The 60,948-nt window shown below is 37.8% G+C and overlaps 3 protein-coding genes across 3 annotated transcripts; 1 reads left to right on the top strand and 2 right to left on the bottom strand.

Moving 5' to 3' along the window:
* Positions 1-2,761: 2,761 nt before the first annotated feature.
* Positions 2,762-16,921, bottom strand: LOC148820866 (uncharacterized). Its single transcript, XM_088931548.1, has 8 exons — positions 16,828-16,921; positions 15,345-15,479; positions 12,034-12,129; positions 6,856-6,918; positions 6,590-6,631; positions 4,694-4,845; positions 3,894-3,988; positions 2,762-2,816 (listed from the first exon to the last, which is right to left on the bottom strand). Exons 1-8 carry the CDS (start codon positions 16,919-16,921, stop codon positions 2,771-2,773), a joined length of 723 nt encoding a protein of 240 aa, XP_088787674.1. The 3' UTR covers positions 2,762-2,770.
* An 8,959-nt stretch (positions 16,922-25,880) lies between these two features.
* On the bottom strand, positions 25,881-41,002 carry LOC148820865 (uncharacterized). Its single transcript, XM_088932449.1, has 14 exons — positions 40,870-41,002; positions 39,784-39,915; positions 39,144-39,242; positions 38,933-38,995; positions 37,423-37,476; positions 36,770-36,811; positions 36,514-36,555; positions 35,918-36,069; positions 35,175-35,272; positions 33,699-33,872; positions 28,882-29,143; positions 27,195-27,293; positions 26,451-26,513; positions 25,881-25,939 (listed from the first exon to the last, which is right to left on the bottom strand). The coding sequence occupies exons 1-10, from the start codon at positions 40,970-40,972 to the stop codon at positions 33,737-33,739; spliced, it is 921 nt and encodes a 306-aa protein (XP_088788575.1). The 5' UTR covers positions 40,973-41,002; the 3' UTR covers positions 25,881-25,939; positions 26,451-26,513; positions 27,195-27,293; positions 28,882-29,143; positions 33,699-33,736.
* An 11,926-nt stretch (positions 41,003-52,928) lies between these two features.
* Positions 52,929-55,138, top strand: LOC148820864 (E3 ubiquitin-protein ligase TRIM7-like). Its single transcript, XM_088933307.1, has one exon. It carries the CDS (start codon positions 52,929-52,931, stop codon positions 54,561-54,563), a length of 1,635 nt encoding a protein of 544 aa, XP_088789433.1. The 3' UTR covers positions 54,564-55,138.
* The last annotated feature ends 5,810 nt before the right edge of the window (positions 55,139-60,948 follow it).

Here is a 60,948-nt window from a genome sequence, read left to right as displayed (position 1 = left end):
CTGTTCCAGAAAATTGTATGGAACACAACAGAACAAATTCCGATTCCGATACTAACATAACCTGCATTTCTTAAGCAAAGTATGAGATGTACCATAAGAAGAAGGATTTGCTAAACTTTTTACAGCAAGTTGTACTTTAATACAGAAACACGGGTAGCTGTTGCATTCAGAATGACACGCAGGCCTGTGGGGTGAGTTTTATGTATGGAGAAGCTGGCAATTTCTCGTGATCTTGCATATCTAGCATTTAATATCAATACGAGGTGAGTTACAGTATTCAATACAGCACTGTTTACCTCCCCATAATCTTCATTGCCTGCACTTTTTGACTCTCCTGCAGTAGATAAGCAATACGTTTTTTCCTCTCTGCACATAATATATATTTTTTTACCCCAAAGGCACCCTTAGTATGGTAGTACACATAGGTATTAGGAAGTAATCATATGTGTACAGTAATGAGCAGTGTTATGGGCTTTCACATCACCCATGGGGCACTGCTACTCATCATCCCTTTAACTATGGAACATTAATCAACTCATCCAGTAAAAGCCCTGATATGTCAGGTGAAATACAACAATGGGTGCCCAAGGTTAGAATGGGCTCATTTTTAAAACTCATTCAGAGTTGCAGTTAATATTCCCACAAATATTGCACCTATCTGTAATTGTGTGGCAGCAATAGACTTTCATAAAATGCTTTTGTAAAGCAGACATCCAGTTAGGTATCCAGCTGTACTCAGGTACAGTAAATCATTTTTACTTTTACACGCCATTCGTTAGCATGTCTTATTCTAGACCCCACTGTATTTGCTGACATCAGGAAAACGTGATGCAAAATGTGTGATGTAACACAAGTATGTGGTATAACGAAATGCCATTTAGCTAGCTCTTAGACGGTAAGTAGTACCAAAAAAACAACAATACAATTGTATAAGAAAAGAAAGACAGAGACAACAGGCAATGTGCAAAACAACAGCAGGAAACAGGTAATGTGCAAAACAACATCAGTTGTGCAAACTCATACAACAACAAAATGAAATAAAGGATAGAAAATTATGGGAAGTGAAGTTCTTGACATGTGAGGCAGGGGTAGATTTCAATGTGTGTTTGAGTTGTGATAAAGAGAGAAGGCACTGTAAGGGTTCAGATCGTGGGTGAGAGAGGCTGGGAGTTTAATAGTTTGATAGTGTGGGGGTAAAAACCCGGAGTCTGGTTGTCCGGGCCCAGATGCTCCGGTACCGTTTACCAGATGGTACTTTTTGGGGGGTGAAGTGGCTACATTGAAAGACATCCATACATTTTATAACCCGCTTATCCAGTACTGGGTCACAGAGGAGCCAGAGCCCATCTCAACAGACACAAGCTTAGATACACTGTAGAAGAGACACCAGTCCATTGCATACACTCACACCAAAGTAATTTCTCCCAGAAGCCAATTAACCTACCAGTACGTCTCTGGACTGTGAGATGAAACTAAAGCACCTGGAGGAAACTGACACATACACAGGGAGAACATACAAACTCCATGCAGATAGCACCCCAGCTCCAGAATTAATCCCAGGACCTCAGCTCTGCAAGGCAACAATGCTAACCACTGCACTAACTGTAACTGTAACTAAAATGCGTAACAAGTAACCAACCCTTCCCTGGTGATCTAGAAATAAATGGTAGCAAATCTACTGTTTTTACTATTTTTATGAGCAATACAAATGGTACAACAAGCAAACATCAGCAATCCACGTGAAATAATACAATTTTAACGATTAGAACACTTAAAAATTAGATTTATTACTTCCAGTAGAAATGAATACATTTCCTAAAAAAACAGAAAAAATACATAGGACAGACAAATGCAAACTATTTTTTCTTTGCTTTATTATGAAGCTGAGCTTTTCTGTAAACATGGGAAGCAAGCGTATTTCAAACAGTGGCTATTTTTCTTGTTCAAAAATTATCAAATTGGTTATTTTTACGGTATTTTGTGGTGCTTGGGTAACAAGAACCTCCTCCTAAATAGACCTCAACTGTAACGTTTGTGCCATTTGACAAAGATAGACATCTTTACAGGGCTGTGAACATACTCTGTACTTAGACATGTTTATTACAAATAGTTGGTGGGAAAACAGGAGGGTTGGAGGCAAGTACTGTAAGTCTCGCTGTCATGAACAGCTGCACAGGGAGACCGTGATCTGCCATTTCTTTTTCCTGACTGCTGTTACAGAATGTTGGGAAAAGGTTAAATGCAGGCCCATTATATCTTCCTCTATTTCTAACACATTAAAAAGACTGAAGACCATAATGTAGACATATAGTTCAACAAACATTCGTTATACGCTTTTACTGGTAGGAAATAACAAGAATGTGATTAAGGCGAAGGCACTTTAAAAAAGGTGGAACAAGAAACAGTTCTGTGATCATAACACACACTTGAGCAGTGGTATCAAGATTCCATTTAATTCATAAATGTTTTTTCAAAACACTCAAGGTGCTACACACCCCCTCAAATGTAATAAATTTAACATAAGAGAAAAAAATAACAGTAAAATTAAAGGTATTAAAACTGTAATGAGAATGCAGATCAACTGTAATGATAAGTGTTAAACTGTTGGCAGATGCTGAGTCTCTGATGGGTTAGGCCAGCAAGTTCCACAGATATGTTGCTGGACACAAGAAGGCAGTATTGTGTATTGTATGGAGCCTGGTGTTTGGCAGAGTGAGAAGGCTCCATTAGCCATAAAGTGGAGAGTGGTCTTGGGAAGAGTGAGAAGTTCCTATGGCCCATTGTGTGGACCCTGCTCTTCGGCAGAGTCAGAAGACCTGAATGAGAAAATCAGATTGTACTTCAGCAATAATTCCTTAAGATAATATGATGGTTGACCTTCCAGTGTCTTTTGGGAGCAGTTGTAGTACAGCAAAATTTTAATGGGAGCCAGTTCGATTTAGAAATGAGTAGGAGTTACAGTATATGCTAATGCAATAGTTATAGCTTTATATTATTGTTAAAGTTTTACTGTTATTGTTGCAAATATCTAGATCTGTATTGAAAATCAAAGGCTTTCTATTATATAAAACTTTTTTTTGTCCCAGAAAATAGTTTAGATCCCAGCAGAACGAATTCTGGCTTAAATGTTTAATACTGTACATCCTGCTTTTCTAAAGCAAACTATAAAATGCACTACTGTATATGAAGAAGGACTTGCTAAGCTATTTACAGCAAGTTGTACTTTGATATGGAGCTGTTGAGAATGACTCGCAGGCTTTGGGCTTGGATTCAGGTGAGGGGAAATTGGGAGCATCTCTTGATCTCATAGTTGCAGTGTTTAATATCAATACAAGGTATACACTACAAGATACAGAAAATCTAGTCCAGCAAATCCAATCCAGTCATGTTCATCTCTGCAAAATGTCCTGCACTGTTGAGCTCTATTGCAATCATATAGCTGAGCAGTAAAAAGTTTTTCCTCTCTGCACGTAGGAGCATGAAACCAGTAGGTCTTAGAACATAAGCATATACAGTACAGTATATGCTTACAGTACAGTATGTATCATAATGATCAGTGTCATGTGCTTACATGTCATCATAGGGCACTACTACTCATCATCCTTTTACATCATTGATTAACTTATCCAGTAAAAGCTCCAATACTGTATGCCAGATGATCTACAGCAATGGGTGTTCCAAGTTAGTTAGTTAGTTTCTAAAGTGCAATGAGGTATCCAGCTGTACTCAGACAAACAATTTTGGCCTGTAAATGCCATTTGTTAGCCTGTCTGATATACAGACCCACTGTATATTTTGAAATTGGAGAAATGTGATGCAAGCTTCCAGAATTCAGTCTGCAATATATGTGTCCCCCCGATAAAAAAAATGCAGCAAATGCTGTCAGTGCTTACGTCTGATTCCTTTCAACAGGGGTCCCATTCAGCCAACTCTTGTTTCCTTTAAGATCGATGTCTGTCAGCCAACAAATTATGTCACTTAAGTGTGCCTGATAATAAAAAACACATAATTTAAGACTTAGAGCACTGTGGGCTTAAAAAAAAAAAGATCCTGTCCACTTTAAGAATAGACATTTTCAGAAATATTGGTATTTTTGTAATTAGAGGATTTTTTAAAACAACTTTGATTTAAGCTACCATAAAGGTACACATTTCATTTGATGGTTGGAAGGCAAGTGTGAAGCCTCTCCTATGACTAAAGTAGCTCTGGTATCTGAACACACCTCACCCATTTTCCACTGAAAGCCAACCAATCCCATGAAAACCCTTTATGCAACCAAACCTTACTAATTGTGCTTATGTGAGAAGGTGCCTTTTTATCCCACCACCAATAATTAAATTAAATAACTAAATACTGTCCAGTGCAATTAAGTACAGGCTGTGTGTTCAAATCCCAGGTGAAACATGCTTCTCCTGAATTGCTCCAGTAATGTACATTGGTTTGGGAAAAAAAATATTTATTAATTAAAATAAATTAGCAACAATTAAATTTAGGTCAGTATCTCTGGGCCTCTACATGCGTGTTCACATTACAGTAAGTTATAAATTGTTTTTATCCACCTCTATGAGACAAAGAAGTTTGAATAGGTACAGCAGTTGTACACGAACAACAGATGGGTGAAATGACAAACCAAAAGCTTTTCTGTTAATAGTTCAGCTCAATCCCAGGTCAATAAATGGCAACAAAATCTCACCAGTTCTTCTGTTCTGTAGACAATAGTGAGGGTAGAGCCCAGAGCCTTGCAGTTCTGTTTAGCTCCACTCCAGGCTGTTGAATTTTTTGAAAGGTAATAGCATGTCCCATTGATCTGGGCCCAGTCACAGGGACAGAGGTTCACAGCACAAGCTAGAGCTAAAAAAAAAGAAGAGAAAGAGAATCTTTTTCAAATGCTCATTTACGTACCCCTTTCCTTCCTCTCAAGGAGATACTGAAAGTAACAGGGTTTACTCTGCTTTGTGAGAATACAACAATCACCAGGCTGAAAACATTCGAAAGATTTCCAGTAGAGAAGGTTCATTTTCATGTTCATGTCTCTTTCCTGTCAAGGAGTTACTGAAAGTAACTGGGTTTACTCCTCTTCATGAGAATACAACAGACTGAAAACATTCAAAAGGTAGGTCCTATCAGCGGATTAAATGCTCAGACTCTTTTACTAGAGAGGAATTCAGCAAACAACTCACATTCGATGGGGATCTATGCTATTGAACAATGAAGGCCAATAAATCCATCCCTCCATCCATTTTCTGACCACTTTATCCAATACAGGCTTATGGAGTAGCTGTGGCCATTCCCAGCAAATAAAGGCACAAGGAAGGGTATACCCTGGACAGTCTATCAGAGGGCACACATAGACAGACACAGATATGCACACACTCACATCAGGGACAGTTTTCTCAGAAGCCAATAAGTCTACCAGCACAGTCTGAACTGTGGAAGGAAACCTGAACACCAGGCGGAAACCCATGTGAACGCTAGAAGAACAAACAAACCCCATGAAGACAGTAGCCTAGGAACTGAACACAGGGCCACAACACTGCTGCGTCTGCACTCAGAAAATTCTGAAATGGCTTTGTACAGTTTGAATATAAACGCTAAGGCATACACTTCATAATACTGTACATCATACTGATAATGAAGTAATAATAATTTGTTGTATTGTTAAAACCGTGGCAGAATTGCATTTGGAGAACATGTTCCTCATTACTGATCAACTGTACTGTTAAACACATCAGTTCTTTGTACTGCCTGTACAATGCTATCAATAGTTTACTTGTGCTTTGAGCTGCACTAAAACCAACACTAACAAACACACAAATACCAACACACACATGCACACTAACAAACACAAATATATCAAAACACTAACAGTCAGTAATACACACACATACTGTAAATACACATTCAGTAACATACACAAATACACACACATTGATATTTTAGAGACACCAATCAATCTCTCCAGCAGGTTGAGTATAATGGTTTATAATGGTGACATACTTTAGAGTTTCATTGATTCTATTCTACAATCCCATTGTTTTCTGTATTTCCTGTATTTCCATGTTTTATCATACATTTACCTACAATAATGTCTTTTCTAGATTACTTGCCCCTACAGTAAATTTCCACAGTTTCAGTGTTCTAATACATACAGTATGTATCACTGCCAATTGCCATTCAAATTTTCATATTCAAATTAAAATCAGCTTATATTTAAGGGGGGTTAATTAGCATGACTGGATGGCATGTTGGTGCTATTGTTTGCATTGCTGCCTTGCAGCGCTGGGGCCTGGGTTTAATTCCAAATGTGGGCTGCTACTGTATCTGCTTGGAGCTTGTACTGCATGTTCTCCCTGTGGTTTCTTCTCACAGTCTAAAAACAGACTGATGGGTTAATTGGATTCTAGGAAAACTGGCCCTGGTGTGAGACAGTGTCTGTGTGTTTTTCATGCAATGGATTGGTGTACCATCCAGGATGAGTCCTGTTTTGTTCCAATTGCTTTCCCAACTAGGCTCCTGCTGTCCTGTAACTCTGCGCTGGACGGAGCAGTTAGTAAATGGATAGATTAATTAGCATGACAGCATACTGTACCATTCTCTTTCAGCCACTGAATCTCCTTGGTCAGTGCAGAGTCTGAAACATGGCAGATGAAATCAGATCAGGGTTAGAGTATAATGGTTTAGACTCCACCCAGTCAGTGTAGTCTAGAATCAAACCCTAAACCTCTATGGCAGCAATACGGACCTCATGCTCTGTGTACACTTACTGGTAAGCTATTATTGTAATGATGAATTTAAGCTGATGTAATAGACGTACTATTATAAGTATTATATATTGTATTAAAAGCATTAACTTACTTTTGTTGTTGAACAGGGAGATTTCAGACTCTACTTTATTCACTGCTGAAGAGACGTGAGAGACTAAAAACAGAAAAACAAACAGTGAGTATAGAAGTACAGAAGACTTAAAGAAAATAGGGGCAGATGACCCAATAAGAATACAAGCTGTACTGTACAGTATGTCAGTCCTTATTAACATGCAGGAAATGTACCCAACTACTAAAAATAGGTATTCTCCAGCCTTCAGGTCTGTGCTCATTTTTGTAGAAATGACCTTTTCCCCAGTGCTGTTAACAAGGTGGGCAGAGCTCAGAATGCATAGGCAGGATTTGAACAACAGAAATAAAATGGTGGGGGCTTAGATTTCTTTTTATTGCTGATTTCCATTTGCAGTGACAACTGAGAGTATAACCAAATCAGTCTCATTGGCAATATATAATTTTGGAAGCACCAAAAAATCACATCATTGTGGTCTATTTGGAAAGATACTGTATAACATGCATGAGCCAGAGAAATTTAGATTATTTAAACTCACCATGGAAAGTAATTGACCCCACAGTTGTGCAGAATGTAGACTGTATTAAACTCATTACCTTTTCAGTCAATTTATGGAAGCTAATTAGCACCTCATAGAAAAAAAAAATATTTTTATACAAGATAGAATTGAGTTTATATGAGAAAATTATTGCGTTTAAATGCAATCGTTAATTTCTGAAAAAAAATTGCCTACTATATTAATATAGGATATTATATGTGTAATTATATATATATATTATATTGCCCCACACAAAGCAGCATTGACTTTCGTCTAACTCCTCTTTTTGGAAAAAAAAATAATCTAAAGAGCATGTGTTCTGTCTTTGGTATACATGAAGTACAGTTAGTAAGTAAGCATTCCCAGATTAAATGCATATTGTATTCGCCTTTTCTGTGACAAGTAAAAGTGACAGCTTTCTAAAGCTTTCTGTTAGTCTTGATGCGAAACTTCAGAAACACATACTGTACAAAGCTTTTAACTACTCTTTAAACATTAAAGAGAATGGATTTAGTGTCCTGCAGCTCTGAATTGGAAAGAGCGGTTAGAAAATGGATGGATTAATAAACATGACAGCGTACCATTCTCTTTCAGGAGTTGAATGTTGTTGGTCAGTGCAGAGTCTGAAACATGGCAGATAAAAACAGATCAGGGTTTGGGCATAATGGTTCATAATGGAGACACACTTTAGAGTTTTATTGATTCTATTCTACCATCACATTGTTTCCTGTATTGTTACACATTTACCTATAATTTCCCTTTTCTTGATGAGACGTTAAGCCTCTATAATACATTTCCACAATCTCAATGCATTAATATATAAACTGTAGTATGTACAGTACCAATGGCTATTTATATTCAGAATTTCAAGTGAAAACAGACTTATTTTTAAATGGGATTAATTATCATGGCAGCATACCATTCACTTTCAGGTGATTAATCTTCTCCATCAGTGCTGAGTCTAAACATGGCAGATAAAAACAGACCAGGGTTTGAGTATGATAGTTTATAATGGAGACACACTTTAGAGTTTCACTGATTCTATTCTACCATCCCATTGTTTTCTGTATTACCTGTATTTCCATGTTTTATCATACATTTACCTACAATAATGTATTTTCTAGATTACTTGCCCCTACAGTAAATTTCCACAGTTTCAGTGTCCTAATACAAACAGTATGTATCAAGGCCAATTGCCATTCAAATTTTCATATTCCAATTAAAATCAGCTTATATTTAAAGGGGGTTAATTAGCATGACTGGGTGGCATGTTGGTGCTATTGTTTGCATTGCTGCCTTGCAGCGTTGGGGTCCTAGGTTTAATTCCAAACACGGGCTGCTACTGTATCTGCTTGGAACTTGTACTGCATGTTCTCCCTGTGGTTTCTTCTCACAGTCTAAAAACAGACTGATGAGTTAATTGAATTCTAGGAAAACTGGCCCTGGTGTGAGTGTGTGTGAGACAGTGTATGTGTGTTTGTCCTGCAATGAATTGGTGTACCACCCAGGATGAGTCCTGTTTTGTTCCAATTGCTTTCCCAACTAGGCTCCTGCTGTCCTGTAACTCTGCACTGGACGGAGCAGTTAGTAAATGGATAGATTAATTAACATGACAGCATACTGTACCATTCTCTTTCAGCCACTGAATCTCCTTGGTCAGTGCAGAGTCTGAAGCATGGCAGATGAAAACAGATCAGGGATTGAGTATAATGGTTTATAATGGTGACAAACTTAAGAGTTTCATTGATACTAGTCTACCACCCCATTGTTTCCTGTATTATTAAACATGTACCTTTAATTTCCCTTTTCTTGATAAAACATTAAGCCTCTTTAGTAAATTGACACAATCTCCATGCATTAATACATAGTGTAACGCATACGGCCTCCATTGCTTGCGAGAGCTGGCTTACCAGAGCGGTGACGTCTCCGCCCTTCCCTGTGAATAGCAGGGACCGCAGCCGCTGGGCTGATGGGAGATTTGCCTTAGGCTCAAGAGGCCGACCTGATGTGGCAGCGGCGAGGGCGCCCACGTGAACCCCGTAGCGTTACAATATAGTAGGTCACAATGGCAATTTATATTCAAATTTTCAAGTGAAAACAGGCTATTTTTTTAAGTGGGAATTATCACGGCAGCATACCATTCACTTTCAGGAGATGAATCTCCTCCGCCAGTGCTGAGTCTGAAACATGGCAGATAAAAACAGACCAGGGTTTGAGTATGATGGTTTATAATGGAGACACACTTTAGAGTTTCACTGATTCTATTCTACCATCCCATTGTTTTCTGTATTACCTGTATTTCCATGTTTTATCATACATTTACCTACAATAATGTCTTTTCTAGATTACTTGCCCCTACAGTAAATTTCCACAGTTTCAGTGTCCTAATACATACAGTATGTGTCATATTCAAATTAAAATCAGCTTATATTTAAGTGGGGGTTGATTAGCATGACTGGGTGGCATGTTGGTGCTATTGTTTGCATTGCTGCCTTCCATCCAGGATGAGTCCTGTTTTGCTCCAGTTGCTTTCCCAACTAGACTTCGGCTGTCCCATAACTCAGCATTGGACAGAGCAGTTAGAAAATGGATAGATTAATCAGCATGACAGCATACTGTACCATTCTCTTTCAGCCATTGAATCTCCTTGGTCAGTGCAGAGTCTGAAACATGGCAGATGAAAACAGATCAGGGTTTGAGTATAATGATTTATAATGCATTTCATTGATACTTTACTCATCTACTATGCCATAGTTTCCTATAATTTCCCTTTTCCTGATGAAACATTAAGCCTCTATAGTATACAGTATTTCCAAAATCTCAATGAATAAATACATATAGTACAGAATGTACGAATGACAATTTCTATTCAGATTTTCAAGTGAAAACAGGCTTATTTTTAAGTGGAATATATTAGATCGACAGCATACAGTACCATTCTCTTTCAGGACTTGAACCTCCGCCGTCAGTGCAGAGTCTGAAGCATGGCAGATAAAAACAGATCAGGGTTTGAGTATAATGGTTTATAATGGTGACAAACATAGGAGTTTCATTGATACTAGTCTACCACCCCATTGTTTCCTGTATTGTTACACATTTACTTTTAATTTCCCTTTTCTTGATGAAATGTTAAGCCTCTACAGTAAATGTCCACAATCTCAATGCATTAATATATACAGGTATACAATAGTATGTACAAATGGCAATTTCTATTCAAATTTTCAAGTGAAAACAGACTTATTTTTAAATGGGATTAATTAGCTCGACAGCATACCATTCTCTTTCAGGAACTGCATCTCCACCATCAGTGCAGAGTCTGACATGGCAAAAAAAAACAGATCCGTGTTTGGGCATAATGGTTAATAATGTTGACACACTTTTGAGTTTCATTGATTTCATTTCACCATCCCACCCTTTCCTATATTGTTACACATTAACCTACAAAAATGTGCTTTTTCTTGATTCCTTGCCTCTAAAGTAAATGTCCACAATTTCAATGTTTTAATACAGTATGAAGCAATGCAAAATCTGATATGCAAATTAAAACATGCTTATTTTTTAAGAGCGATTAGTAAGCATGACAGCGTACCACTCTCTTTCAGGCGCTGAATCTCCTCTGTCAGTGCTGAGTCTGAAAATGAAAACAGAGTTTGGGTAAAATTGTTTATAATGGTGACACACTTAAGAGTATTTATATTTTTAATTGCAATTGTGTTATGGCTCTTTACAGGATAGAAATCCATGCCATTTATTCACACAGTGTATTCTGTGTACCAAGATGTTTAAAAGTGTAGCTAAGAAAACCATATCGTACATATATTCCCAGGCAGTAAAAAACAAATGCATACTGTACATTCAAAGGTCCACAGTTAAAATTAAGTGTCAACTACTCTGTGCTGTGTGTGTGGTATGTAAAGGTAAAAATATTGGTGTCTAAAAGTGTTAGCCAAACACTTAATGAAAACCCAGAAAGCAAGTTGAAATATTTTCACTGTGCTGTATATCCCGTGCTGTACATGTACAATTCAACACAATACACAGTATCTCATCTCATTTTCATACCTCTTACTCCTAGTGAGAGTCATGGTGGAGACCCTCTGGGCAGAACAGAACAGATTTTCCTTTACCCAGCAACAATCTTCAGGTCCTCCTGGGGAACTCACCAGCACTCCCAGGCCAGCAGAGAGACAGAATCCCTCCAGTGTGTCCTGGTTGTGCCCCCAGGTCTTTTACCAGTGTGCTGTGCCTGGAATACCTCCCACAGGAGGCGCCGGGGGGCTTATCCTCACCTGATACCCAAACTACCTCAACTGGCTCCTCTCGATCCAGAGGAGCAGTGACTCTACGCCAGGGTCTTCCTGGACTGCTGAGCTCCTCACCCTGTCAGGGAGAGTAAACCCAGCAGCCCTATGGAGAAACCTCAAATCACCACTTGTACCGGAGATCTCATTCTTTTAGACACTATTCAAAGCTCATTACCATAAGTAAGGAAAAATGAGGATAGGGACTTAGATTGACCAGAAAACTTTGATCATTGTTCAAAAAAGCAGCTTCAGTTTCACAACCACAGTATATGAATATATAACATATGAATAATATTAATTTGTTGCCTTAACTGACTCATATTGGTACTTTATTGATAAGTTCTTTCTAATACTCACATTTTGTAAAGACCACTATGATGAGGACTGTCCAGATGAAGATGACTATCAACAAGAGAATGTGAAGAAAAATGGGGTTCATCCACACAGCAGAGCCTGGAAACCAACAATGTTTTACAACAGGTACAGGTGGTTAATCTTTTCTTCCGCACTCAGTGTACACACTTAGTTTATTTCAGGGAATGTTAGTTAGGTCACTTGTTCTAATCCCATGTGGGGATACTACTATTGTGCGGCTAAAGAGAGGTATTTCACCCGAGGCGTATGATCCATTCATCTATTTTCTAACTGGTGTAGCCAGTCTTGGGTCACTGGGGAGCCAGAGCCTATCCTGGCAAGCAATGGGCACAAGGTAGGATATATCTTGAATGAGATGCCAATCCATTGCAGAGCAGACACAGAGATACAAACATGTGCACACTCACACCAGGACCTCTTTTTCCAGAAGCCAATTAACCTACTAGCATGTCTTTGGACCAGCATGTCTTTGAGAGAGAAGTCCAGACCACCTGGAGAAAACCCATACGAACAAGGGGAGAACATAAACACTCCACACTCCAGGAATTGCACCCAGGGCCCCAGGAAGCAAAGCTAACCATTGCACCACCATGTAGCCCCTCAAAAAGTATAAATGTAAGTTAAACGTTTTATGTAAATAAAGGTTGGGAGTTTTCATCTCTTGTGTAGCTTTGGATAAAACTGTGAGCCAAGACAATTAATTCATTCCAAATTTCCTCATGCAACTGTTTACTGCTCTGGATGTTCTCCTGTTCAAGAAAGCCTATTAATGTGGCAGCTTTCAGAGGAGGTGTCTCATGATAGATAATGTCAGGCTCTAGAATACAAGTTATGAATCCTCACAAAAACAACTGAAAGCTTTCCTGATTTAAACATGTGCTAAAAATGCATTTTCATACATAGCAGTGAAGAAACAAAATGCTGAACACAATAATTTATTGTTTTGAAAATATTTTTAGATATAATGATAAAAAAGGGTGTTTGATAACGGGATATATTTATCAGAAGCATTAACATATCAGTTATTATTATTTCTAAGTATCATAGTTTATCCATGTTCTATAGCATACAGTACTGTAATGTATCAATTAACTACTAGCACTGTAAAAGCTGTTTTTGAAATGGTATGGATGTGTTATTCAATTCTGCCTTATCTGTCATCGGATATGCACCTTGCATTTTGTTTTGCAATTATTGTGTAAATTTTAAATAGGGTGCATATACAGTATGAGTTTAAATGTGTTTTTCCACTGGAAATGTGCTCACTTCCTCTGATGTGTCTATTTTAAGAATCATTAGAGGGTGAAATAGATCTCATTCTGAGATAAACTGAAGATTACCTACAGTAGATGATTAATTGAGTTGTTAAAGACTAGCCCTATTATGAAAGTATGAAGTATTTTTTATTACAGTATGTTTTATGGGGCAGCATGGTGGTCCAGTGGTTAAGCATGGCTTTCTCACAGCATTAGGCTCAATTCCTGGAGTGCTGTCTGCATGCAGATTGTATGTGCTCCCCGTGTTTGTGCTCTGATTTCCTCCCACAGTCTTAATACATACAGTTAGGTTAATTTGCTTCTGGAAAAAATGGTCCAGGTGTCAGTGTGTGTTCGTGTCTGTGTCTGCCCTCTCCACGGTGTACCCTACTGTACCTCCCCCCTGATGCTTGCCAAGAGGCTCTGACTTCCCTGTGACTGAAGCACTTAGAAAATGGGTGGATGGATTTGACCAAGGAGCTGTGGAAGGGTTGCTGAGCAGTCACCTCAGGGGAGAAAAGTTCCTCCTGAACATTAGTTATGAACTCCAATATACTGTAACTGACACTGACTTTAGACTAGGATCAGTGCCAAATGGACTGCTGGATATTTGGGGATTTTATTCCAATTCCAGCCATCACATCGCTTTCTTGTCTACTTATTTTATTACTTCTATCCTGGTCTAAAAACTTTACTTTGAATCACGTCTTTCAAATGACCTTGAAAAAATATTCCACGTGACTTGGTGGAGATGAGTTGATTGAAAGCTTGACTTCAAAGCAGGCCTCAAGATTTTGGACACATAATCAGAAACTTGTGAAATGTAAAATAAACTGTCAGTCCCTTTTCTATTATTTTGAGCAAATTGCACAACTACTATCAGTATTTGAACACAGATCTACAACACAGTGCTTAATAAAACCACAGTCGTGGTTAAGTTGCTTGTATCTAGGAAATGTCTCACAAGAACTGAAAGTGCAATTCATCAAAAAAGATGAATTTTTCCCCACTAATTGCTTCTGTTATGGAAAGCACAGATGCAGTAAGAATTTACAAATGTGTATGCAGTAGTTTTATATTATTTCTCTGTTCACTGTTCTACTACAGTATATAATATAGTAATAATACCATAATTTACCTTAATATAAGTTGATAAAGGCAGTATTGCACAGTCATTATAACAATTTTCCATAGGCAGGACTATTAATGGAATCGTATAAAACCTTAAATCTACCATATCAGCTGTACTGACAGCAAAAAACAATTTAATTGTAATTGTTTAAAAACTATAAACTACTTTATCTTTGGGACGATCAACATGTTAATAGAAGAAATGGAAGAGTTTCTCCTGTATTGTAACATGAATAGAAGTGAGGAGATCTGATTGTCTTCAACTCAACGTGATATTACTCTGATACCATAATCCTGTGTCCACTAAGAAAATACAGCAAATGATGGTTCAAAACCTTTCTAACTTTGTAACTGACACCCCGTATACTGTATCTACATTCATAGTATATGAATAAAGCATGCTGAACAGAACTGATATTTTCCATAAATGTAATGTTGTACACCAACAGTGTGGACAAAACTGATAAATTCTATATTTAGACAGAAAAGATGACTGGTAGCGAATTCTTCAACCTTTCTGTTTTTTACTTTACTCATTGTCTAATGAACCTCCTCTACATTGCTGCTGGACTTCCAATTCTTTTAGGGAGTATTAAGGGATGCTTTTCCTAAAATGATTTTTGAAATCTGATAGTTCCATCTGTTATATATTAGTACCTTAGAGGTGTGTTTTGCATTTGTACACTATACTGTATGTGTAACATAAGTGTGAATTCTTATTACCCTGTGCATAAAAATTGAGATGTACTTTCATGTGGAGTCTCATTAACCGTGAAGAGGAGCTGAAACTCCATTTTCACTATGAATTGGTGAGCAATTACCAGAAATCTTATGTGAGACCTTCCAGTCCAGCTGTTTGAATGAATCGGTTTGTTTAATTTTATTTTTTTAAGGGCAAACACATACACTCTGCTTCCTCGGGAGTCAGGCCATGTCTTTGCCCTGGCAGGTCTCGCCTGTTTCCCTGCACAGCTTGTCTCCTCTCTGTCATCTCCAGATACGTCTCGACATTTTCGTAATCGCTGTTATCTGTACTTTCATCTGCAGGAACAAACTGATGCTGTGAAATATGAAGAGTGACTGCAGAGATCACCACACCCTCCAAAAGATTGTTCACACAGCCAAAGAGAAATGGCAGAGAAATGGTGGCCTCATCAAGGCTGGGCCTGTTTGGTATTGGGGCAGGACACCCCAGATAAAACCAGGCTGCTGCTGTACTGTAAGTGGTTTTGGAGGACCAGTGGGTTGTCTTCTCCCCCTCTCAACCAACATTTCTAAATGTAAGCCCCAGTTATTAAAAGGCAACTGGGGACAGTGTACTGTTGGAGGTGCCACATGAAACCTTAAGCCAAGATTCTGACTACTTGATCATTACAGATCCCATGACACTTTTCAAAAGGATTGATTACCCCTGTGTCCAGGATGAATTCCACTCGGGGCTTGTACTTTATAATCTGCTCTTCTTAAAGTTCTCTCTTAATTCAATTGGTCAAAATTCTTACTCCTCCATCTCAGCTGCTGTGTAGTGGGTCAGATGGCTCAAAATGTCTACCACACTTCACCTGGTTATTGTATTATAATATGATAACCATCATTCAAAATCTATGATTACTATTGGATTCATTCACTACTGGATTCCAGCACAAGTGGTGGAGCCAAAGAAGGCGATACATGTTCTCATCAGGATAGAGAGGAAAGAGATTTGTTGCTTAACCCTGGAATCTGTTTACAACATACTGTAGTAATAGAACTTAAACTCTTTTCTGTTTTATTGGACCAAGAACTGGATTTACATAGTGTACTCTTTAAAAAAAAATCTACAACAATTGCATATTGGCTTGCCAGAGTACAGCATGATTAAATATCTTGTTCCATTTGTCTGAGATGTCCCATTATCTACAAGAAATATCTGCACAAGAATTAAGAATGAAGGCCTGTTAGGAACCTCTAGATTTAAAGTGTTATAATGTTTCACTGCAATTATACTTTTGAACTGAGACTCCAACATGTCTTTATATATCAAGTTAAATAGATTTATTAAATCCATTGAATATTGCTGATTACACACTTTATATATAGTATGAGTACACTTTGTGCAACTATCTTTCTTATGAACTACATTCTTATGAACTAAGAACATCTCCATAGAGTACCTCCATGGCATTTTTGTTTAGGGCATATTTATATAAACATATTTAACAATCCAACTTTACAAATAAAAATGTACTGTACATGGTTAATTAATATCAGCATTTTTTTTACCTACAACATTAAACTCTGTTGATGAATAAATAACAATAATTATCTGAAGTATTATTGAAAAAGCTCATTTCATAAGGATACAGTTTTCAGAAGGTAGGCAGGCCTGCTGTTTGAGTAAGAGGTTTACCTGGCTGAACATTTCTTCCCCGAGCTCGACCCTGCTGTTCCAGGGTTGTTCTCTGGTAGAAATCATAGTTTTCATAATCGTCTGAATCTGACATCCTGTGAGAGATGAGAAGACACCCAAACCTAAAACTGTAAACAGCCACATGGACCGTTTTAAGAGTAGCAAATCTCTTCACATCCGTTAGTGCTTTACAGTATATTTCTAAAGGCCAAATGTATGGAAAACTCTCCCCTGAATTGTTAAAGAAACAGCATACAGTATAAACACCACATACAAATGTATAAACAGGCTTCAGACCCCAAGTCTTAGTTCCCAAGAAGAGGACATGCAGCCACAGTAGCTGTGCTGACAGGAGACATTGTGGACATTGTCTAGAAGCAGTGTCATTGCTACCTTTAGACTCAAAGAGTAAAGAAGAAAAGCACACTGTGGGCACTGCAGGATAAAGAATCCCAACAGCTCTTGTGTGATACTCTGTTAGGCGATCTGGGACACGCTATTGATTTGTAAGAAGGTTTCCTTTTGCTTTAGAAAGAAATAGTGAAAAGCTTTTTCTTTCCATAATGAGACATTGAAATACCATCCAATAATTCTATGAAACACATTTTGCAATGCTACAAAGTCTGGTGTGGTTATTACCTAGAGTTAACTACAGTAAGATGTTGATTAAAAACCTATGCCTTTATACTTTATACCTTTAAGCTGGAGGTACTGTAGGCATGTGAGATCTTCTGTAGTATCTTCTTGAGTGTTGTAAATTAATTTTTAATGATAAAATAGAGAAGAAAATACTGTAAACAAGCCATCAATTTAACACTGTCAATCACATACACACAAGAGCAGTTACAATAGGTCATTCAGCCCATCCAGAAATCTTGGTAAGTAGTAGATTATTGAGTATTTATTGAGAGAGGTCAGGTTATTGGATTCAACAACTTGGCTGAGCAGCTTACACCCTACTCCCCAACCTTTTGTGTAAATGATTGCTTCTTGTTCTCTGTTTTAATGTTCTCCATTTGTGTCACTGTTAATTCTGAAGACATCCGCTGGGTTGATGTGGTCAGTGCTTCTAAGGGTTTTCAATATTTGTAAGGCAATCACATAGTTTTGTGAGATGGACTGCCCTGAAAACTTTTCGTCAGTTTCAAATTATTATTCAGTTCAAAGGAGCAAGTTTTTTCTTTGCGCGGTGTTAAGAACCTTGCTATAATGAGACTTCCTTCGGTAACCACATACAGTAAATTAATTAAAGAAAGTTGTGTTGAGATGTTTACAGCAATTTAAATGCAAAAATCAATAATTTTCTTTAAACATCAATTTATTAGAAATTATAATGTTTAATGATTATAAATATAATGATGCTTTTTAATTATTATTATTAAAGAATATCTATACCAAGCTAAAGTTCGTGTAAACACAGACACACTGACAAATTCAAATTATTCCATAAAAATAGATGGGCTTTTATTATAATAAAACTTCTGTTCTACAGTATATCCAACCTTAGGGAGACCAAAACCGTGACCTGCTGTACTAATGCGGTCTGGCATGAGACTGTAGTTATAGCCTTAATTTTAAAACAGCAAAAAGCAGTAATTTAATTTTATCCGGAAAAAAGTACTTTTTCAGATTTTTCGTGAACCTTTCTTCAGACTCTTTAATCAAATAAAATTGGTGTGCTGTTCCAACAATGCCAAATGAATGTAAGCCGCATTTATAAAGAAAGCGCTGCATCTGGGCGTCGAAAGATGGAAAACCAAGGCCAGTAAGAAGAGTCAATTTAATAAAAGCAAATTAGCACCGAAAGGCTATTAAATAGAAGCATCGCAAAGCTCAAATTAGATGCACCGTACCTTAATAAACGTATAAGATAAAAATGTGAGTCGTTCCGCTGTTTTCTTAGAACTCTTTACAGGGGTCGTGTCAAGACCGAATGCTGAAACTTCAGAGAGACACGCATAATATGATGGCGTCGTTTTCGAAACCTGTAGATTTCGTTTAATACTGATGTACTGCTTAGAGTTACCTAAGTAAGCGTGTGTACTGTAACTTCAGGGAGGAAGAAAGCGAAGCAGTCGCCTAGCCAATAGGCGGAAAGTGCTCACAGCGGCTGCCTAGCGCATCTGCTGAGAGTTACAGTACAATGTCACATTTAATGTCAGAAGTTGTAACTCGAATTTATTCCATAGTGGTGAGCTTTTTTCACTCTTACTGTTAAGTTACTTTTTATTGAAATATGTGTTTAGAAGCAGTCATTATCATCAGGGCTTTTTGTGTTAACTACAATAGTAAATTAATACTGATTTCGCACTTGAAACTCAAAATAAAATGGCTCTTCCACAGAAAACACTTCAGTAGACAAAACACATGCGGTTAGCATCGATGGATATTTATTTCAACTGTAAAGCACTCCAGCAAAAAAAAAATAACTGTCAATTAAAACTATATCTGTGCTTCAACTACAGGATTAGGCTCAATACACCTATAAGATCATCATGAAGTTTAGACCTTTCACAGTTAGACTCAATCATGAATGAAGATTTAAGCCCAAGCTGAGGGCCAGATAGTCAGATATACAGTTAGGTCACCATTTTTGATCCCTGGTTTATAATTGAACGTCCCCCACTGTCTTGAAAATATTTCTGGTAAGATAAGAATTGTTACAAACTAGAGGAGGGCATATGGCACATTTAGCATGTTTCATCTTTACATGGATCAACTATACAAGGAAAATTGATCTAAGGATCTCATTCTCCCATTTCTTAAAAAAGAAGTATCACTTTCAAGGCTGAGTAGTTTAAGCAAAGGAGGAGAATAAGCATAGAATTCACAGAATTACTGTACAAACCTAAACTGGGGGTGTCCCTGTTGTTGATTCATCAGTAATTGTATTGCTGAGTTCATACAGTACATTGATGTGGTGCCTATTTAGTAAAAAACCAAAGTGAGGATTTTTAAGCAGACTTCTCACAGATCCAGCGCTGCCTTGTGCTACAGCTGTCAGCATACAGATTATAGGATGTGATATCCCCACAATATTGACTGCTACCAGTGTTATATAGTTGTCCATTTTGCCACAAGCTTCTGTAAAAAGAGAAATATTTGAGTTATTGCTTGATGGTTCATGTTATCTGTAAATTTGAAGGCATTTTGTCTTCTTTCCTCAAGTAACTTCATGGTGTTTATTTAACAGATGTTTAAAATCAATAATAAGAATTATGTTAGTAGTGAGGACCCTATGCAGAAAACCAGGGCAAACTCCAAAAGGCGTAGTCGAAAGAACAATCCGAGGTCCGAAAGCTGTAGGTAAACTAGCTGGTGCAAAAGTACAAATAACCAGAGGCGGAGATGTCATCCGTGAGGAAGCCGAGAGTCAAAATCAGAACGAGAGCAAAAGTATCAAAGCCAAAACCAGGAGATGTAGAACAAATCAGGGTCAGGAAGCCAAAAACCAAGTAGAAAATATCAATGAGACTGGGAATAGCTCTAGCCAGGAAAACCCTAATACTGAACACCGGGAAGTGTGTGAGGCAGCATTAAATAGGCTGGGGAAAGGGGCTAATTGGGAACTGTGCTGGAATGTGAGGTGGAATGCCGATTCCTCCAGGGGTGTGGCGTAACAATAAATGGTCATCCTTACACTTATATACCACTTTTGAATGGGGATTCCCCTCTAACACCAGCAATGTGTAGTCCGCACCTGGATGATGCGATGGCACCCAAAGTGCGCTAATACTCTCACCAGACATCAGATATCAGTGGGGAGGGGCTAAGTGATGAAACCAGTTCATAGATGGGGATTATTAGGAAGTCAATATCGGTAAAGGCTAAGGGGAAATTTGACCAGGACGCTGGTGTAACACCCCTACTCTTTTTGAGAAATGCCTTGGGATTTTTAATAACCATGGAGAGTCAGTTTTAAATCTCACCCGAAGGACAGCGCCTTTTTACAGTATAGTGTCTCCATCACTATATTGGAGCATTAGAACCCACAAGGACTGCAGGTCCTACATACTGTACTAGTCCTGCTAACACCTCTTCCAGCAGCAAGCTTAGCTTTTCCTGGAGGTTTCCCATCCAGGAACTGGCCAGACTCACACATGCTTAAGGGGTTTCCAGTGGTGAGTTTCAGGTGGTGATCAAGTTCTCCTTCACACATTTGCTCCCCTACTGTACTGTATGTGTAAATACTTCCTGGCTGCACACAGCTCTGTGGATCTTTTCTGTAACCCCTCCCTCCACCCCAACTGCATCTGTACATCTGCCTCCCTGGTGCATTCCTTGAGAGGGGTTGTACAGTACTCATCTTCGGCCAGCACTGTCAATACCTCAGCCAGATGAGTTAATGCCAAAGCATTAAGTATGGTCTCCCTTTAAATTCATCTGCTCATTTAATCTTTATTAGAAGTTTTCTACTGAACTGAAAATTGTTACCATGTAATTGCAGTTACCTGTCCTCTACTAAATTCACATCAATCCACTTCCACTGCCCTCCATGCTCCATTGTACTTAGTCCAATCCATGTGTCTCCAGAGATATAATTTTTCAAGAACGTCTGGAAAAACAAAATACAAACATGCACCAAATAATAATGGCATAGTTCTTAGGCAGGGAAGGATGGTGAAAACTAAAATGCATAAACTGAAAAATGCAGTTTCATTTATTTTCTCTAACGAAGACAGGGCCTTATCTGATGGCTGATAGATAATGTGTAGTATTTCTGATTTTTTTAGAACGTTTAGAAAACCTGTGAATTCAAAATAAATTACACAGACTAAGTATCTGTGTTGGTTTGAATTTGGTCAAACGTAGACATTAACATAGGGCTAAAATTTCATGGAAAACATATTGTAGTACTACTAGTTTTACAAAGGTAGAATGAGACCTCAAAATGTTTTTTTTAATGCAGTTCAGGACATTCTAGTACAATTTTGCATGTCAGCCTTTTCTTTCTCTAGTCATCTTAAAGTGAAGACTGATTAATAAGATGAACTCTACCTCTTTACAAATCCCCTCCACAGTTCATTCCCCTCATTAGGGGGAGACACAGCACTAAGCCTGGGTTGCTTCAAACACAGCACAGTAATTGAGGTTGGACATCTTGCTCTTGGCATTTGCAGGTGGAAAGCACATTCCGTAGCTGAACATTTATTGTATACTGTTAATATCTCTGAAAAAAATATGAAAACTTATGTTTGCCCACATGCTACATACGGCTCATGCTCACAGGTGTTCTGCAAATTGTATTTTACAGAAGGGCTCAGGGGTCATAAAGGTGAACAAATCCATCACAATTCATATCTCGATTACATTTAGTCTAAATACTATACAGTATGTGTTATGTCCAGCTTGTAAGCTTCCAGGAACGTTTGTCTGATCTGACTGCACAAATCTAATGAAATACAGTTCATGCAGTATGTCCATTCCTGGCATAATCATAGTTAGAAATCAACTATACAGGCATCTCTGAATTTGCAAAAAAACTGAATTACGAAGCATGCCCATTTCTCAGTACATTTTCACAGTAATGAACACTTATAATGCACTTTAGTGTACTCTACAGTATGTCCAAGTACTGTATGATATTGTCACCTACTGTTTTTGAATTTGCCAGTTTTAATTTATATAATTTACTTAATCTGGTTGAAATTATTCTTTATTTTTACATAAATTATTAAAAATTTATTAAAGAAAATGTCTGTTAAGTAAGTGTTGTTTAGTACTTTAAATATCCTAAATACTGTATAATGTAAACATCATTTAACATATGGAAAAAGGTCTGTTAAGCTGGGCTTTAAATGTCAGTAATTACCATAAAAATGAATACTGTTGTCATTGTAATGCTTCTGTACAGCACAAAAGTAATTCTAAAAATTATTGTGTGATTTTACTGGGCTTCATTAAACCAATCAAAGGAATTTACATATAATCTTACTGGAATTAATTTTTGATATAGGGATTTTCACTTGACATTTTTATGGAACAAATTATGTTCTTAAATAAGGAGATGCCAGTATTAAACATTTAAGTGAACATTTTAAGAGAACAATAGTCTTGTGTCAGAGAATGAGAAACACACTGAACTGGAAGGCTGATTATGAAAAACCACATTAGATAAATTACTGTTTTTTACTAAAAAATAGGGAGAGATTAAGAGTTTTTGGTGCTTGAAAGAGAGCATATCCATTTTTTCATCAAAGATGAAAGTTTCAGTTATGATGACAGTTGATGAAATGGTAATGCCTTTTCAGAACAATTCTAACTTACATCTGAGATTTCTGAAACTGGTACAGTAAGTTGAAAATCTGATTTTTTTATCACTTTGCTTACTGTGGGATCTGACCACACCTGGCTTCTGAGTTACTGTAGTTTAAAATACTTATACACCTCTTGATATTTTGGAAATACATAAAAAGCGATGAACACATTGTCAGAAATAGGCACTGTGCTGTGTGTGAAAATATTTTGTAATGTTCTAATGCATATGCAAATGCATAATGGCCACTAATCATGGTAATAACAGAGTGTGCCAGGAGCTGTCCCCTCATTCTAAAACATCCAGAAAAATGAAAGAGATACACTTTGTGTGTTTTCCTGAATGATCTTCAGGAAATGGCTTTTTCGTATCAAATTAAAATTAATTTTGAACTTTTGCTGAACTGCACTGTGATTTCTTGCATTATGGAACTGCCTAGGGACCCTCTACCACATCTTTCCCTACACATAGCATAACACATAGCTCTTACCAGTTCTTCTGAAGTCTTGACAACAGCCAGATTAGAGCCCTGCTGACTGCAGTGAGATTTAGCTCCATTCCAGTCTCTTATGTCTTGGGAAAAGTAGTAACATTTCCTGTTGAACATCTTCCAGTCACATGGACAGAACCTCACAACACATGCTATAAGGAATAATAAGAGGCATCAATCACATTTCCGGTTTATGATTAAAGATCTATATTTGGCAAAAGCTGCCATCAGGTGTATCATCTCTGTTTTACTTGAAATGAACTGAATTGCTTCATGTAATTAATGCATTACTACAGTACATGTGTCAATCAAGCACCAAACTGAATTCAAGCAATTCAGGGTGCTCAGATTTTAGTCCCAGAAGATCTCAATATTACGTTTAGCAAGTCACCTGCTTAATTGATCAAATTTAAATTGTGGAGTTGAACATCCCTGTTTCCTGACAACGCTCTAGGAATGTGCTGCTCGGTTTGTTAGCTCTGCACTGCGGCTGGCTATTCACCTGCCGTTGGGTCCGTCTTCAGCTCCAGAGTACTGCACTAACTGTACTGTAAGTGCAGCACATTACAATAACACAATACAATATGATACAAGATTGGACTTTGTATAGTCAACATGATAGTAAATGACTAACCTCCTGTTTGAAGCTTTGACTCTATGTTGTTCAGCCTGGGCAAAATCTGAGAATCTGTGAAAAAGACACATTGCACTGAAACTAAAGTCTGCAATTGGAAGAATTTTCCACAACAGTGGAAAATTCTTAGGCGGATTAATAATCATTTATTACTTACCCATTTTACCCAGCAAAACAAAGCGGAAGAAAATAATGATACCAATTAAAAATCAGATATGCAGATATGCAGTAATAATCAACCAGTTCTGGAGCAGTGCTATGCTGTGTATCTTACAATCTTATATTGTGTGGTTGTGTGGGTTTCCTCCAGGTGTTTTAGTTTCCTCCCACAGTCCAAAAACATATTGGCACTGTAGGTTATTGAATTGTCATCTATACAAGCTCTAAGTGCTACAAGCCAGAGATGCTAACCACTGCACACCAGATTGAATGTTACTAAATTCTGAAGACATCTCAAAGTCTAAAAACAAACAAAAACTGTAAAGGTAAGAAGACCAGAAAATGACATGTGTGTAATAATGACACAACAATAACTGATGAGGGTCATAACAAAACATGTAATAATTCTGTTAATAACTTGTGATTCCAGAAGGATTGTGGCCGCCACTGTGGACCTGAACAGGCATTTTCACTTCAGTCACTCCAGCCCCTTTCACAGCAAGAGTCTCTAGAGTTGCAAAGGAACAAGTAATAGGTTTATTCCATGCTGAAAAAAAGAAGAAAGAAAACGAAACATTGTGTTTTCTTTCTTCTTTTTTTCCAGCACAGAATAAACCTATTACTTGTTCCTTTGCAGCCTACAGTACGCATGCTGACGCAGCTACCCACCTGAACTACTACAGTCTCTAGAGTTGCCTGTTGTATTGAACTAAGAACTGCAAAAGTATTTTTACAAACATGATAAATTGTGACTTGAAAGCCCTAATATGGTACTGTCCCATAATCAGAGATAAGGAGATGCTTTTCCACAGCTTGCACTAAACTACAGCTTTTAATTCTGACATGTTGTGAAACAGTAGGATTCCTAAGGAGAAATAGAAAAATATACCATGAATAAAACAGGTGAAGACAATGAGGACCAAAAAGCTGAATAAGGTGGAATTCAAATTCCAGAATCATTAATTGGAGAAGGACATTTTTAAAAATTAAAAGGATCATGATGCTGATGTACTGTATGTATGGAAATATATGTATTATTATCATTATTTTGGTGATGATCAATCACATCATTATTATGTATGAAGACTATCTGAGATCAGAAGCACAGACATTACAGCAGTTGAGTTTTAAATGCACAGCAGTAACCAGAAACAGACAATACAGAAGCATTCAAATATCCCAATCAGTCAAACAGATGGAAATATGAAGGACTATTATTATTTTTGCATCTGAGCACACAAGCTCAATGAAGCTATGGTTGACCTTTTTACTTAAATTTTGTGATAATTGTTAGTCTCCCTAGGTAATGGCATATGCCAGGGAGAGATCAACAATACTAAAAAATAGTACAGCATGTCCAGGGCTCTCTTCTAATCTACCATGTAAATTCCACAATCAGGGCCACCCTCACAAAACACTGCCCAAGAATACTCTTAATTAAAACAGGGTCCTAAACTATGCACACACAGGAGTCAGGCCTGGCTCCCGTTACACACATAGTTGCAAACCTGGGGTTTACCTTGGCTCCTCAAACCATCCTGTTCCTCTGTGAGCTCTTTGATAACTTGAGAAACTAGAAATGCACAAACACTCTAATTAATTCAGTTCTGGAAAGATTTGATATACAGTACAGTACAAAGTATAAAAATATTTTAACAGTAAACAGAAATTTACTAAGATTTACTAAAACAGAGTCCTCATGATTTCTGTAATTGCCTGTCTTCCTTGGGATGTACTACTCATCCTTTCACTATAGTTAACAATTTCTACAGCTATGGTTGCATATGAAAAAATACAGAGAGTAAATCAACATAGAATGAATGTATGATCAGACTGTACAAGTACAAGTATTTTAATATATAAAGCCTGTGAGGATAAAAGTAGTATGGCATTGTATTCTTCTTTAAGGAAAAGCATTCTTTAACACCCTTGTTAATGGTTGCATGCATTTCTTTAACCTTTCTGTAATTCAGTAAACAATGTGAAATACCCAGACTCAGATAAAGGAAGATAGGAGATTTCTGATTATCTGATTCCCTGTGAAAAGCAAAAGCAGATTTTAGTGGAATAATCCAACTGTGTACCGTTCATCTCCCATGAGGAATGTATCGTTTTCAAGTGCTGAATCTCTGCATTCAGGGCTGAGTCTGAAAATGAAATGAAAGAGACCACAGTTTGGTTTATAATGACACTGTAGGTGATGATTACCTATGTCTACCTCTTCATTCATGGTATTTAAATAAAGGTTATTTTTTTACCAACAGTACAGTACAGCCAATTCTCATATAAGCATGATTGCAATTGAAAGTACCAAACTAAACTTACTGAACAATTTTCAATAATAATAATAATAATAATAATAATAATAATAATAATAATAATGTATCCAAACATGAAACTAGATTTCATGTCAGCTATTTGAGGGCCTATATGAATATTGATAACTGGAGCTGTTTATTTTAAGCTCACGCATTCTGATGATTGTGTCTTTAGTTTGTGGCTCACTACTGTGACTTGTGTGCTGCACAGATAGAATGAAGACAAAACATACGTGCTCCTCTGATCTTCCCACTCACTGAACCTTTCAACTTTTGATTGGCTACAAGGACGACAGTGCCTTATAGGAGCATTAACACTAATTGGAGATATGACAAGTCCTTCGCTGATGTAACTACAAGCCTGCAGTTGCCTGGGAAGTTGTTGTTTAGACAAAAGATGAAAGCCCTCTGGACATCTTATCGCAGCACTGACCCCAGGAGTGCTTGGCCAATTGTATGCCACCAACTGGGGTAGACAATGTTTCTGGTTTACTTGTTTCAGATACTTACTTTGCATGAAGACTACTGTGATGAGCACAGTGTAGATGATAGAGGCAGTCACCAATAGAATGTTAAGAACAATGGCTTTGGTCCCGCAAACAACTGAATCTGGAAACCAGAGAACACAGAGATAACTGTGGATCCTAGTGGCCAAGCATTGGGATTAGATGTATAATTTCACCCATGTGTGAATGCACTACGTAAGAACAGATTTAGGATCTCAATGTGGGTTTAACCATTTATTTATATAATGGATATAACTGTCTTCTTTGAATCATAATACTGTATGATCGCAATGCATTCTATTCCTGAGCAAATCCCATTGCTACAGCGATTTAAGTTTACTTCTTTTGCATAATTTGTCTGGTTATTATGGCTGTAATTTGATAATATTTCATTGGTGTGTTATTCATTGTATATTTTTACCAGATAATGAGTTTATCAGGATATATACTGTACAATTTAAAAATGAAAAGCATTAGTCAGCAAGTACAACAGTTGTGCCTAGTTCATACACATTTTTCAAACAAAATAGCACATTTAGTTGCAGTTCAACAACAGTAATTATTTCAGTTACATCGCATAGAGAATGTGAAAGATCATTCTGCTGATTGGGAATCACAAACCAATGTGGTCACTGCTGTCTCTAGTCTTCACTTGCTTTCTCACTTTCCTCCATACTCTATGACTTAGAGTAGAGTATTTACTGTAGCACTGTAGCTGTCGATATATTTTATTGTAAAACCTCTGCAGATTTTTACAGATTTATGACAAATTATGTACAGTAATTTTAGTTTATAAAATTACATTAATTATTGTTCATTTTAGAACAGTTTTATCAAGACTGTTACTTACTACTGTATATTTGCTGAAATTGTAGTAGGAAGGAATAGAACATTTTACAACATCTAAAATCAGCAGACTCAAACTGTCAGTTCATTGCTCCTTTTAATGAGCTGCACTGGTGACTTTTTCAGCACAGTGCTCCATGACTGCAGTAAAGAGAAATAAAACAGAAAACTGTTTCTGGTAACTGAACTGGGGAACCAGTGAGAACAGGCAATACAAGTTACAGTACTGACAGTGCTGAGAAACAAAAAGGGGGACTATTGTTTAATCCACACTTTAGCTTATACTCAATTATTAAGTAATTTTCTTAATTTCTTCTGACCTTCTAAAAGTAAAATCAAGACATAAATGATTTTTTTCCTGTTAGGGTTTGAGGCTGATTTTGAAAGTTGTTTTAAGCAATGCTTTTAGAATGATTAAGAGGCACTGAGTGAATGTGATCTTGAACAATTCAGTGTGTTAGCAATTTGATGTACAGGTTCGGTTTTAGAGAGCAACAGCCTGGCCATAAGGATGAGGCTGTGAACCTTTCTCCCTCTCTTACTAGGTCATGATCATAGAGCACTGCTTTGTGAAATGAAAAAATAATTTATTCATTTCTTACTGACTTTTCAATTAACTTGCAAGGCATTGAGTACGCCTGGTATTATTTGAACTTTAGAACAGTACTGCATTGCTTCCTCTATAGATATTTCTGATCATTTTCACCTTTGCCTCTTTTAGTTTTGAAATACTTCACCACACTGTTTTTATTACACTTTTCTAAGAATCTGCAATATGAAATCAAATGTGGAAACATATTATAACCTTTTAAAAAGGACATGAAAGTGTAAGAATGGTTACATACGAGAGGAGATCATTCAGCCCATCTATTCCATTTGGTACAGTAGTTAGTAGCTAATTGATCCAAACCACCACCTGATGGATGGAGAGTGTGGTGCCTTTCCAGCACAGAAAAGTTGACTTTATGCCTTTAGATTTGGAGGGTTTTTCTTCTTCTCTTTTTTTCTGTTTGTGGTCCTGGCTCTCGTCTGCTAGATATTGATTTCTTTCTCCTAATTCTGGACATCTTTGAAGAGTTTCATATTCATTATCACAGTCCTTTGAACCTGGAGATGATTATCAAATAATTAAAATACAGCACTTTTCTGAATAGATCACACATGGCAGCTGCACTGTTATGATTCTCATTTAAACATATGGACAATAATCACTTTTCAACATGCTGTTCTTCTGGAGACAGAAATATCCACGGCAACTGTATTTATATGCATGTACAGTACATGCATTGAAAAGCAAACTTTCAACCAATGCTGGCATAAGGTTAAGCACATTAAAAATGTCTATCTAGTTTTATTGTAGCCTCATTATATTAACATATTTCTCAGTAACAATTTCTTCAAAAAACTTTGAACTAAAAATGATATTTTAGTCTGAGACACTTTCAGATTGGCAAATCGGTCAGTTCAATTCAGTCTTTTCATGAGATAAGACAATTGTTTTTTCAAAAGCAGTTTTTGTACCTGATTTTTTCCTTTCTTTCAGAGTTGCTTGGAAGATTTCAAAGTTTTTGTACTCTTCACAATCTAACATTGTGCGCAAGCTGAGCAGACTCCGACACCATGAACAAACTGTTGTCATCCACTGTCTGCACACTGTCTGCACACAGTTTTTCCCTACTGCCATCCTTGGTAATGAGGGTGAAAGTGTTGCTTTTTCTGTGATAAAGGGGAACTTGCAGTAACCTTGTGGCATATACCAGTTGAGATCTCATACAAATTAAAGAGATAATTTTACTGTTTCTCCTTTCCCATTTGTCACAAGTGTACAATATAACATTCTTTTAAAAAGCATGGAAATATGACTTATTTTCTGTTACCCAGCAGATTCAGAATGGACAATTGTTAATCTTAGTGCTACAACCCCTCTGTACTGCATGGGCTGGCATGGGGCAATGAGGCAGCCTAGGTTCAAACTTGCAATATTTAGGCAACAGGGCTCAGCCTTTGCAAATGGAACCACATAAGGAGCAATCAAATCACTTATCTTTTGAGGTTATAGTAGGTATTATTTTTGAGGTATTATTTTATTTGAGCAGATTTGAAGCCACACAAACTGTATCCATTTAAAGTGATAGAATCTCATTTTAATAATCATATACTGTACTTTTCTATATACAGTATGCTGCAGTTTTTAACAGACTAGGCTATGGAAACACTGTACTGTCAAATGACCTGCCACTAGAGGCTAGGACCTAGGACCTAGGACCTTTCAATTGGATCAGTGGGTGGTAATTAGGTAATTAATAAGGCTGGTTTGTGTACACATTCTCATGTGTTATTTTTGTCATATGTAGGGTTTCACTATGTACGCTGGTGGATAGGTTTTGGTAGCTGTCTGGTAGGCTGTTCTAGAGTCCTTTAGCTGAAAGACCTGTTGTCCTGCGTAATTCATACAGTATGATTAATCCAGTTTGTATATAAAACAAAATAGAAGGTGTGGAGACAGTGGGTTGCAAATGCTCTGGAATCTGAATCTAGAATTGTGACTCAGAGGCCCCCATGTTCCATTAGATTTGTGTTAATGGTTATATTCTTCTTGCAGGATTATCAGCACGAATCAAAGAAAGTACAGAGAAAACATGTGAGTCAGCTGCCTTGGTGGGTGCGAGGAAGCTGTGTCAGATTACAAAGATTTGTGACAGAGAAGGAAATAATTTAAGATTGATTTCTTGATTTCTTCCAATTTAATTTATTTTTACACACACATGCAAACATGTATTGATGATAAAATAAATACAATAACAAAATATTGTTCATTTGGGGGAAGTTACAAATACTTTGCACAAGAGCAAAAATTATGCAGACAGAAGTATATGAAGGAAAGTATCTGCGTAAAGATAAACAGCTGCAGAAAAAGTAACTTTCTGTTGTTAGATATTAGGAAAGCCATGATGTAATTATGGAAACTCTCATTTGTCCCTTTTATTGAATGCATATGGACTTATATTTATAGATTCATATTTTGCCAAAAGTATTTTAGCTATCTAATGGAAACACATTCCTAATTATTAATAACCCTCTTACATAACCCTTTTATCATCAATAATCAATCATACAATGATTACTGGCTAAAAAGAAATGCCTAATTAGGTTTCTGAGAAATACTGTAAATTGGAAATTGAGTTTTGAAAGTGGTTACAACAAAGTCTCAGGTTGTCAATGACACAAGTACAGTACAGTCAAAAGTATTCACCCTTCCTTGGACTTTTCACGTTTAGCTGTGGTAAAGGTACATTGTTTCTTGTATTTGGTATTTTTACAAATTGATTGTCACAATACATTTTATAATCTCAAAGTGAAAATACAATTCTGCAGATCTTCCCAAATTAAATACAAAAATAAAGCAGAAAATAAGTGATTGCATCAGTATATACCCCCTTTACTATGACACACCTACAGTAAATAGGCTCTGGTGCAATTAAATGTCTTTAGAAGTCACATAATTTGTTTGATGGAGTCCACCTGTGTGCAATTAGGATGTTTTAAATGTGTTCAGGATACATGTATCTATCTCTGGGAGGTCCCACAGTTGGTTAGTACAGCTCACAATAAAAACTACATCATGGAGACAAAGGAACTTTCAAAGAAAATGTAGGAAAGGGTTATTGAAAAGCAGCAACAAAGGGAAGGGTATGAGAAAAGATTCCCCAAAGCTCAGTTAAGTCCATTATAAAGAAATGTAGAAAATATGGCACAAGTGTGAAACTGTGAGGAGCAGAATGTCCTGAAAAACTAATATCCAGGTGAAAAGAGTACTAGTCAGGGAGTCCACCAGGAGGTCTATGGCAACTCTAAAGGAATAAAATCTTTAGCAATATTCCATGGCTGAGATGGGGGAAACTGACAATTGCCGGGCTGCTTCGCAAATCTGGGCTTAATGGGAGAGTAACAAAAAACTCACATCAAATCTCAACTACATTTTACCAGCAGGCATGTGGGAAACTCTGAAACTCTGAAGTGGAAGAAGATTCTATGGTCTCATGGCATCATAAGTGACCTTTTTGGCCTCAGTGTAAGCATTGTGTTTGGCACAAGCATAAGAATGAACATCAACCTGAGAAACATGGTGGTAATAGTATCATGTTATGAGGATGTTTTGCTGCATTAGGGCCTTGGAAGACTTGTGAAGACAGAAGGAAAAATGGAAGCAGCAAAATACAGAGAAATCCAGGTTGAAACCTGCTGCAGTCTGCAGGAGACATGGGACTTGGCAGAAGATTAATCTTCCAGTAGGAAATGACCCAAAACATATAGCCAAAGCTAGAATGAAGTGGTTTAAAAAGAAAAAAAAAAGTCAATGTTCTGCAGTGGCCCAGTCAAAGCCCGGACCTCAATGCAATTAAGAATCTGTGGCTGGCAGGAGTTGAAAATCGCTGTTCACAAACTTGAGGGAGCTTGAGCAATTTTGCAACGAAGAATGGGCAAAAATTAGAAAGTGTCAGAAAGTGCAAAGCATGGCTGTAATTACTGCCAAACACACCTCTAGCAAATATTGATTCCAAAGGAGTGAATACATATGCAATCAGTTATTTTCTGTTTTATATTTATAATTAATTTAGGAGGACATATAGAGTTTTATTTTCACTTAGACATTATAGAGTGTTTTGTGTCAATCAATGGTGAAATCTCCCTGTTTAATACAATATGATTCCATATTGTAATACATCAAAATATAGAAAGTCCAAGGGGGGTGAATACTTTTGATAGTCACTGTAAATGTAGAAGATACACATTCTAGAAAATGTATGTTGATTGGTATGTTTTAGTGAACCAAGATAGTTTCTCCATAGAGCGTCACACTAATAAAAGTAAAGTATGGGGTTCGATATCATATCAGCCAGCTTGTCCAATCAGTGAACCTCAATGCATCCCCAGCCAGTAACTGTCATCTCTTAGACCACCTTTTGAATGAGGCCAGTGTGTTGAGACACTGCTAATTAAATGACTGTAGTGAAAACAGAATGAAAGGATAAAAAATACAGCACAGGTGTCACCAATATGAAGATATGCAAAACGTGCTGAAAGTTTCTGCAAGTTCAGACAGTCTGTTGTTTTGAAACCTTTATTTTTGATCCTGCGCAAAGTATTTTACTAGTAAGTCCATACTTTGACCCGATCATATACAACCAAGTGTTTGTAAATCAGTTTCCACTTTCAGACTGTTGGTGTTAAAGCTTCATCAATTTACTGTACATATTTCATTTCAGATGTGTTATTGTACAGTTTAACTTCTCAGTTGCCAGTATATATTCCGTGATCCATCTGTAAACCATAACTGTAACTCCAGTTAATGTTTCACAGTGTGAAATACTGAAAACCACTAATGCATATCTTTGTTGTCACACTCTAGCGGTACTCTATATATGGAATGAAGTTTCTATCTGCCTTCCAGACAGGGAGACTTTTTACGTCAAGTACTAAAAACTAAAGTCACAACATACAGTGAAGCTGCAACTTTACTAATATGTTTAGCAAAGTAACATAATCATTTTTAACAAATGAGGGGTTTGCATGTTAATAGATGCGCAATCAGAGTATTCTGTAGTCAGAAGAGTTATATAATAAGACACTGTGCTTTTAATTCAAATTATTAACAAAATACCTAGTGACATTGCTGAATTTTGAGTTGGGTTCCTGAAATTAAACACAGAGCTGAGATCCCAAGGCTGCCTTCTCACAGATCCATCTGTAGGCACTTGCGCAGTTGCTTTTACTGAGTTTATTTGTCATCTTTCCACATCCAGTATTGGAAGATTGCCGTCCAGAATCCCAAAAGCTAAATGGAAAAATAGGAGTGTGTAAAACTACCCTACATACAATATAATTCATTATATGATTTTTAAAAAGCATTTTTTTCCCTTGACATATTTCAGGAGATATAGATAAGGTCCACAAATAAATCTTTGTAAGCCTTATCTATATTTACTGAAATCTGTTAATAGGGACATTCATGACTTGTGCTACTGTATGTGCTAACTTGTCTCACTTTATCTCCATATGTCTACTACAGGGGTCTCAAACTCCTTCCTGAGGGAATTATTAGACACAGAAGTTTTTTCTCAAGGTAATTTACAGTTAATTACACAAGAGTTTCACTTGTCAAGATAGAATACAATAGCTGTGGGGTGAGAATGGCCCTAGAAAAGCATTTAAACTGCAGCATCATTACTGCCTGCAATCATTAATGACTAATTAAGGACACACCTTAAAAGGGGAGATGAACGGATGTGCAACAGGCTGTTTTTTGGATTAGGTTTTATGTGTTTTGAGGTCTGGTAACTTGATTAGTGGCTGCAAAAGTGTATCCCAAGAAAGTTTTAATTTATAAAACCATCCAATTCGGGCTTCCTGCAAGGCAGCAAAACACATTCTTCTAAAATACAGATGGAATAAAAAAAAAGATTTCAAGTCCACATAAATAAAAAGCAATGTTAATATGACTGGCTGGACTAAGAACACCTCTCTTGCTCCAGTGGGTGAGGATGATGATTAAGTAAAGGGGGACAATACTTGTATTGTAACTCTCTGAATAATCCATTAAAGTTAGCATGTGCACAAGAATCAGATATGCTTTAATGACACGTTGAACCTGTCACTATTTATGGTGATGCCCCTCAGGCTCCACCTAACTAAGTTCGTTGGTACTGTATCTGTTTCCATAGCTTGGTAAGGAACTCAGTTTGCTGGATTTTGCAATATTAATTGACTGTCCCCTTGGTTGAGCTGTCCAGGCAACCCATCTTTCCTATTGCAGGCAGGGCAGCTAGACATCAGACCACTCTTTTCAGGGCCCCCAGTAAAGAGGTAATCAACTACTTTCTTCTGGAATAACTCACTGATAGTAGTCTATCAAATCTACCCTGTTTGTCTGTGGAGGAAATTTAACTACAGTACCTGAGGATTCCCTTACAAGCACAGGAGTAGAGCAAACTTGATACAGACAGGTCTGACAGGTCAGGACCTAGGATGCTACAGAGCTGGCCATCAACACCCCAGGGCTGTCCTTTTTTCAGTCTGTATTTAAAAATTGAATCTGATTTATTTTTCCTATTTGAGTGTAAACCCACTTAGTCTTTACCTCCTCTCCGCAGAGCTGCCATCCAACCATGTCCAGGTCCTTTGTTGATAGATCAGCCCCAGCCAGTGATCTGATGAGATCTGACTTCCTAAAAACTTCTGATGAGCAAAAGACATCAAAAGCATCACGATCAAGATACAGTATCGTGTGGTACCATGAAGGAGACAACCAGGAGCATCACGTCCAAAACAACATGTCCTGCAATGAATGACCTGCACAAGGCTGGAAGTGCAAACCCAGTGATAGCTAAACACAGAAAAGAGGATTTTTTTTATAAAAAAGCACTTCATAAAATACTTTTGAGGACATATACTGGAAAACATTTGCCACTCGAGAACAATAGGTACAAATGGGTTTGGGTTACAACTACTGCCTTTTAGACAAGTGGGAAACTGAGGTAAATGTTAATGTTACTTCTGAACTGTTCACAATAGTTTGGCTGGAATACTGGAATAACCAATTATTCCATTGTTTCCAATTCCTTACACCAACCCTCATAACTTCACCGATGATATGTCTCTGTGAGAAATGGTGACTGATTATTGCCAGGTCATCCAAAGTCTTGACAATGGCAGGATGAGAGCTCAGCTGCCTGCAGTTCTCTTTAGCTCCATTCCAGTCCCTTATGACTTGGGGTCATAGTAGTTGACTATGTATTAGTTCAAAGTAGTTATATTTCCTAATGGAACTATCATAAGTATCCTTCTAACTTTTTTTCTCAGTGAGGAACACATAGCTCTTACCAGTTCTTCTGAAGTCTTGACAACAGCAAGATTAGAACCCTGCTGACTGCAGTGAGATTTAGCTCCATTCCAGTCTCTTGTGTCTTGAGAAAAGTAGTAACATTTCCTGTTGAACATCTTCCAGTCACATGGACAAGACTTCACAGCATATGCTGTAAGATATAACAGGAAACATCAATCAATAACACCTTAACTTGTCTTTAGGCTGTTGATCTCAGAGGTTTGACTGAATACAGAGTGAAAACTGCCAGAATAAATCAACCCCTGTCTTTCGATCAGGTACTACTGTGTATACTGTATCAATTTTGTCACAGCAGTCTATCGAGCTGGAACCAGAGACAAGATCTTAAATTGACAATAATATCTAATGTACCAATTGGTATGATAAGTAAGTGTTTAATTATCTTATAGAAGGTGCCATTTAATGAGTAAGTATTGTTTATGACAGGGAGACAGATAACTTTTTTTTTTTGCTATGGGTTTGGATAAACACAGACAATTTCTAATTTTAGTGTGCTTTGTGCAACTCTGTACACCATAACCACTGAGTACTGGAATTGATTCCCAAGCAACAAGTATAGTAGTTAAAAACTTACCATGTGATTTAAGCTGGGTTATTTCTGCAAAGATGCTAGCATCTAAGAGAAAAATAATAATATTGTGAATACAATGTGTGAATACAGCAGGTGATTGAACAAATGTGTAGAAATGTCACACAACAGAATTGCTCTAAGACCCCAATAAATGTACATCCAGTATAATAATATACAGTATATGAACTAAGTGTTGAAAAACATACAATCATCTGGATTTGACTTGTGTACTGCATATATTTCACCTCTGTGTACTAACCTTGCTTTCTGAGCTGGGCAATTTGTGAAGAAAAGGAAAAATCTAAGGAAAAATACCAACGAGATTGTGAACAAAAATAACAAATGACTGTGCAAATGTAATTCAAATGAAAAACAAACAAACATGAAAATAATGTAATAATGTAATACAATCTGATTATTCCACTAGTCACTAGTCACTCAAAGGTTAACAGGGATATACATTTACAGTAAATATAGGTCTTGCTACATTTGTAGTACTGTATGTGTTGTATATGTAGTATAGTAATAAAACAGACAAATAAGGACTAAGATATTCTAGAACACTATGTCTTAACAGAGGAAGTACTATGAAATACAGTATACACTCCGGTAACAGTTCAAACTACCATGGTACATTGTAATAAAAATTCTGTGCCTCAATCACTCTTTTGGAAAATACCATAAAAGATTGAAAGTTTGTGTACAAATATGCAAGAAGACACATTTTCTGTGATTCTCATTTGTACAAAAAACACTGGTGTAAATACATCATGACCATTACTGTGTTTGAAATGTAAAATGTGAAAATTATTCTTGATACCCAAGACAGGCCTCTCCACAAAGATGCACCAGTATCTCCAGTACACAGAATCATGTACTGTACACAAGCAAAGAGTATGAAACAAAGTTAACCTTGGGTACTCAAACTGTCCTGTTCCTCTGTGAGCTTCCTCATGGCTTCTGTAACTTAAGTGAATAAATAAGAATTAGTGCTCACAAAACCACATGTCAACATACAGAAAAAATAACATTGAAAATGACATGGTCCTATATGTAATTTGGGTTTTTAGTTTTTGTAAGGGTATAAAGGATTTTGCAAAGCAAAGCAACTTTCTGAATGTGTCACTATAGAGTTATTATGCATTTTGCTAAAAAGGGGGAATTTTCTGCACTTTTCTGTCTGAGTAACACAATTTTGCTTTTACTGTACAGTACTTGGTGCCTGCCTAAGAATCTGTGTTGGACTGAATTGCTGCAGTGCTCTTGTTCAGAGCACATACTGTATGATGAGCATGACCTCAAATCCACTTTTTTGTGTCAGCCATTGGTTTTCTATTTTGACAAGTGTTACATGGATTGATATATCTGTGATTTAGATTATACTGTAAGAAAAGGTACTCTATGCAAATAAAAAGACAAAGTAGTCTTGCTATGCAAAGGCTGTCTGAACATGAATATTGTACACAGTTTGTAAGATCAGTGTTTTTTTATTGTTTATTGTCTTAGTTTTTTTAAACACCATCTGAAATCTTCATTATTGTTTTCCTTATTTCTGTTGCCTGACTGTCCACTTAGTGTCTGACTCAAAACCCATTTATCAAGGCTATGGTTCAGGCAGAGAGCTCGCTTTGAAAGAACAAATGCTCCTTCCCACTTCATCACTCCACACACAGGTTTGTCATACTCATTTGCTGGTATACAGCATAACCATTAACCACATCCAATCAATGGGAAGATATTTATCCGTTTTTTGTTTATTTATCCAATATTGAATGGATATTTTACGGATACGCAAATCCAGCTATTAAAATCACTTCCTTCTTACCAGGTTCCACCTGCTTTTCTAGCTCTGTCCAATTGATAGTGGCTATACGCTGTCCTCTGTCCATTGATTGTCACTGGCCAAGCACACTAGCCTAAGGGCTGCTCAGAAATAGGGGTATTTTGAAGGATGGATCCTAAAAAAGTCCTGCAATGTAACCTATTTATTTATTTCCAATGATAGGCTGTATTACAAAACCACATGTTGTCTGTATACTGTTGACTAGCATTCATCTTACTAAATATCTGAAATATAAAGAAGCACTGTGAAACCTTCTGTAGTCCATTTCTGAAAACACAATCTGTCCGTTGTGTATGAAATCCTGAGAGTATTGGAAGGGTTTAAATGGCCATAGGCCTTTTCCATGTGCACATGTAACAAATCTGCTATCTGCTATCTGATTGCTGATTTCTTTGAAATAAAAGTTCTATACATATCATCAGTGTCCAGACACCAAGAAATTAATTATTCTGTCTCACTCGGGACCTATGGGACAGAACAGAAGCTATTTTAGTTTATCTGCTGTCCTGTACAGTATATCTGACTCTCAGTGGGATGGGAAACCTGGTTTTAATGAAGTACAGTAACATTTTTTAGTACTGTTTTCTATCCACATGGAATGTGTCCTTCTCAGGTGTTCAATCTCCTCTTTCAGGGCTGCGTCTGCAATATAGACAGCAAATTGACAAAGTTTTAAAAACGCATGGCTCTCCATACCAGCGTTGTCAATGTTGTCACTTTGGTTGTTATATTTGTAATTGGAAATTAATAGCAAGTGTTAGTACAGATTTGAATGACGTGCCGTACTTACTGCTGATGAAGACTGCCATGAGGACAGACATGAAGAAGATGAAGACAGTTGCCAGCACAAGGCAAAGAACAGTGTATTTGGTCTCACAGCCAGCAGAACCTAGACCCAAACAACGCGAGAGACATGATCTTTTAATTAGTGATTCCACACAATTTGGCTTCACCTTGTGCTTGTCAACCGCAGATTTCAAATTTCATCCTTGATTGTGGTTTCCCATTGGGTAGAAGCTTATTGTTACGCCCTCTACATCTAGAGGGTGTTCCTGCTCTGTCCTGTTCCTAGTTTCCCTGTGCTTTACTTGTTCTTCCGGTGTGTCTTGTTGTCTGGGGCTATATATTTCCAGATCTCCCTATCCTCCTCGCTCGGCATTGGGATCGTTGTCAAACGTTGTCAAGAGGTTCGCTTCACCTGAGGCTACCTGAGGGCTTATGTCTCGTCCCTGACTCCGCCCGATACCTTGAGCCTGGTCTGAACCCCCGTGTTTGCTCCATTCCTACCACTACACATAGGGTCCTCCCATCTCGCCAGACTCTCTCCATGGCTAGTCCCCGGCTTCCATGACACCTTATTCCCAAAATCCCAGATGTCCATACTGAGCAATTACGAAACTACAGTGTCAGTTTATACACATCTACTGTACCTGTAGATCTGGAGGATTTCAGCTCTAGTCTACCCCTCTGTGGTTGTCTTTGGTTCTGTTGTTCTGTCTGACAGGTGTCTTCCCATTCAAAGCATTCATAATCAATATTGCTGTCAGCATCCTGACATTCACCTACAAATAATTTTAGAAATATAAGTGCTTAAGGATTATTTATGAGAAACATTTCAATTTGTCTAGCATAGATTCTATTAAATTCACACACAGTTGCAAATTAATTTCAAGTTAAATAATGCCTTATTACCTTCCATGAATGTGTAGCAGAAACTAACTTTATTTTCAATGTGAAATGGTTTCTTTGGCACATTTACTTTCACTATGCTTGTTCATATATTGGGAAGTGGACTAAGCCATGTGAATATGTTAAGACTTAAAGGGCATTTCATGTTAAATCCATATGAGATTACATTGTGCAGAGATGCAAGTACAGTTCAATGAGGGTTTGAAATGGGTTTAAAAAGGTAATTTCCGGACAACACAGAAGAAGACACACACAAGCTGCATCTCCCATTGCGCTCTGAATTCAAGCAGTTATACGGGGAGATTTATAGCCAGAATGCATTTCTGGTCACCCGCTTTTTTTCCCATGTTTACCATGTTTATGAATTTGGTAGTTAGTAGCTAATTGGTCCAAGGATCTTTGTTCAGATATCTCTTGAAAGAAGCCAAGAAATCAGTTTTAACAACTTGGCTGGATAACTTGTTTCATACGTCCCCATCCATGTGTGTGAAGAAGAGCCTCCTGCTTTCTAAGGGTTGACTTTGTCTGTGCCTTTGAGAACTTTTGAAATTTGAAATGTTGTGCTTATTTATAACCGGCGTAAGCTTCTAAGTTACCACTGTTGCTCCAGATTTACAAAATTAGTTTAAACTTTTCACACTTCTAAGTAGAAATTCCATAGAATTGAACCTTTAGAGCATTTAAACTTTTCTGTTAGAAAAACACACAACAAGCACTAGTGTTACCAAGTTGTTTAAGTCTATGAATTATGACTTTTCTTTCTGCAAAAGACGATTGCCTACAAGTAAGCACCCTACATCATCAAGAGTTCATTTAAAAAGTTTTACCTGATGGTGTTTGATCTTCTTGCTCTCCACGCTGCTTCTTTTCAGCGTCTTTTGGGAATTCAACATTCTCATAAATGTTGCAGTCTTCCATATTGCATGTCATGAACAGATTTCAGCACAGTGAGACGAACTGCTGTCATACAGCCACAGTACAGTCTCAAGTGTGACTGGCTTGCTTTACCTTGAAAGTTTGGAAGAGGAACAATCTCTTCAACTCTATGACATAATGTTGGTATTGCAGTATAATTGGTTTTATAATGCAGAACTGAAAAAGATCTTGTGACAAAAGGAGTCATTTGAAAATTTCATTTACTTATATCAAGGCTTGATTCTTTGCAATGTGTGTTTCTTTTCAATGTTTTTCATTTCACAAATTAAATTTCATGAAGTAAAAGTAACGGTTTTGTATATATGTAGATAGGAATCCAACAATTACTTTCTTCATACAAGCCATTGACAGGCAGCACGATGGTGCAGTGGACAGCATTGCTGTCTCACAGAACTGGGGTCCTGAGTTCAATTCCAGACCATGTGTTTGAATGAGTTTAGACCAGGCTATTCCAGACCTAGGTGCTGACTGTGTAGAATTTGTGGGTTTACTCTAGGTGCTCTGGTTTCTTCCCGCAGTCCAAAACATACTGGTAGGTTAATTAGTGTGTGTGTGTGTGTGTGTGTGTGCCCTGCAGTGGGCTGGTATTCCTTACAAGGTGTATTCTGCCTTGTGCCAATGAAATCTCCAACTATACTGTGACCCTGTATTGGAAGAAATTGTTAATAATGTAGAGATGGATAGAAGCCTTTGACAATGTCTGGAATAATCAGTTAGCTCAGAATCTTCATTTTTGTACCAGCTCATGGAGCATGGAGACAATACTACTTTCTTTGCCCCTACTGTATATCATTTTTCACAGTCTGAGACTGGTGTCTCCTGGTGACTACAGGAGAGTAAGAGCTAAAGGAGATATGGCTTTCTTCTTGACAATACACACTAAAAGATGAGGCCACCACTGCCTGACATTATATGACAATTCAAGGATTTCCCTAGCGCATGGATGTGGGTTCAGTAATGCTCAGTTACCTTAATTTATTAGCATTAAATATTCAAATTCTAACAACACAGCAACACAGAAATAAAAAGAATAGCTTGATTTTAGAATTTAATTTAAACTTTATTTTCCATTAGTGATTACAGTGAAAATGGTATGCAGAATCATTCGTCTAAGTGATTACATTTGTAAATGCTTCATATATTGACACTGAACTTTGATTTATCAAATACAATTTACTTGCTTGTACTGAAACTTTCAATAAAAAATCTATGAATGTCATACTGCATTTCCTTCCTTGCACATTATTTTACCTTGTACATAAGACATTTGCTTAAAGAAACCATTAATAGCAAACTGGCCTTTTCAGTCAAAATATAAAAAATAAAACAATGTGAAGGTGATTTATGCCAACAAAATAAAACATGCAAGAATATTATTCAAAGATTACGCTTTCCTAACAGACTAATGTCAAATCAAAATACTAACTCACTAACACTTGTTCTGTGATTCTCAATTTAGTATTATGATATGCCTAAATCATATTGTGTATCCATCTTGCTACTGTAGATATTTTTAGCTATAGAGAATTTCTGGCAATCTGGTGACATTTATTCACTCTTAAAGTGGGATATGGGCTCTTCAGTTGGTGGATCTGTCACTATCGTAATCCCTCCTCTTAAGGGCGCTCCAGATCCTTCACATTTTAGTTGTTTATGTGCACCTGCCCCCAGTCCTTCCCCTCCTTATTTAAGCCAGACAGTCTCACTATTCTGGGCTCAGCATTGGAAGATGGATTCCCAGAAGCCCACCTACCAGCGGGTCCAGGAGTGACCCGACGGCATAGGCTTCATCACGGTGTCCTGACCATCTGGGTCCGGGGCTCAGAGCGCCTGGTCTCGTTAACCCGTTATTATTCCCCGTCCCTGCACCGGATCCTGTTCTGGTTTTTAACCTTGCCTTGGATGGATCCCCCCCCGCGCACCAGTGCACAGTCGTCACGCCCCCCTGTTTGTCAACCTGCCCAGTTCCTCGCTGTCTCCTCCCCGTGTCCGTTTTCGGCTGTCATCAAATTTGATGTGGTGGGAGAACAATACCTTTTATTTCCCAAAACCAATCACATATTGCCAAATGGATATTCTTTCTTCGGGCTTCAGAGTGAAGGACATGGTCTCTTCTTCTGTTGTTGCTTCCTCCCAGTTTTCTTTCTCTGTATTGAGGGATGATCCTCCATATTCTGCACTGACACTCAGCTGACAACTGACAAAACATGCTTATGGCAGAGAAACTCCCACCTTCAGGTTGTTCTCTAGTTTGGACAGCATCTCTTTTACATACCCTATCTTCTTGGTAATCTTCTTGTTCCAGGATATCGGTGTGGCTGAATCATTGGATATGGTCTTAATGTTTTCCCAGCAGGAGAACGCCTCACCGTGGACAACTGCTAACCCAGCTGGCAGGAAGACTGTCACATCAGGACTGAATGAATATGTGTGTACAGTAGCACTTTCACTAAAATCACTGCATGCACAGTACTGAACTCCCCATTCATCAACTGGTTTAAGGACATTGAACTCAGTAGCTGAGCCCCAATAATAGAGGCCTTGAGGAATCTCTTAATGGAGCACATGGGTAGAAGAATAGGTATCTTCTGTTAGATTGTACGTTCTGTGATAACGTGGGAACTCTTTGTCTTTGTTTTCAAGGATGATATGGAAATACCATCGAAGAACAGGTAGTGATCTCCACCTTAACAGTTCGGATGAAGTGGGAATATGTGCGCCTTGCTATCAGTGCTCAGGTCACACACATGCCGATATGAGCTTCCCTTGATGATGTAGAAGTATTCACTTGCATCAGCCAGGTAGTGCTCACCACTCATGCACAAAAGATGTTGTTTGTGCACAGTCAGGTTGCTTCCTGTGTTAAGGTTGCTTGTCTCTCTGCAAACTCTTTGAAATACCAGATCAGAACGAATGATGTAGAGGTAAAATATCAACACCAGGAGCCTTGTTCTTAGGAGGAATTTTGACCATTGTCTTTTTTTCCCTGAAAAACATGACAGCATAAAGAGGCATATCAGTTTACTGATGCATCACTGCATCGATTAATGAATTTGATGTGTTACTCTCCTGTAATTTTAGGGAGCTCCAGACTTATGAAAAACATTAACTGTTGGGAGAATCCACTATATCCAAGATCTAAAACCCCTAATGTGAGTTAACAGACCTTTCTTGCAAAGTATTCAGGTTCATAAGGACACTTAAGCTCTCTATAACCCTTGTAATGTTTGTGAAGTAAAATGCATTGTACTCAGACATTCCAAAATATAAAATGTTAATATTTATCAGGATCAAATTTGGTTGTAGCAGTACAATAAATAATTTAATATTTTAAAACAAAATGGCTCAATGGTTTAAATTACCTATCGTATCTTACACGTCCTTTCAGTTGTGAAAATAGTTTATATATTGTGATGCCACATGGGGCAGCTAAAAACAGGGCGATGATTTAGGCAGCTCCCTGGCCAACAGACAACTAAACACAGGGGTTGGAGAGAAGGTGAGAGAAAAGTTGCACACAGCACCTAGTGCAGACAGGGAGCACTTATAAGAAGGAAAGCCAAAGTATTGGCTTTTAATTTGATTTCCTCCCACACATCTGTTAAATCACAACTTTAGTCTCTCGAAAAGATTCTTGTGAACCTTTCTATTCCTACTCCTTATTCCAATTATCTCAGACAATCACACTGTCTGCCCCACAATGACACACTACACATCAATCATTGCTGACTCACCACTGTTGTGATTCTTTCAGATTGATAGAAAAATCCTTCACTGCTCATCGAGGAATTGACACCACCATTGATCAGTTGTCCTATCATCCTTTGATCACTGGTCTTCTGGTGTGGATTGACTTTTCATCAGATCCAACTTGATCCAGTTCAGCACATTCACCATATTCTGTAATTAATAATTCTGCTTTCTTATTAATAACTATATCCTGTGTTATAATGCTCTCATTCTTTCTTTTCCCTCACCCTTGATGAAATCCTCACAGTAGCATGTCCAATATGCTTTACTGTATTACTCTTTCATTGATTGATTTGGAAACATTGGCATTATGTGGACTCTTCTGCTTCTCTTCTTGAGGTTCTGAGAGCTTCTTCCTCACAGACGGTTTAAAGCAGATGTTTGAAAACCTTTTTAAGTAGTGATCGGCTCACTTTTTTCTAACTTAGAATGTCTATCTAAAAGTACACAACTGAATATACGCATACACGTATGCAGTATGTTCATAAAAACATTCACATTTTTACAAACTAGAAGAATTCCTTGTGCCCATTGGTTGTAGTTCATTTAGTGTTTAATAACACCAATCCAAGGATGACATCCAGCTATTTAATGAAAGAAGCCAGGATATCAGCTTCAACAACATAGCTGGGTAGTTTCTTTCATCATTCCACCTGTATAAAAGAAGTGCCTTCTGTTCTCACTTTTAAGTGCACTTCCAGATACTGTAGTATCTATTTGTGTTCTCTTTCTATTTGTGCATTACAGTATGTGACTGAAGAGTTGTTCCAGCATATTCTTCAATGGCATTGATGTTATTTCAGATCTATAAAAGGTGTTTAAATGTTTTGCATTGATAACTTTTCAAGAAAACTCCCAACCAATATTGTCCTTCATATACAGGTATTAAGCTTTCTGTAGCACAATTGAGATTGTTGTCTTTGGAGTATTAACTGTAGACTGCTTGTTAGAAAAAAAACACAACAAGTTGTTCGAGTCTTTCAGTTAAGACTTTTCACCTTGCAAAGCCTACCGCTAAATCCCCTACATCATCAATGGTTTATTTAAAAGAAATGGTTTACCTGTCTTATAAATGTTGCAATTTATAATGTGATGATCAGACTCCAGCACAGTGAGATGAGTTGCCGTCATACAGCCACAGTACAGTCTCAGTTGTGGGAACTGACTGGCTTGCCCTACCTTGAAAGATTATAAGAGGAACCATCTCTTCTCCTCTATGGCATTCTTGGTACTGGAGTGCAACATTTTGCTTCCATACCAAAGCAGAACTGAAAACAGTTTTGAGGCAAAAAGATTAATATGAAAATCTCAAACAAAAATATTCATAACTTGCTTTGCAAGTTTAGGCAAATAAAATTGAGAAACAATAGATTTATTCCATGCTGAAAAGTGTGTGAGCTCACACCCGAAGAAGAATCCACAGCCGAAACATTGTGCTTGCTTTCTTCTCTTTTCAGCATGGAATAAACCTATTGCTTGTTCCTTTGCTGCCTACACATGCTGACACAGCTACCTACCTGAACTAAAATTAAGAAATGTAATATTGCTGTCAAAAACATCATAATATGACCATTTTCTCATTGTTTATTTATTTACATTGCTTTTCAGCCAACAAATTAAAATTAACCTTTATGGAATAAAAGTAACAATTTTGTATATATAGTATGTGGATTAGAAACCAGTAACTGTTTTCTTACATGAGTCTGATTGCTGATGTCTGGAATCTACTAGACTTCCTGAAACTTTATGTAGTTCGATCAGTGAGCTGCATGAGTTACTGAAGTGATGTCATCTTCACCTGAAAACATGTAGTGTACAACTCAGCCATAGCCATATGTGTTGCAGTAATTTTCTGTCGTCTCGAGAGTGATGCAGCTCTTGGCCCATTATCAACTGTGATTGAATCATGGCAGAGACCTAGCAGAAATCTACTCACCATTGAAGGCGATTGTGTTGTGACACAATTGTTGGGATATTGTCAATTGTCATCATACAACTCTAGTTAATTAGAGTGACTTTTTTAATTTTCGAATATGCATTTGTAGTTTTTTAAAAATGAGCCATCTCTCTAGAGCACTAGAAAAATGCATACATAATTTGAACAGAACCCTTCATTGGCACAACTACTGTACATCATATACAAATGAGACAAGTGGAATGAGAAAAATTAACCCAGTGGCACCTGATATACTTTAACAAAATGAAGGGGAAAACAATTCAATTCCGCTGATCAGTGTGAGACCAAGCACAAGAGCAATTATGTTCTGATTGTAGCACTTGAAAACATTCATTTTATACAGTATTTTACTTTTAAAAACAGACTTTCTCCTGGCCACGTCATTTGTACAGGATTTTAGTCATTCCATCATAAGACGTTCATTATTCAAATCTGGTTTCTGCTACATTTTTGCTGCTTCCTCAGAGCCAGTACAGATGTACAGTATTTGTGCTGCTGCCTTGACCTGGATTACGCAAGCAAAAGCACAAAACATTGTTGAAAATTTGAAAGGTGTACTGAGGAAAGGTCTCTTATGCTGATACAATTGAAGAATTTCTTTGTTTTGGGTCTCACACTCTCAATTGCCCTTATACAGTATACATTATCTTTTTGCCTTTTAAATGTCGTAAAATGTCGAGTTAAGAGAAACAACTGTGAGAGAAGACATGGGAACCAACGCACTTTTGTGCTGTTTTTTCTAAGAGTGGAAGAACTGAAACTTTGATGTTTTGGGGAAAATACAGTTTTCGAAACTCAGCTTATTGGAAATAATACTCCAAACATGCTGTATTACTCTGTGTCCTGGTGTGAGTGTGTGCGTGTTTGTGTGTACCCTGCGAAGGACTGGCATTCTGCCCAGGATGTACCATGCCTTGTGTTTGTCGCTTGCCGGGATAGGCTCTGGCTCTCCACAACCCTGAATTGGATGAAATTGTTCTAAAATGGATCGATGGTCATTATTCTGTTTTCTGTGTGTCTCTGAACAAATGTGTGCATACTGTACATTTTGGGGTCAGTAATACAGTTTCTTTTATTATGCAACCCATTAATCAACAATCAATCTATAAATTAATGTTTGGCAACCTTAAAAAAACCTTCATTTCCATGAATATAGAACATTAATATTAAACTGTTTGACTAATGTTTTCATGGAATGGCCTTCTTATTAAACTAAAATTGATAGTTTGGACTAATGTAGGTGAACCACCTTACCCATAGAAACAACAACAATCTGGAACACAGAGCAGTAGAGGTTACTTGTCCTCTGTGAAACTGTGGAGCAAAGGACGCACGACCTTGAGACATTGTACAGTAAAAGGTCACATGACCTCTGGGATACTGAGCAGTAAAGGTCACACAGCCTCTGGGACTCTGTGCCTCTGAGGTCACATGACCTCCAGGGAACTGTGCAGCTAAGGTCACACAACATCTCAGATACCAAACATCAAACATAAGGGACATGGCAGAGCAACAGTAACATTTCCTCTGGGACATTGTGTAGCAAAGCCCACACGACCTGTGCAGTCTCAGAGAACAGCAAGTTATCCTTTAACCTTCCAGTTAGGAGTCCAGAACCCCCTTACATCGAGCTGTATGGTTTCAGTTTCAGTGTTGGGTTTTTGCATAGGCGGCATCACTCATTATCAAAAAAAAGTCTTAGAGTAGCCGGTGCTTGATCCCAATAAATCCTGTTTCAAAATGGCTACCCTTGTGTTTTCAGCTGGGAAGAATAAGACGGAAGGGAACTCACTAGGCCCCTTAAAAAAGCCACAGAAACTCTTTTCACTTGCAATCCTGTTGCTTACGCTTACACTTCAGATGTCGTGCAGCACTAGCAAACATATGAGCACAAGAAAAGATAAGAGACAATATCCCTGATTCTGAATTGTCCACAGTTCAGAGAAACGAGGTAAACGAACGAGGCAAAGTAAAACTGAAATACAAAGGCTATGGTATTATGTTATTTAAATTTCCTGCTTCTTTGTTGTATTTTCATGCACAGATATCAAGAAAAAAACACATAGCAATGTACTGTATATCAGCTTTCTGGAATCTAGCCTCTCATAGATCCATAGCACTGTTCTGGAATGTCATGTCATTTACCAAACCACTTTATACCATATGGTGTCGCGGGAAGCTAGGGCCTACCCGGCAAGCAACGTGCGCAAGGCAGGGTACACCCTAGACGGGACGCCAGTCCATCATAGGGCAAGTGCAAGCCAATCATACATGGGGACGATTTGGAGGCCACAGTAAAAGCCAAGGGGGGAAATTTTGCCCAGACACAGGGATAACTCCCTACTTTTATCAAGAAATGCCCAGGGACTGTTACAAATCGCGCGTAAGCATCACCACACACCCACGCGCACTCCACACCGCACATACTCGCGCACTAATTGATACCACGCTCCTTCCTATTTAAACCCTCTCTCCTCAATCCGTCCTCACTCACCACTAAGACTTTTTCTCAGCTAGAGATACTCAACCCTTCAATCCTGATTTCTAGTTCTCTCACGACCTTTTTTGATAACGACCTTCGCTTTATGTCCAAGACTCCACTCTTGTCAAACGATTTGAATACCTTCGCTTTGTTTCGGATTTTCGTTCAACCACCTCTCCAACCACGCACAGGTTCCAGCTAATGAACCTAAGTTTGGTCATTACTGGCAGGGATCTTTAATGACCACAGAGAGTCAGGACCTCAGTTTAACGTCTCATCCGAAAGATGGCGCCCACTACAGTATAGTGTCCCCGCCACTATACCAGGGCATTAGGACCTATACAGACCTCAGAGTGGGCACCTCCCGCTGGTCCCACTAATACCACTTCCAGCAGCAACCAAAGCTTCCCAGGAGGTCTCTCATCCAGGTACTGACCAAACTCAACCCTGCTTAGCTTCAGTGGGTAGCCAGTTGACAGCTGCAGGGTGATACAGTATGGCTGCTGGCTGTTCTGGAACGTATCCCCAACAAATAAAGGGATTTGACTGTGTGACATTATGTCAATCATTTTTGAAAAATAACTGATTAAGTAATTGCAAATTACTACCATGGCTAGTTTTTGAACTAGTAGTGTAATTTTAACGCAGAGTAAAAAGCAAAAGCGTTCAGTTTAAAGGGGTAAGAAATCAAAACCACCACTAGAGGGTAGTGAAGTCTGATGTACAGTAAATATTTGCATCACAATGTTCTTTAAAGCCTTTGTTAACCCGCAAGGTAAAGCATGCTCAGCATTACTTATGTAATATTTTTCTTTTTCCACGTAAACCTCTTCACTCTTGCATGTTTCCATGTTGTAAAGGGGAAAGTGTGAATTATTTACAGATATCCAGAATGTCTTTTCAAACACCACAAAGTCTAGTTATTACACACTTGTAGTGGTGCAAGAAGTAACAGTGCAATTCAGTAAAAGCCTGAAGAACATAATTTAAATACATTTTACTGGCTTTTAACCCTGGGTATACAGAATATATATGTATTTATAACATATTAATATATATTATTTATAATTATATTATAAAATATGATTAAGAAAATCTAAAAATAGAATCAAAGATATATCCAGGTGGCACTGACCTGATAAAACAGCAAATAATAAGAGGAAGACTAAGATAAACAAATATTTATTAAAAATAACATAAATTAAACAACACACAAAGCAACATACTACATACAAAATGCTATTTACAGAACAAGGAGTCTCTGGCCTACTCAGACCTGTGGACTCTAGAGATGACAATATTTTTACATTTGATAGGTCTTTGTATCACTCTCAGTCTCAGGTTTCTATGGTTTGCTTCTTGAAATTTGTGTGATCATTAAAGACACAGTATCTTTAAACATGGCTTTGCTCTGCTTGACAATGTAAACAGAATTGACTTGCTTTTCCATTTTCTTTTCATAAAATTTTTATTCTCACATTTCAATAAATAATGGTCAAAACAATGAAAATGTGTAGGACTCCAGAATTTCAAATTCAGATCTATAATTCATGCAATAACAATTTACAGTGTTGTTTTTGTATGGATTTGTATGTATGTATTTCTATACAGTATGATGCTGAGCTAAATCTAAAAAAACATTTTTTTGGAAGGAGACATTCTTATTGCTTTTATACTGTACTGTAGGTCTGTATGGGAGAGTTGATTTACATGCCTCTGGATCCATTAAATGATCATTAAATTAATTGAGCATATTTAGTTTTAGCAGCATTATCAAAATGATTGACTCTAATCCAAACCCCAAAAGCTTATTTTTCTCTCAATCCCAATCCTTCAGAATAGTTCCCCCTATAAAAGGATTTGACTCTATTGGAGGTATAAACAAAACATGCAATACCGAAAAGAAAAGTAGTTAATTATCCCATTAAGGCAGATTTAGTGCGGTTTAGTGCTGATCAAAAATGACAAAAACCCATGCCCTGTATATTGGTAGTGTTATCCTTTGTGAGCACAGCACAGTGCAAAGGATTGGGTATTCAAAATTTCAGCATTTACTTCAAATACAGCAATTTTAGATGCAGGGAAAGCATAACACTATGTAGACTAGATATGCCAAAAGGATTTCTCTTATTTCTAACAATTTTTGCATATTTTATATACAGTATTATGAAACCAAAGGTTGGAAGGAGCTGATCTTTTTCAAGTGGCCACTACAAGGTCCTGCTAAAAAATGAAGTGAAATCTAAAAAAATAAAGTCTAGCCCTTCAGAAAGTCTTCACAGGAAATGATCCACAGTTCCTGAAAATGGTACTTGCTCTCTTCCTCTGCTACCAAGACATCATGAGTGCAGATGGGTGAACATTCTAATTGAGCAAACCCATCCTGAGCTGCTTGTTCATCAAATATACTAGCCTGTTTAGGACTGTTTCAAGTTGTGCTGAATATATTACACCACAATAACTAAGTAATTAGAAAGTCAAATAAATGTTTTTGGTAGGGGAACAACTTTTCAAGATACTGTAAGTCCACTGATGTGTATTGAGCTCAGTGGTTGTGTCCCTCTAGTTCTTTCTGTGGGTTTGTGTTGCTAAAACCCTGTTCAGTGGCAACTTCCTCTTTGCTGCCTCACATCATTACCCCACAGCCCTTTCAACAGCAGCTCTGCGTTCACAGTTTAACCACAGAGCTTTTGTAACCCCCAGAAGAGCATGCTATAGAAGTCATCAAGATCAAGCAGCTTATTGTTTTCACTACCAAATACATTTTAGTGAAATAGCCCAAACTGAATAAAAGTAACTAAGTATGTGTCAAAGTCAGCCATGCAGTACAATAGAAATATATAGAACTCACTGGCAAATAAAAATGAAGATTTCAGAGCCAGCTTCCAGTGTTTCATAAATGCTGTGGTTCTAGTAAATGTCCGAGCTCCAATCAGCTCGAGCTAATGATGCGCTTTAAACAGAGCTTGCCAGAAGATCGTATGAATTCCAGAAATCTTACAAATGAGAGGAGACCATTTGGCCCATCTTGCCTAATTACTACAAGTGAATTGATCCAAGGTTCTCATCCACTATGTCTTTAAAAATCTAATGGAATTAGCTTAGAGAAATGGGCAGCTTGTTCCAGACATCCATCACCCTTTGTGTAAAGACATAATTTGAAAGAAGGCTAGCATGGATGTGTCCTGCAACATACAAAGAATGATTTGCAACCTACAACTGCCCTGAATGATTAGAAGGAAAAGCACTAGATATTTTCAAATTAAATATTGCAAAGGGGAAATGGAAATGAATGCAGCAAGTGTTTATAGTTAAGTCTCTTGAGACTGAGATTTGAGGCTTGAGAAGTTTACCAAAGAAAACAGACTGAAATCTAACTATGATACTAAAATACTGTAGCAAAGTGCTCAGACGTTTGCCTGAGAGAAAAATGAGAAGTATCACACATATCTTCAAACTAATGCCAAATTAGGCAAAAAGATAAAACTCCACCCTTCTGGTATTGCTACACTCTTGCCTCATGTTATTTAATAAACAGTTTTGAGAATCCACTTCTGTGCTCTGAAACTCCTATGGGCACAACTCTAGAGACTGATTATCTGCTCACAGACTAAATTACAATCCTCTCTGCCAAAAAATTGAACATAGAAAGAAAGGACATCTTGTGTAGAAGTGGAGTGTTTATCTAATATTAAGATACTTTCTTGTTCAGTTCTTCTCTTGTGCTTTTATTTCCTGAGGAAACGTGGTGCAAAATTACAATGATTTCATCCTCTGTGTCTGCAGCTGCTGACCTGGAAGCTGAGCTAAATTGTTCAATCTGTTTGAGCATTTACAGAGACCCAGTGCTGCTGTGCTGTGGGCACAACTTCTGCAGGAAGTGCCTGGACAGAGCATGGGAGAGCCAAGAGCCTGGAAAAGGGTACTCCTGCCCCGAGTGCCGGGCAGTGTACAAGCAGTGCCCCATTCCACAGCGCAACATCAAACTTGCCAACATCATCGACCGCTTTCGGGCTACTCAAGACCTACCTGCTCTTTCAGAGCCTAGAGGGTCTCTACCTGACCAAGGAAGACCTGCAGATGTCAGCATTCAAGATGTACTGCGGAAGGAGCCTCCAATTGGCTGCTGCCTGGAACATGGGAAACCCTGGGAGTATTTCTGCCGCCAGCATGGAAAATGCCTGTGCAATGTATGCTGGGAAGGTCACAAGAGCCACACCCTGCAAACTCTGGATAAGGCAGTAGCTGAAAAGAAGGCTGCTTTGGTGGAGGAAATAGAGAGGCTGCAACAGGCGTGGGAGCAGCTGCAGGAAACAGTTAGGTGGCTGCAGGAAGCCAGGATGCAGTTGAAAGCAGACCGCAATAGGCTGAAGGAGCAAGTTTTGGGAATATTTGATGAGATCAGAGCCATGATCGAGGCAGAGGAACGTAGTGTTCTTGACTCTATCGAGGCTGAGGAGCGTCTACAAGAATCCCGTCTGGAAACACGCATCAAAGAAACAGAAGAGAAGAGTACAGCAGCCGAGGAGGTGCTCAGGGAAGCAAAAGAACTTGAAAAAGAAAGTACAGCACCGTGGGAATTCCTAGAGTCCTTCCAGAAAATACTGGGTCAGCTGCTGAAGGCTGATGTCCAGGTCCAGACATGCACCCTGCAAAAACGAGAGTTAGACAGGGCCTCAGTCAGCCAGATCGGGAAAGAAGGACAAAACTATGCCAGAACCCTGGGGAAAATCATTCGTGGGAAACTGGGCCAGGATAAGGAAGTGCTGCTCAAGCTGGATTCTCCCTCTCCCACCAGAAGATGGCTTAAAAGGGTTGACAGCAAGGCCAAAGCTTCTGGATTTCAGAAGGCCAAACTGACATTGGACTCCAACACCGCTCACTGCAATCTGAGCCTGTGTGGGGATTTCTTATCTGCAAAATGGGAGGAGCAAAGGCTGGTGTACCCTTCCCACCCCGAGCGGTTCCGACTGCACCCCCAAGTCCTCTGCGCCCAGGGATTCTCCACTGGGCAGCACTACTGGAAGGTGGAGCTGGAGGGCACCAGGAAGTGGGAGGTGGGTGCCACGTGCAAGGGCCCTGGCCAGTCCTGGGTGGATTCCTGCATCGCCTGGGCACTGCGCTGGGACGGCAAGCACCTGCTAGCATTCGAGGGCTCATCCCGTTATTCCAGCCTCGAGTTGAGCGCCGTGCGCAAGCCGCCTCGTACACTGAAAGTATGCCTGGACTGTGAAAGAGGAGCTCTGTCTTTCCACACAGTGGAGGGAGAGACTCGGGTCAAATCCGGAAGTTCTTCAGTTGCTAACGAGACCTTACTCTACACCTTCCGGATCAAACCCAGTGGTCCAGTCTATCCTGGATTCTATCTGGAGCAATCCAGTGTGACAATTTTATAGACAATTCTTACTACCCAGTAATAACACCGTGTAATATTATTTATTATTAATTATTATTTTTCATTGAGCATGAGCAAGTGGAAAAGACTTCACCCCCCACACCACATAAATCTAAATCTAGTCCAGTGGTCCACTGGAGAGGACTCAGCACCAGAAAGTAGCGGAGGAAGGCTGAAGCATCATCTTCCTCCTCCATACCCAATACTGGACTCAGAAAAAACAAGGTGGGGGAAGGGCATAAGAGACCACATGGTTTAGTACGACAGGGACTGTTAACTGGGGTCAGTGAGAGTTCATATGTTTCTGTGGTTGTCTATGTGCTTTTGGGATGTTATTTTTGTGTGTGCTCTATTATGTTTTACAGTAAATAGGTTTCTGATAGTCTGGTCTGTGGTTGCAACTCGTGGAACAGGGAGATATAATATTTATATATATATATTCCAATGTTATTGGAAAAAGAGGTCCTGGCACCCTTATAATTGCTAGGTGATGTAGTCAGCTACAATACAAGAAAATCCTGCATTTTTGCATGGAACCTGAGCAGTGTTTTCTTTTTTCCTTGCCTTTATGGCTGGAAATAAATTTGTCTAGTTGTAGTAGAAGTGTAACTGCTAGGACAGACAATAAAGCTCTTTTTTAATAAAAAAATAAAAATCATTCTTAATTACATATTATTTACTATATAAAAGAAAATGTGTCTTCCAGTAATACCATTTTAATTAAAATACAGTAATTTTTTGCTTACAGCAAATGTGTCAAAGCTGTTGTTGAACTTCTCAAAATTAAATTTACAGTATGTTTACAGTATAGACATGTATGAAACAGACTGCAAAAGTCAACATGAGACCAATAAATCTGCATAGAGTCTCTTCTCTTGTCTCACAGCACTTTATACTGTAGTGATCTGTTTTCCTCAACAAAACTTTTAACCAAATCTTAAATTTTAAATGAAGACTGTCCAGTGTTGCACATGTCTACGTTTCAAGTGTTGACATTGCAGTCTAGGAAATATACTAGAATTATTCTGTGTGGTATTAATGTTTTTTCCAGTATAATTTTTAAGTTAGACATCTACAATATTGTGCTTCATGACTTTCTTAAAAATGGGATACAAGCAGAGGTCAGCACCAGAACAACAATTGCAATTACAGTTGCAATTACATGTGTGAATTGCAATTATTTTTTCAATCACCTCTTTTAAAAAAATGTTATTGCATAGGATGCTAGTTATGTTATTCTGCATCAATTATATCCTATATCCTATATCCTAGTAATTGCACAGTAAGGTTTGATGATGATTGATTAATTCACTGTCAGGCAATTAACGATATTTAACTACCCCTACAGTTTCTGCAAACCAGAAGAGTTTACTCTTTAAATTTTTATCAATATCAAAATCAATCATGAAATGCATAATATAAAATTTAAACATTTTCATTTTAGTCATGCACTTTAGGCTGGATGTACTGTAGGAGAAAAAAATACTAGAAAATGTAATTCTCAGTCTGGGTCTGTTATAGTGCAAATTATTTCTGCTTCCCTGACTCTAGTTCTAATGCAAATTATCAAAGATTAGAATATACTGTTTTGTATGCATTTTAAGGTATTCATTTAACACAAATGTAATCTAAGGCTATTTCTGCTCTTATTTCAAGATTGTTGTTTTATTAACTGAGACTGAATTGCATTTTCATTGGCTAATAAAAAGCATAGAGATCTTTAGTGCACAACTCTAGTCTTCGGGGGAAAAAATACATCTGATGTATTTTTTTATTAAAAACCATTAATAGTTAAAAGAGCATTAATACTTAGTTTCCCTGGCTAATTAACTCAATGGAAGGAATGGACTTTGGAATTTGCATTCCTGGATGAGACAGATCACAGTGTGGTTGAACTGAAGAATAAAGTAGTTTTACTGTATATTTGACAAGTCTATTCAAGTGTTGGTGCTGCTAACTCAGAAGGCTGCACTCAGCGATGAGCATTAGTGACAGAGGAAAAAAAAATAGCAATAAGCTAAGAATCAGACATGCATAAAAAGCTGAGGACGGAGCAGAGACAAAGTAATGGGACCTCCTGCAGGATTAGTCAGGCTGGAACTTGACTAATGCAGGGGCTGCAGAAAGGCAGAATGATAGAGAAGGATGTCTGCTCAGACAGAGAATAAAGCGTGATCATAGGGAGCAGCAGACCCGTGAATCACCTCACTCCAGTAGCTTCAGCAGAGAAGTATGGGCTGATTATTATATCATTAGTTTGTTTCTCTTTTATTCATTAGTACTGTATGTCCACTAATTAAAAACCAACAGTACATCAGTATGGAAATTAAAAAGAAAAGCTCAGTTTTTAATGTGCTTTATTTTCCATTGGTGATTACAGTAAATCATACATACTGTATAATCATGAATCTGAGTGATTACATTTTAAATGCCTTATATATTGACAATGAAGTTGAATAATCAAAAGATTTTACTTGCTTTCAATACAATCCATGAATAACATACTGCATATTCTTCCTCACAATATATTGTATTATCATACCTTGCACATAATATATTTGCTCATTAAAAGAACAGATTAAAAGCAAAAAGGCCTTTCAATCAAAATATAAAGAGGGAAACAATGCTGAAGAGATTTATACCCACCGAATGTGATGTAAAAATGTACATAAAGATTAGTTTATGATTATTCTTTTCTAACAGACTATTGATAAATCAAAAGGCTAACTTGCTAATGTTTGTTCTATGAATTAAGCATTATTATATATTTTAAATCATAGTGTGTATGTGTTCAATATTTAAGCTATTGAGAAGCATAGATAATTTCTGGCAATCATTGACATTTATTCACTCTTGAAGTGGGGTATGGGCTCTTCAGTTGGTGGATCCAGGCTGTCATCAAATTTGATGTGGCGGGAAAACAATACCTTTTCTTTCCCAAAGCCAATCACATATTGCCAAACGGATATTCTTTGTTCGGGCTTCAGGGTAAAGGACATGGTCTCTTCTTCTATTATTGCTTCCTCCCAGTTTTCTTTCTCTGTATTGAGGGATGATCCTCCATATTCTGCACTGAGACTCAGCTGAAACTTGACAAAAAATGAAAATGAAATAGACGATTCGAGTCCCACTTTCCAGTTGTGCTCCAGCTTCTCTAGCTTCTCTTTTACATACCCTATCTTCTTAGTAATCTTCTTGTTCCAGGATATCGGTGTGACAGAATCATTGGATATGGTCTTAATGTTTTCCCAATAGGAGAATGCTTCACCGTGGACAACTGCTAACCCAGCTGGCAGGAAGACTGTCACATCAGGACTGAATGAATATGTGTGCACAGTAGCACTTTCACTCAAATCACTGTATGCACAGTACTGAACTCCCCATTCATCTACTGGTTTAAGGACATTGAACTCAGTAGCTGAGCCCCAATAATAGAGGCCTTGAGGAATGTCCAGGCGGAGCACTTGGGTAGAAGAATAGGTATTTTCTGTAAGATTGTATGTTCTGTGATAACGTGGGAACTCTTTGTCTTTGTTTTCAAGGATAATATGGAAATACCCATCGAAGAACAGGTAGTGATCTCCACCTTGACAGTTTGGATGAAGTGGGAATACTTCTGCCTTGCTGTCAGTGCTCAGGTCACACACACGTCGATACGAGCTTCCCTTGATGATGTAGAAGTACCCACTTGCATCAGCCAGGTAGTGGTCACCACCCATGCACGAAGGATGCAGTTTGCGCACAGTCAGGTTGCTTCCTGTGTTGAAGCTGCTTGTCTCCACATAAACTCCCAGATCAGAACGAATGATGTAGAAGTAACCGCTGGTTCCACAAATATCAACACCAGGAGCCTTGTTTTTAGGAAGAATTTTGACCATTGTCTTCTTTTCCCTGAAAAATATATACAGTAGTAAACATTTAAAGAGAAATACTTTTTTAAGAAGCATCACTGCATTGATTCATTAATTTGATGTTACTCTTCTGTACTTTTAGGGAACCGAACACTTAAAATTGAAGAAACCATCTCATTCTTATAAAGTATCCTGGAGTGATAGCACACTAAAACCCTCTTAATCTTTGTGAGGTAATGTGCTTTATAGTCAGAAGTCCTAGTACAATATGTATTTATATTTAATATAATAATGAAATTTAAAAAAATAATATATTTAATATACTTTAACAAATTATTATTTAACACATTTCAAATGTATTATTTGAAAAATAATCAAATTTGTTTTCGGTACATGAAGAACATAAAGGAAAAAATGGAAAGTTTAAATTAAACTTTCCATTTTAAAAACTATACACCTAAGATTTTCATTAATATGACTTATATTGCTTATTTTATACATTAGTGGCAGTGGCTTTATTTAACACACTTCTGATATACATGATATAATTACAATTTATATTATATTGCATTCAGAATTACTTACAAAAAGCAGCAGAAAGCTGTCTGAATGTTGTGTGCTGAGGAGTCTCTCAGGCTTTTCCAGTAAGGTGAAGTTCACTGTAAAATGTGCCTCCTTTTATAGAGAAGCTGGGACCAATTGCATCTGAGAATATCCCCCTCCCACTGAGCGGTGTATGGAAGATTTGATAGATAAGATTGCCATAAGCAAATTAGTTTTTATCTGTGATTTTATTCTGTGAGACAGCTTAAAGGACCACTGAATACTCTCTAGCAACTACAGTATGCAATTGCACAGGATAGCAATGTGGCTACAGGTACAGTATGTGCTTTCAAAAGATAGCTACGTTTCAGAGCAGATTAAAAAAAATAAACTTGTCTCAAATACCTCTCATCCTCTCCCAGGGTTGACCATGATGGAACCATTTTCTAATTGTTTTATCCAATACAGGGATACAGAGATGTGGGGGAGCCAGAGCTTTTCCCAACAAGCAATGGGTACAGGACAAGATACACCTTGGATCATACTAGTCCACCGCAGGGCAGACACAGACACAAACTCACACCAGGGCCACCTTTCCCAGAAGCCAATTAACCTTCTGGTACTGTATGTCTTCAGACTGTGGAAGGAAACCAAAGCACCTGGAGAAAACCTACGCAAACATGGAGAGAACATACAAACTCCACAAACATAGAACCCCAGGAATTGAACCCAGGGCCCAAGTACTGTGAGGCACTACATCTAACCTCTGCACCACCATGCAGCTCTAGCATTATATAGCTCTATATTTATTTTAAAGTAAAAATAAACAAGATACATGCATTGTTAAGCAGACTTAGACCCCAGGAATTACACTTCAAGACTACTGACCCCTTTGTATAGTAAAGTCAACAACATTCTAAAGTTATGGTGAACCTGAATTACATGCGGACTTCAAGAATTCAACTAATTTGCAAAATGTCAAAACAATTTTGTGAACCTAAACTGATTTGGGTTTGCCAGAGCAATCTACATATTTTAGTTTTAGAGTTTTCTTTGCAGTTTTTTTTCTGACATTTAAACTCTCACCCAATACAGTGTTTAGTTTGAGCCTAGTATGACCATTTACAATCAATACACACACAACACACTACATGCCACTGGTATTATTTTACACATTATTTTTCAAAGTATGTGAATTCAAGAGCTCTGCCTTCTACAGACCTGGGAAATTCCCTGAAACTGAGATGTTTTGGCTTTTAATCTTTCCTCGGAAAAGCAAAAAAAGTTACACAAGTGGTACTATCAAATGTCTTCTCACAGCAGCTTTCATTTTTATTTCTTGAGAACAGCCTCAGAGGGTTAGGAGTACAATCTGGTGTTGCCCCATCTTGTCATCAGAGTCTTGAATGAAAATGTATTGTCTGTGAACTCCAGTTCAACTCAAAACTCTCAGTATACCTCCCTTCACTGGCACCTCACCCCTGTTAATTGTCCATAATCTCAGTTTGATTTTGGAGGATTGCTGATGTTGTGAAGTCCTGGATGGGGTTTGCGTTGTGCACTTTGTTACAAAGATCAAATAAAGCTTGTGTATTCCTATGTTCTATGTTATGTGACTTACAGTATTAAAAAAGGTCTAGATGTTCAGGAGTCTGAAAATGACTTGAGACAACACTGGAATGTGTTTTTGGTGTGATAGAAACAAGACTCACACAACACATACAGTTCAACAGCTATTATTTTACAGATAGGTACAGTATGTTTCTGGGAGTTCCAGAGCTGCCCCTAAAAGCACAGAACTCCCTATAACTGAAACACAACATTGTAAAAGGCAAAGAGGGAATCTGTGTCCTGTCAAATAAAAGTCTCTCAGGACCAAAACACTTTATCAAATGGATGCTAAACTAATGGTAATATTTCCATATTCCAAACAGTGTGCCATTAAAATCAGAGATGTCTCAAGCCCAAACCACAAATATAAAACAGTGAGTC

Source organism: Atractosteus spatula, chromosome 14 (genome assembly GCF_055471065.1).
Source record: "Atractosteus spatula isolate fAtrSpa1 chromosome 14, fAtrSpa1.hap1, whole genome shotgun sequence".
In the NCBI taxonomy this organism is placed as follows: Eukaryota; Metazoa; Chordata; class Actinopteri; order Semionotiformes; family Lepisosteidae; genus Atractosteus; species Atractosteus spatula.
This window is presented reverse-complemented; position numbering and strand designations above follow the sequence as displayed.

What these genes read in the sequence shown, in the direction of transcription:
- LOC148820865 (XM_088932449.1), bottom strand. Translation starts at nt 40,972, where the DNA reads ATGACATGCAATATGGAAGACTGCAACATTTATGAGAATGTTGAATTC. An exon ending in TCAAGACTTCAGAAGAACTG is followed by an intron (nt 35,273 to 35,917) that starts GTAAGAGCTATG and finishes TTTGCTCATCAG; the next exon opens with AAGTTTTTAGGAAGTCAGAT. An exon ending in GGCAGCTCTGCGGAGAGGAG is followed by an intron (nt 33,873 to 35,174) that starts GTAAAGACTAAG and finishes TTTTCCATTTAG; the next exon opens with CTTTTGGGATTCTGGACGGC.
- LOC148820866 (XM_088931548.1), bottom strand. Translation starts at nt 16,921, where the DNA reads ATGTCAGATTCAGACGATTATGAAAACTATGATTTCTACCAGAGAACA. An exon ending in GGGAAGAAATGTTCAGCCAG is followed by an intron (nt 15,480 to 16,827) that starts GTAAACCTCTTA and finishes TTGTTCCTGCAG; the next exon opens with ATGAAAGTACAGATAACAGC. An exon ending in TCTACAGAACAGAAGAACTG is followed by an intron (nt 3,989 to 4,693) that starts GTGAGATTTTGT and finishes TTTTATTATCAG; the next exon opens with GCACACTTAAGTGACATAAT.
- LOC148820864 (XM_088933307.1), top strand. Translation starts at nt 52,929, where the DNA reads ATGATTTCATCCTCTGTGTCTGCAGCTGCTGACCTGGAAGCTGAGCTA.